General features: G+C 33.4%; 5 protein-coding genes and 1 long non-coding RNA gene across 7 annotated transcripts in view; 4 read left to right on the forward strand and 2 right to left on the reverse strand.

The window, feature by feature from the left end:
• LOC110644724 (mitochondrial adenine nucleotide transporter ADNT1) overlaps nucleotides 1–4,397 on the reverse strand; it is a 5,089-nt gene extending 692 nt beyond the window's left edge. Inside the window, exons 1-7 of the mRNA XM_021797643.2 lie at nucleotides 3,934–4,397; nucleotides 2,875–2,923; nucleotides 2,588–2,751; nucleotides 1,995–2,032; nucleotides 1,665–1,777; nucleotides 1,285–1,398; nucleotides 282–626 (exon numbers count right to left, since the gene is read on the reverse strand). Of these exons, the coding sequence (XP_021653335.2) occupies nucleotides 282–626; nucleotides 1,285–1,398; nucleotides 1,665–1,777; nucleotides 1,995–2,032; nucleotides 2,588–2,751; nucleotides 2,875–2,923; nucleotides 3,934–4,091 (981 nt within the window). The 5' untranslated portion in view covers nucleotides 4,092–4,397. The remainder of the gene's footprint in view (nucleotides 1–281; nucleotides 627–1,284; nucleotides 1,399–1,664; nucleotides 1,778–1,994; nucleotides 2,033–2,587; nucleotides 2,752–2,874; nucleotides 2,924–3,933) is intronic.
• A 22,496-nt stretch (nucleotides 4,398–26,893) lies between these two features.
• LOC110670437 (jasmonoyl--L-amino acid synthetase JAR4) lies at nucleotides 26,894–31,940 on the forward strand. Of its 2 annotated transcripts, XM_058152472.1 has the most exons (6): nucleotides 26,894–26,953; nucleotides 27,076–27,134; nucleotides 28,212–28,526; nucleotides 28,626–28,727; nucleotides 28,910–29,703; nucleotides 31,311–31,940. In XM_058152472.1, the coding sequence occupies exons 3-6, from the start codon at nucleotides 28,225–28,227 to the stop codon at nucleotides 31,847–31,849; spliced, it is 1,737 nt and encodes a 578-aa protein (XP_058008455.1). In that variant the 5' UTR covers nucleotides 26,894–26,953; nucleotides 27,076–27,134; nucleotides 28,212–28,224; the 3' UTR covers nucleotides 31,850–31,940. The 2 variants fall into 2 exon arrangements, with proteins under 2 accessions (XP_058008455.1, XP_021688177.2); XM_021832485.2 differs by lacking the exons at nucleotides 26,894–26,953; nucleotides 27,076–27,134 and adding an exon at nucleotides 27,655–27,842.
• An 11,910-nt stretch (nucleotides 31,941–43,850) lies between these two features.
• LOC110670455 (protein ENHANCED DISEASE RESISTANCE 4) lies at nucleotides 43,851–49,631 on the forward strand. Its single transcript, XM_021832515.2, has 5 exons — nucleotides 43,851–44,707; nucleotides 45,190–47,488; nucleotides 47,822–47,882; nucleotides 47,981–48,204; nucleotides 49,211–49,631. Exons 1-5 carry the CDS (start codon nucleotides 44,593–44,595, stop codon nucleotides 49,263–49,265), a joined length of 2,754 nt encoding a protein of 917 aa, XP_021688207.2. The 5' UTR covers nucleotides 43,851–44,592; the 3' UTR covers nucleotides 49,266–49,631.
• Nucleotides 49,632–50,420: 789 nt separating this feature from the next.
• On the forward strand, nucleotides 50,421–54,227 carry LOC110670457 (protein trichome birefringence-like 25). The gene is made up of 3 exons (XM_021832516.2): nucleotides 50,421–51,235; nucleotides 51,698–51,975; nucleotides 53,295–54,227. Exons 1-3 carry the CDS (start codon nucleotides 50,938–50,940, stop codon nucleotides 54,078–54,080), a joined length of 1,362 nt encoding a protein of 453 aa, XP_021688208.2. The 5' UTR covers nucleotides 50,421–50,937; the 3' UTR covers nucleotides 54,081–54,227.
• LOC110670459 (uncharacterized) lies at nucleotides 52,338–52,973 on the reverse strand. Its single transcript, XR_002497902.2, has 2 exons — nucleotides 52,709–52,973; nucleotides 52,338–52,501 (listed from the first exon to the last, which is right to left on the reverse strand). It is a non-coding gene; the product is annotated as an uncharacterized LOC110670459 (long non-coding RNA).
• An 11,654-nt stretch (nucleotides 54,228–65,881) lies between the features above and the next one.
• LOC110670445 (hydroquinone glucosyltransferase) lies at nucleotides 65,882–67,713 on the forward strand. Its single transcript, XM_021832504.2, has one exon. It carries the CDS (start codon nucleotides 66,070–66,072, stop codon nucleotides 67,492–67,494), a length of 1,425 nt encoding a protein of 474 aa, XP_021688196.2. The 5' UTR covers nucleotides 65,882–66,069; the 3' UTR covers nucleotides 67,495–67,713.
• Nucleotides 67,714–72,089: the final 4,376 nt, after the last annotated feature.

Below are 72,089 nucleotides of genomic sequence, written 5' to 3' on the forward strand. Positions count from 1 at the left end.
GCTGAGCATGATCAAATAATCTGGCTTAGCAGCCACACAAAAAGTTGCATCATGAAGAAGAATTCTGGAGACTTTTGAACAAAATATTCTCAAGATATCTTGATCTACAAGAGTAAATAAAGCACAACAAAATAACATGAAAGTTCTATTTGGCCAGCAGCCTGGTCATTCAACCATCTTGACTAAATCTATTTCTTAAGAAATGATAACTGTGTGAACTTGAGGTAATCCTGACAGTCATTAACTCCTCAAAGATGAGAAAAAAATTCGTAGTGACTCACCTTTACAGAATTGGGTACCAAACCCTTGTATAATGCTCCAAAGCTCTCATACCGAACAGTTTTCCTGAATGCATCGATCATGCCAGTATACTCAAGGGGGGCCTTGCTCCTCCCATCACCAGTGACAATAGAAGCAGCATCTTTCCAACCCACCATCTGCATTCGCCGGCGAATAACATCAAGAGGATAAGCAACTGTTTGGCCAACAGTTCCAGCCGCAGCCCCACAAGCAAGCCTTGTAGTCACACTTAAGTCAGAATCTTGAACTAGTCCAAATGGTTTAGCTTTAACCAACCAATCCTTTAGCGATTCATACACAGCAAAGTTGAGACCCACATATGGGATCTGTCAGCAAGAAATAAGATAGGTTACCAAGAGCAAACAAAGAGAAACATTTTTGTTCCTAGGGTCAAATAAGAATTCTGAGTTATTAGTAACAGCAAGAGTATCACCATTAATCTATTTTCAAGCAACTAGAAAAAGAAGGGTTAAAATGATCAGTCTTTCTCCATTTCATCTTTCCCGCTTATCAACCAAAAATTCAATGCTGAAGTATACAATAATAAACCCAGAAAGTACTTCAGAAAGAAGCAAGAGATTTAACAAAGAGGGGAGGTGTCAAGAAGAAGGTAAAGCAAAAATCCAGCAGCTACGTACTACATTTTCTCCACAAATGCCAATGATACCAATCACGAAGATCATTGCCAAAATCATAACTGTTAAAAAAGGTAATTGCTAAAAGATTGTAGCATCACCAAAAAAAAATCTCAACTAGCATGTCTTTTCAGCTGAAAAGCACCAAATTCCAAGTGAACAGAATTTGAAATTGAGAGACAAAAGCTCACATGAACAAGGTGTCAATAATTATAATTACATGTTTAGATGCATAAGAATTATGGTATTACCAGCATTGTTAGATTCCTTTTTCTTATATAATTTTTCGTTTTTAACCCACAGATTGATAAGTTCACATATGGCGTAACTTGAGGAAATAATGACTCACAACTCCAATTACAGAAGGAAGCCAGCCCTTGTACAGAGCCCGTGGACCTTCTTCTCGAAGCACAGTTGATAAAGCATGGAACATTCCTCTATATTGATAAGGTGAATTCACAGTCTGCAAAACAAGATAAAAGAGGAGGAAAAAGCAACTTAGAATACAAAAATTCAACAAATGACACCCTGATAATTGCAGAAAATGTTGAGGCAACTTAATTTTTTTTCTTTAAAAAACTACCCAAAGAAAGGGGGAATTCCATCACATGTGCTTTCCCAAGCAATGAAGTCTACAATATAATTTTTCTTTGAAATAGATGTTTATAGCCCACAACAAAATGAAATATTTCTGCAAGCAATGAAGTCTAAAAGATAATAAGACAGTACCTGTACAGTTAGCCTGCCTCGTACCATGTCCATGGGATATGTTGCAGACATGGCAATTATTCCTGCACATGCTCCAGCTCCAAGGCGTAGAAGAGGAGTGAGTTGAGCATCCTCTGCAAGAAATAACAGTAGGAAGAAAGGAGGGAGGGGGAGAAGGAATCAGATAACTTGCATAGTCTTTACCAAGTGCCATCTATTGCTAACAAGCAGGCAGGGAACCCACTCAATCTGAAGATATTATCTAGCCAAGCATTGATGTGCATGCATTATCTCCATCATTGTCTTTTTAACAAAGTATAAGAAAAATAATGCAACCAATTGATAACATACCATTGCCAGTTTGCTGTTGATACAGCCACAATATTCCCCTGCCACACAGATATAGAGGAAGATCAGCTGAAAGATAAAGATATCACTTGGATGGACCAGAGAAAACCCTTGAACCATGTACAAATGTAATTTCAAATGATTGGGAAAAGAAAAGTGAATTAATGCCTCGATAACATATATGGTGGTAGAACCAAAGAAACAAGCAAGGGGCCCCTTTCTCAGTTAATAATTTTATACAAATAGAAACATCACCTTTTTCCACTGTCATAAAATTACAAAACAGATGTAGAATGCTTGTACATGCTTGCACTAATTAAGCTATCAATACTGAATGATTTATTTTGTTCCATATTACTATTGGCTATAAACATTTCCACAATGGCATTGTTGGTTCAAAAGACCATAACATTTCTCTTTAAGATTGATGGATCTATGCAAATTCAGTATGTTAAAGACAAGCAGCAGTTAGTACTTCCATCCATATACTATATAACCAAATACATTCTGCATTAAACAAAAACTATCTAATATAACAATTTAGACACTGAATTCCAGCCCAACCAATAAAACTAGAAATTTTCAAGTAAATATACTTAGAAGCCTCCTCATAGCTGAAGAATTTCACTGCTGAGTTTGGGACAATACGAGCACAGTTGGTACCATTGCCTTTAAACAGTCCACGAAAACCCTCAGTTCTCCATATATATTTTAACCCTTGAATTGTTCCATTGTATTTTATGTTGTGGGGATTTTGAACCTGCACATTAAGGAGCTAATCAGTGCAAAATTTACGTTGTGCATGTTCACTACATGAATGCACACAGTACATGCATACACACGCAATGAATTCAATGGAACAATGTAATTAGAATGATCTAACCTGGAGCAATATCTTCAACCTTTCCAATGGAGCAACAGCTGTACGTGACCTGAATGCACATTCAACTGTTTCGGTCAGTGAAAGTTGAAAACCCCTGCTCGCATAGTATTTATAGGCACTCCTCAGAGGGGCAACTTTTTAGAACCTTTTACAGTATAGACTACACTAATCAAATTTTTAAAAAATAGTCTTTAAGTGCACCACTAGCCATTCCATTTGATTTCAAAAGGAATAAACTCAGAAGACTTGACTCTGATAACAATAATACTCTGCTTAAAAACTGAAACAAGCAAATATTCACGCAAGAAAAAACCATACACACACACACACACACACACATAATGTGACAAGTTATTATAGCACACAATGTAGAACTTAACCAAAAAAATCATAGACATGAAATATCTAATCCAAAAGCTAAAATTTTTCTGCTAAAGGAACTGAAGAAACAATCCGATTAACTGTAGACAGTCTTTACAAAGGCTCAATGACAATATCAAAGTTTTAATTTTAAGTCACTAATTCAACTTATGGAAACAAAACGAGTCTCCGAAAAGTCAAGATTATTGTATCTGTTAGCTTCGCCTATCATTATGACCCAGATTGGGATCCATAACGCCGGGTTCAAATTTTAGATATACTATAATTTTAGACCTTTCTTGAGATCCAAATTGACCAATGTCATAAGCTTCCAAAAAACCAATAAACTAACAACATTACCTCCTACTCCTCCGTGTATATGATTTACGTTAGGTCCCAATGCAACAAAGGAAAGTGAAGTTGAAACCCAATAGTCCAAACTTGCTATAATACAACGAATCTTTAACTAAAGAATGATCAGGAAAACAATCTCAAATTTTATTTCTAACAAGCAAGTGTGGATAGAAATTTAGTTCAACCATTCCTGTTCTACATAATTTTGACCTTTCTCAACTTCTAACTTTCAAAAACGTAAATAAACAGGCAAACCACAAAAGATCATACATTTCCACGCAAAACCACGATTTATTATCCCGGGAAGCAAAGAAACTACCAAGAAAAGGAGGAAAAAAAACTCACACTCCACCGGCGACACCACCAGCGACAAGAGACTTGCAGATGCTAAGAACAGCATAGCTCGGGGCCTTGACTCCCTCTCTAGCCAACTTAGCCTCCCCCGCTAGATTGACGATCGTCGTAACAGCCGATTCGCTCGTCTTCACATCCTCCGATGCCATTGATCAGCAAAACCCTAAGTCGTGAAGAAAAAAAAGAGATGTCGGGTTTCACCGGCAACCGATCAGGTGAGACCTTATCTCGCGCGTTTATGGTAGAGCAAGATTCTGCATTTCCCTTCGTACCCAAAAAATAACAGAGTACTAGTGGTGGTGGCGGGTGACGGCTCCTGAGAAAGGCGCAAGCGAGGTCTCAACTTTAGCTACGCGACAGTGTGCGTGCGTCTGGTGTTGTGGTGACTGACGGCGTCTCTTCTTTTGATTGGGAGTATTACTGTTTATGTTTCTTTTTTTTTGTGTTTCCTTAAGCGTCTCGTCTGTTTTCAACTAATTTAATATATTAAAATTTTATTTTTTTGATTTACTAAACGCTGTGTAGTCGCTTCTGTGGATAAGAAGTCATGGGTCGCAGTTTGTTGGCGCACACGTGGATTACAGAGAAGATTTCGGTGGTCTTGTGACTATTCATGGTAGGTGAGTTTTTTTTATCAAATTATTTATTATTATTTTTTAACAAAAATTATATTTTTTAGTTGTTCTATAAATGAAAAGTAATAATCATATAATTAAATTTACAATATAATTTTTAAAATTAAAGTTAATTAATTATTTAAAAATATTTATTTATAAGAATAAAAATAATTATATTATAAATCCAATACATGAAGAATAACACATGAAAATCCAAAAGATATCTCAGATACTCCTAATGATGTTCTCAATCATAGAGAGTGTGATATCATGTATTACACATTTTCAGTGTTAATTATAATTAAGGCAAATTAATTCATTTTATTATGTGGGATAATAGGAATTAATCAGCTAGGGCCACACTGTAACAAGAAATATACAAGTGACTTGATTGTTTTATATAATAAAGAGCCAACCCTCTAATCACCATTATACTACTGACTGAATTAATGATTTTATACTATTTAACTCAATTAATTGCCTGTAATTATGACATAATAACATGCTAATATGTTCAATGAATCCTAAAATATATGTCATTAAACATTGTCTCAGATTTAATGAAAATAATTGACACACCAAAAATATAATATAACATATATCTTGGCAAATTAAGGTTTTTTAAATTCTTTAATTTCACATGAAGTAATTTACTTACTAAATTATTTTCTCAAGAAGTAGGCCATTTGAGCCAGATAAAGTATAGATCTTTATCAAATGTTAATGTAAGAAAAATAAGCTCTCTAATATCATCTCCACCCATTTTTATCTGTCATACTTGATTTTTTTTTTTAACATTATTCTTTTTTAATTTTATTTTTATAATAAATATTTATATAATTTTTATGTGAGATAAAAAATATTTTAATTAATTATTAATATATTTTTATAAAAATAAATTTATTTAATTATTTTTTTAATTATTATATAAATTTAAATACGATAGATATAAAAATAGGATAAAATAGTATAAGAATAAATTTAATGATTATTAAATAAGTTATAATTTATATAAAAATTATCACGACCCAACCTATGGACCGGACCGGCACTAGGACCTGGGCCAGCCTAAAGCCCCCGAGGTCCGTAGTAAGCCTAACTATTCATTAATCCAACTCTAAGGCCCATTTGGGCCCAATATCAAGAAATCAACTGGACGGAGTCCGGCCATAAAGTGGACCTTTCAACGGGGAGTTTTTGACTCACCCGACCTGTAAACAAATTATAACATCAATTGGGAAGCTCAGCTCACCCTCCACATACTCATCAGCATAAAAATAAATGGGAGCTCAGCTCCCTCATCAAATCCATCAAACATGCATAGAATATTAAGTTTACAGGTCCAAAATAATAATTTAGTTTACAGACCCAAATCAAATAAACATTTCTAACACATGCGGAAATTCTAAGATTTAACAAGTTTATACAAACATTAATAATCGACCTGCGAGGGAGAAAGCAGGTTAACCTCAAAAATATCTTCCTGTGGCCTGAAAAAATATTGAACAGAAGTGAGCGCTCGACTCAAAGAGTAAAATATCAATTTTAACCATAATCTCTATAACTATCTAAAACTAATGCATCCTGTAGAGTTAAATGCAACATCATCAACAAATTCACATCATAACAGCAAAAAGGTAATTTGGAGCACTTACACACCCAGTAATATCAATCATAATATATGGGAGCTGATCCCCTATACAGCTCTCTTAAATCCAACCTGGTGCCAGCGAAGAACTCAAGCCGGACTTTCGCTTAATAAACCAAATCAGGGTCCCAGCGAAGAACTCAAGCCGTGACTACCCCGAATGACCAGGTCCCAGCGAAGATCTCAAGCCGTGTCTACCCGTCCTATCCATAGTCCACACCACATCACACGCACACCAACGCACGCACACTGCTCTAAATTACCACAACAACATCCATGGCACTTTAACAGTTATAAATGCAACATAAAACGTGCCTAGAGTTTATCTACATAGATACATATATATAAGTAGGGGTGAGCAATCGGTTCAAACCGAACGACCGAAAAATTATATTATTAAAAAAACCCCCACCATTTTTTTTAAAACAACCGAAATTAATGAAAAAAAAAACAAAATCAATCAAAATCGCTCGTTTCGGTTGGTTCGATAAACCGATTTGATTGATTTTTGATTGATTTGCAATTTAAAATTAATTTTTAATTTATTTTTAGTTTGGTTTTAAATTAACCATTAATCAATGAAATTAAATAATTAATATATATAAAATTCAAAATCTCAATAATTCATAAAATTTAAATAAAATTAAAATACCAAAAATGCTCGATAAATTTGACTAAAATTTTCTCTCTTAAATAATTTTATAAATTACCACAACAACATCCATGGCACTTTAACAGTTATAAATGCAACATAAAACGTGCCTAGAGTTTATCTACATAGATACATATATATAAGTGATGCATGAACATGCTTGAACATATAATAATAGTGAAATTACAATTAAAATTAATATTTTACTCACAGACTTGACAACGGTCACTGTGGTGGCTGGGCGGAGGAAGAAGGTCGTCTCGACTCATCGACAATTACATTACAATTATTTAATACAAATGACTCAATACAAATCAAGAAAAGACCAAATACGTCCTAAGTCGTGCCGAAAATCCGGCAGAGTCTCCCCTATACCTAGGACCTACCCAACCTGCAAAAGGGCTCAAAACACACTTTCATATTCACAACTCATATAACCACAATTCAATCACATCACATAGCCCCTCCTGGGCCCATCAAATCAGTCATCCATCACAATATGTAAAATTCTAATTTAGTCATTATAATTGATCATTTTTGTAAAAACTACCCAAACAAGCTCTAAAAATTTTAAAACTTTTCCCCGCGGTCCTTAGCAATATTACTAGACTATTGCAAAAAGAATCATAATTTTCTGAGCTACCACGAATATTTTATGAATTTTTAATCCTATTTAAGCACTAGAAAATTACGAAAAAACAAGGTTCGGGTTTACCTTTGCCGATTCCGACTCTGGGGACGCGCTCAGGACGTCTGACAATGGGGGGGTAGCCAAAACCTCGGTCCAATTCGGAGACTTTTTCGGTAACGGGTCTGTCTGGCCGGAAATTCACAGACCCGGACAACTGTAGAATTTCCTCGAATTGAGGATACCTACACGAAGCCCACAACACGGGGGTTAGTACATAAATTTTTCAGAATTTTCTAAGCTCATTTAATGCCCGAAAAAATACTGCGAAGTTCCGTGGGATCCACCGAAAAACGGTGTCAGAAAATTTTGAAATTTATATCCCCGCGAAGCTCTCGACGAGTGGAGCGCTCTGGTACTCTCGGTTTTCTCGTGGGGTTCACGGTTTGCGAGAAATCTAGCCCGAAAGTCAAAATGGGCTAAAACTTCCCGGGCAAAAATTGGACAAACCGCTCGATGGATTTCGGTGTTCTTGGTGTCTATGGAAAGCTCTCAACGAGTAGATAAATTTAGACACAAGACCCAGTCCGATTGGTAGCCAGATCGGCCGAATTTTGGCCGGGAAGTCGAAAAGTCGCGCGCGCAACGGGGGGGCGTTCGCGCTTTTCACCGCTTAGCGGCGGCCGACGGCCGGGACTACTGGGGTGGCGCAGTGAGGCGTGGGAGGCGGCGGCGCGGCAAGGGGAGGAGGGAGGAGAGAGAAAAAGAGAGAGAAAGGGAGGGAGGTCGGACGCGCGCGAGGAAGGGGAAAGAAGAAAAAGAAAAGGCCGGTCCGATTCGACCGGTACGATCTGGTCCGGTTCGATTCGGCCGTTTCGATTCAGGATACAAAATTTTAAATTTTTACTCTGCCGCGGGACCGAAAACGAGGTCCAAAAATTCCAGTAAACTCGAAAAAATTCATAGACTCCAAATATATTTTTAGTTTTGCCACGTGGTCTTTAAATTAATTTTTAAAAATCATCTAAATTTATATTTTTGAAAAATCGAACCCGATTTTTAAAATTTGAAAAATCTCAAATAATTTCTTAAAATTTAAATAAAATTAAAATATCAATAATACTCATAAAATAATAAAATTTGAAATTTTTGGGTGTTACAAAAATAATTTAATAATTATTTAATAAAATATTCACGATGAGATATATGAATTGTATATAATAAATATAATAATATAAATATAAATATTTAATTTAATAATAATAAATGTTATCGTGTACCTACACCATGAGACAATCGACGATAAATTAATTAATTAATTGATTGGGTTCAGTTTGATGTGATATTGCAGTCTATGAAGGAATAAATTTGCATGCAACTATGAAAGGTGCATGAACTTAGTGGAAACATTTGCATTAATTACCATGGAATTGCTGTTAGTGCATTAACCGTTTCTTTAATTAAGTCATAATTTCACATAAAGTAAGTTATTTTTCTAAAAATTGAATTTCTCAGTAACTAGATCATATGAGATAAATAAGGTATAAATTTTTGTGAAATTCTCATTTCATTTATTTTTATTTATCATTTAAAATTTTTATACAATAATTAAAAAATAATAATTAAATTATTTAAATTATAATAAAATACTTTATAATTTGATTAAATTAATAATTTAGTGTATTAGTATGTTAACTTGCATTATTGAATTATCTTTTTATAATATTTCTTATGTTATATTATTTATTTTTTATTAATATGAATAAATTTATTATTAACAAATTTTAAGTTGTAACACCCCAAAATTTTAAATTTTATGAGCATTTTTGGTATTTTAATTTTATTTAAATTTTAGGAATTTTTTTGAGATTTTTCGGATTTTAAAAATCGAGTTCGATTTTCCGAAAATATAAACTTTGATGAATTTTAAAAATTAATTTAAAGACCACGTGGTAAAACTAAAAATATATTTGGAGTCTACGTATTTTTCTGAGTTTTCTGAAATTTTTTCGGAATTTTTGGACCTCGTTTTCGGTCCCGAGGCAGAATAAAAATTTAAAATTTTGTATTTCGAATCGAATCGGCCGAATCGAACCGGATCGGATCGGACCGGTCGAATCGGACCGGCTCCCTTCCCTTTTTCTTCCTCTCGCGCGCGTCCCTTCCCCCTTCTCTCTTCCTCCCGTTTTCTCTCTCCGCTCGCCAGCCACCCACCTCCCCGCCACCCCACCCATCGGCGCCACTGACCTCCCAGCCGGCCGCGCCCCAAACGGCCGGAAACCGCGCGCGAATTCCCTCCCTCGCGCGCGCGGCATTTCGGCTTCCTCGGCCAAAATCCAGCCGATCCGGCCACTAATTGGACCGGGTCTTGTATCTAAAATCATCTACTCGGCGAGAGCTTTCCATAGACACCAAGAACGCCGAAATCCATCGAGCGGTTTGTCCAATTTTTGCTCGGGAAGTTTTTAGCCCATTTCGACTTTTGGGCTAGATTTCTCGAAAACCGTGAATCCCACGAGAAAACCGAGGGTACCAGCACGCTCCACTCATCGAGAGCTTCGAGGCGATATAAATTTCAAAATTTTCCGACACTGTTTTTCGGTGAGTCCCACGGAACTTCGCAGTGTTTTTCCGAGCATTAAATGAGCTTAGAAAATTCTGAAAAATTTATGTACTAACCCCCGTGTTATGGGCTTCGTGTAGGTATCCTCAATTCGCGGATATTCGACAATTGTCCGGTCCGTGAATTTCCAACCATGCACTGCATTCTGGAAAAGTCTCCGAATTGGATCAAGGTTTTGGCTTTCCCCCCATTGTCAGACGTCCCGAGCGTGTCCCCAAAGTCGGAATCGGCAAAGGTAAACCCGAATCTTGCTTTTTCGTAATTTTCTAATGCTTAAATAGGATTAAAAATCCATAAAATATTCGTGATAGCTTAGAAAATTATGATTCTTTTTGCAATAGCCTAGTAATATTGCTAAGGACCGCGGGGCAAAGTTTTAGAATTTTTAGAGCTTATTTGGGCAGTTTTTGCAAAAATTATCAATTATAGGGACTAAATTGAAATTTTACATGTTGTGATGGATGATTGATTTGGTGGGCCCAGGAGGGGCTGTGTGATGTGATTGAGTTGTGGACATATGGATTGTGAATATAGAAGTGTGTTTTGAGCCCTTTTGCAGGTTGGGTAGGTCCTAGGTATAGGGGAGACTCTGCCGGATTTTCGGCACGACTTAGGATGTATTGGTCTTTTTCTTTGTTTGTATTGAGTCAAATTTATTAAATGATTGTAATAAAATTGTCAGGTGAGCCAGGACAGCCTTCTTCCTCCGCCCAGCCGCCTCAGTGACCATCGTCAAGTCTGTGAGTAAAATATTAATTTTAATTGTAATTTCGATATTATTATATGTTCAGCATGCCCATGCATCACTTATATGCATATATTATATAGTTAAACTCTAGGCACGACTTATGTTGCATTCATAACTGTTAACGTGCCATGAATGTTATTGTGGTAATTTGGAGCAGTGTGCGTGCGTTGGTGTGCGTGTGATGTGGTGTAGACTATGGACAGGACGGGTAGTCACGGCTTGAGTTCTTCGCTGGGACCCGATCCTTCGAGGGGTAGTCACGGCTTGAGTTCTTCGCTGGGACCCTCGATTTGGTTTATTAAGCGAAAGTCCGGCTTGAGTTCTTCACCGCACCAAAGTTGGATTTAAAAGAGTCAGATAGGGATCGGCTCCATATATTATGATTGATGCTACAGGGTGCGTGAATGCTCCAAATTACCTTTTGATGTTGTGATGTGAAAATGTTGTTGATGTTGCATTTCACTCTACAGGGTGCATTAGTTTTAGATAGTTATAGAGATTATGGTTAAAATTGATATTTTACTCTCTGAGTCGAACGCTCACTCCTGTTCAATATTTTTCCAGGCCACAGGAGGATATTTTTGAGGTTAACCTGCTTCCTTTCCTCGCAGGTTGTTTATCAATATTTGTGTAATTTTATTTACTCCTAGAATTTCCGCATGTGTTAGAAATGTTTATTTGGTTTGGGTCTGTAAACTAAATTATTATTTTGGACCTGTAAACTTAATATTCTATGCATGTTTGATGGATTGGATGAGGGAGCTGAGCTCCCATTTATTTTTATGCTGATGAGTATGTGGAGGGTGAGCTGAGCTCCCCAATTGAGTATTTATTGTGTTTACAGGTCGGGTGAGTCGAAAACTCCCCGTTGGAAAGTCCATTTTATGGCCGGACTCTGTCCGTTTGGTTTCTTGAAATTGGGCCCAAATGGGCCTTAGAATTGGGTAAATGAACAGTTAGGCTTACTACGGGCCTCGGGGGCTTTAGGCTGGCCCAGGTCCTAGTGCCGGTCCGGCCCATAGGTTGGGTCGTGACAAATGTGGTATCAGAGCATAGGCTCCAGATTCTTAGGGAATGTTTGTCTATAGTGTTGTGAAGAGTCTACTAGGAGTCACATGCGGAAAAATAGGGTCCACATTCGTCTTGCATTGTCATCTTTGCTTCTAGTCTCTGCTTCATATATTATGTGTAAATATGAGTCTATAGAGCTGTGTAATGTGCAGTTTTGAATTTTGTGGGCTAATGCTGCTGAATTTCAGGAAAATGCGTAGAAGCAGGAGAGCTGCCATTGCACTAGAACCAGATGTGCCTGACGAGGTGTCGGCACAGGATGAGGCGCTTGCCCCGAGGAGGCGGGGTAGGAGGCCTAGAGCTGCTCAAGTATAGGAGCAGCCACCCCCAGTACAGGATTAGTCCTTTATGACACAGGGTCCCATGGACCCCATGGCAGCTACTTTCGCTGGGTTGCAGAGAACCATCGATATGATGGCATAATATATGGTCCACCCTCCACAGCAGCAGCATTCCACCGCACCAAGAGGAGAACCTTACAAACAGATCATCAATTTTAAGAAGTTGGTGCCTGGTACTTATGATGTGTCAGACGATGCATATCGGTTTTTGGATTCTCGCAGACGAGCAGAATGTGATTAAGCGATAGAAGATCGATAGAGTGTATGCAAGATGTCATGGGGCCTATGCCTAGACAATGGATGAATGACTACGTGTTACCGGATGGAGGGTTTGACATGGGCTCGGCCAGGAACTTTTTATCAATCGGTTTGTGCCAGAAAGCTTTAGAGATCAGAAGCAGTGGGCCTTTGAGGCCTTAAGACAGAATGGCAGGTCTGTAGATGAATATGCTACAGAATTTCTGAAATTGAGCAGATATGCCCCTGCAGCAGTAGCTACAGAGGAAAAAGTAGGAACAAGAAGAGTGGTTTAGACACAAACCTCGAGGATCTGCACTGCAGGTACGGATCCAAAGCAGGGTCACGATTAGGTATAGCGCCTGGTCTGGTTCAGGATCCTCCTTGGCACCTTGTGCACAGTGTGGAAGAGGACATTTAGGACCTTGTTTGATGGGATCAGGAGTATGCTTGTGTGTGGCCAACCGGTCACTTTGCTAGAGAATGCCCTGCTGTGAGCCACGATGGGGTCACAGGTTCACAGCAAATGTTCCTCGCTAGTTGTATCCGGTACTTCCAACATGGCAGTGCGATCGATTGGCCACAGGCCGAGGACAATGGGTACGTGGATTTGGAGGCGGTCGAGAGGTAGAAGTCGATGTCGTGGTTACGCCACTCAGGGTAGGGGTCAAGCTCGGGTTTTCACCCTGACCCACCAGGATGCTCAAGCTTCAAATGCAGTTGTGGCAGGTATTCTTCTGGTCTGTTCTTATGAGGCTCGTGTTTTGATAGATCCGGGTGCTACGCACTCATTTGTCTCCCCTGTGTTTGCCATGAGGTTGGGTAGAAACCCTACAACTTTAGAGTGCCCTTTGTCAGTAGCTACCCCACTTAGCGACAACATAGATGTAGATATGATTTTTTCGGGTAGCCCAGTAGTAGTGGATGGAAAGATCCTCCCAGCAGACTTGGTTCCTCTACCAGTAATGGATTTTGATGTAATCCTGGGGATGGATTGGTTGTCAACTCACTATGCCACTTTAGACTGCAGGAACAAAAAGGTGTATTTTCACATACCTGGTGTGGAAGAGTTTAGCTTTGATGGTGACAGGAGCGTGGCTCCATATAATTTGGTGTCAGCAATTAGTGCTAGAAAAATGTTGAGGCGTGGATGCCAAGGGTATTTGGCATTGGTGAGAGATACATCTGTAGAAGGTGTCAGCATGGAAAATGTTCCTGTTGTCAGAGAATTTATGGATGTCTTCCCAGAGGAGCTTCCAGGGTTGCCACCAGGAAGGGAAATAGAGTTTTGTATTGATGTTGTGTCGGGTACAAACCCCATATCCATGCCACCTTACAGGATGGCACCAGCAGAATTGAAAGAGCTGAAGGAGCAACTACCGGAGCTGTTGGACAAAGGTTTCATACGTCTGAGCACTTCACCCTGGGGTGCTCCTGTTCTATTCATGAGAAAGAAGGATGGGTCATTGAGGTTATGTATTGACTACAGACAGCTGAACAAGGTGACTGTGAAGAACAAGTATCCACTTCCTCGGATCGATGACCTGTTTGATCAGCTCCAAGGGGCTAGATTCTTTTCCAAGATAGACCTGCGATCAGGCTACCATCAATTGAGAATCAGGAATGAGGACGTGTCCAAAACGGCTTTCAGGACAAGATATGGTCATTATAAGTTCTTGGTGATGTCTTTTGGACTCACTAATGCACCAAAGACCTTCATGGACTTGATGAGCAGGTGTTCAAGCCATTTTTGGACCGTTTTGTCATCGTATTCATAGATGACATTCTGGTATACTCTTGGACCGAGGAAGAACACGTGTGGCACTTGAGGATGGTGTTGCAGACGTTGAGGGAGCACCAGCTATATGCCAAATTTTCAAAATGTGAATTTTGGCTAGAAAGCATCTCATTCTTGGGACACGTGGTTTCTAAGGATGGCATTCAAGTGGATCCCAAGAAAATTGAAGCTGTGACTGATTGGCTTAGGCCTACAACAGTCACTGAGGTGCGAAGTTTTCTGGGTTTAGCTGGCTACTATAGGCGTTTTGTACAAGATTTCTCCAGGATAGCGGCTCCCCTAACTAAGTTGACCAGGAAGAATGTTCCATTCATTTAGACAGATGACTGTGAGGTGAGTTTCCAGAAGCTTAAGGAGTGTCTAACCACTGCCCCTGTGTTGACACTACCTGTGAGTGGTGAAGGATACACCGTGTACTGTGACGCCTCCAGAGTTGGCCTAGGGTGTGTTTTGATGCAGAATGGAAAAGTACTGGCTTATGCTTCAAGACAGCTAAAGAGGCATGAGCAGAACTACCCTACCCATGATTTGGAAATGGCGGCTGTAGTCTTTGCACTAAAAGTCTGGAGACACTACCTGTATGGTGAAGTGTGCGAGATATACACCGACCACAAGAGTTTGAAGTACATCTTCCAACAGAGGGATTTAAACTTGAGACAGAGGAGATGGATGGAGGTTCTGAAAGACTATGATTGCACCATCCAGTACCACCCTGGGAAGGCCAATGTTGTGGCAGATGCTTTGAGCAGGAAATCTTCTAGCAGTTTGGCGCATATTTCAGCAGAGAATAGACCGTTGATTCAGGAAGTACATGAGTTGATGGATCAAGGTTTAATCCTAGATCTTTCATATGAGGGGGTATTGTTGGCTCATTTTTCAGTGAGGCCAGACTTGAGGGACAGAGTTAGAGTTTCCCAGCACAGAGACCAACAATTGATGAAGATCATAGAAAGAGTACAGCAAGGTGAAGGTGGTGAGTTTGGATTTGCCAATGATGGCACCCTAGTGCAAGGTTCTAGGATATGTGTGCCCGATGTGGACAATCTCAGGAATGAAATAATGCGAGAGGCACACTATACACTGTACAATGTCCACCCAGGCTCCACCAAGATGTACCATGATGTGAAAGATAGCTATTGGTGGAATGGCATGAAGAGAGATATAGCAGACTTTGTGTCCAAGTGCTTGACTTGTCAGAAGGTGAAGTTTGAACATCAAAGACCATCAGGGAAGCTGCAAGAGCTCCCTATCCCAGAATGGAAGTGAGAAATGATCACTATGGATTTTGTGATTGGGTTGCCTCGTACAACGCGAGGATATGATTCGATATGGGTAATTGTAGACCGCTTGACCAAATCAGCTCACTTCTTACCTGTGAAGACTACATATTCTGTGGCACAGTACGCTCGGCTCTACATTCGAGAAATAGTCAGATTGCATGGAGTTCCAGCTTCCATAATATCTGACAGAGGGCCCCAGTTCACTTATCAGTTTTGGAGAAAGTTGCAGGAGGCACTTGGCACACAGTTGAACTTCAGTACGGCTTTCCACCCTCAGACATGCGGACAAATTGAAGGACAATCCAAACATCGAAGACATGCTTCGCATGAGTGTTTTGGATTTTGGAGGTCAATGGGATGAGCGCTAGCTTTGGTGGAGTTTGCCTACAACAACGATTATCACTCCAAAGATAGGGATGGCACCTATGAGGCACTATATGGAAGAAAGTGTAGGTCTCTCCGTGTTGGACAGAAATGGGGAAGCGAAGGTGCATGATGTAGACCTAGTGCAAGATACTTGAGGTAGTTTCTTTAATCGAGGAACGATCAAGACTTTCGATGAGACAGAAGAGTTATGCAGACCCCAGACGGAGGGATGTGGAGTTTGCAGTGGGCAACTATGTATTCCTGAAGGTTTCTCCAATGAAGAGAGTCATGAGATTTGGAAAGAAGGGCAAGTTGGCACCTCGATATATCGGACCTTTTGAGGTTACTGATAGAGTTGGAGTAGTTGCCTACCGGTTGGAGCTACCACCCAACCTTTCTCACGTTCATCCCGTGTTTCACATCTCCATGCTCAGGAAATACATTCCAGATCCTTCTCATGTACTACAGCCGGATGTGATAGAGCTAAAAGAGAACTTGACATTTGAGGAGCAGCCTGTAGCCATAGTGGACTACCAAGTGAGACAGCTGAGATCCAAACAGATCCCTATGGTTAAGGTTTTGTGGAGGAGTCAGTCAGTGGAAGAGTGCACCTGGGAGTCAGAACGGGACATGCGTAGCAAGTACTCTTATTTGTTCAATGTATAATCATGTGCTTTATTCTGCCTTGTGTAAAAAATTCGAGGACGAATTTTCTGTAAGGGGGAAAGAATGTAACACCCCAAAATTTTAAATTTTATGAGCATTTTTGGTATTTTAATTTTATTTAAATTTTAGGAATTTTTTTGAGATTTTTCGGATTTTAAAAATCAGGTTCGAAAATATAAACTTTGATGAATTTTAAAAATTAATTTAAAGACCACGTGGCAAAACTAAAAATATATTTGGAGTCTACGTATTTTTCAGAATTTTTAGACCTCGTTTTCGGTCCCGAGGCAGAGTAAAAATTCAAAATTTTATATTTCGAATCGAACCGGCCGAATCGAACCGGACCGGATCGGACCGGTCGAATCGGACCGGCTCCCTTCCCTTTTTCTTCCTCCCGCGCGCGTCCCTTCCCCCTTCTCTCTTCCTCCCATTTTCTCTCTCCTCCTGCCCCTGCCGCCGGCCAGCCACCTCCCCCTGCCACCCCAGCCGACCGGCGCCGCCACCCAGCCTCCCCAGCCAGCCGGCCGCAGCCCCAAACGGCCGAAAACCGCGCGCGAATTCCCTCCCTCGCGCGAGTGGCGTTTCGGCTTCCCTAGCCAAAATCCGGTCGATCCGGCCACCAATTGGACCGGGTCTTGTGTCTAAAATCATCTACTCGGTGAGAGCTTTTCATAGACACCAAGAACGCCGAAATCCATCAAGCGGTTTGTCCAATTTTTGCTCGGGAATTTTTTAGCCCATTTCGACTTTTGGGCTAGATTTCTCGAAAATTGTGAATCCCACGAGAAAACCGAGAGTACCAGCACGCTCCACTCGTCGAGAGCTTCGCGGCGATATAAATTTCAAAATTTTCCGACACTGTTTTTCGGTGGGTCCCACGGAACTTCGCAGTGTTTTTCCGAGCATTAAATGAGCTTAGAAAATTCTGAAAAATTTATGTACTAACCCCCGTGTTATGGGCTTCGTGTAGGTATCCTCAATTCGCGGAAATTCGACAGTTGTCTGGGTCTGTGAATTTCCCGCATGCACTGGCATCGAAAAGTCTCCGAATTGGATCGAGGTTTTGGCTATCCCCCCATTGTCAGACGTCCCGAGCGCGTCCCCAAAGTCGGAATCGGCAAAGGTAAACCCGAACCTTGCTTTTTCGTAATTTTCTAGTGCTTAAATAGGATTAAAAATCCATAAAATATTCGTGGTAGCTTAGAAAATTATGATTCTTTTTGCAATAGCCTAGTAATATTGCTAAGGACCGCGGGGCAAAGTTTTAGAATTTTTAGAGCTTATTTGGGCAGTTTTTGCAAAAATGATCAATTATAGGGACTAAATTGAAATTTTACATGTTGTGATGGATGATTGATTTGGTGGGCCCAGGAGGGGCTGTGTGATGTGATTGAGTTGTGGACATATGGATTGTGAATATAGAAGTGTGTTTTGAGCCCTTTTACAGGTTGGGTAGGTCCTAGGTATAGGGGAGACTCTGCCGGATTTTCGGCACGACTTAGGACGTATTGGTCTTTTTCTTTGTTTGTATTGAGTCAAATTTATTAAATAATTGTAATAAAATTATCAGGTGAGCCGGGACAGCCTTCTTCCTCCGCCTAGCCGCCTCAGTGACCATCGTCAAGTCTGTGAGTAAAATATTAATTTTAATTGTAATTTCGATATTATTATATGTTCAGCATGCCCATGCATCACTTATATGCATATATTATATAGTTAAACTCTAGGCACGACTTATGTTGCATTCATAACTGTTAACGTGCCATGAATGTTGTTGTGGTAATTTGGAGCAGTGTGCGTGCGTTGGTGTGCGTGTGATGTGGTGTGAACTATGGACAGGACGGGTAGTCACGGCTTGAGTTCTTCGCTGGAACCCAATCCTTCGAGGGGTAGTCACGGCTTGAGTTCTTCGCTGGGACCCTCGATTTGGTTTATTAAGCGAAAGTTCGGCTTGAGTTCTTCGCTGGCACCAGGTTGAATTTAAGAGAGTTGTATAGGGGATCAGCTCCCGTATATTATGATTGATGCTATAGGGTGCGTGAGTGCTCCAAATTACCTTTTGATGTTGTGATGTGAAAATGTTGTTGATGTTGCATTTCACTCTACAGGGTGCATTAGTTTTAGATAGTTATAGAGATTATGGTTAAAATTGATATTTTACTCTCTGAGTCGAACGCTCACTCCTGTTCAATATTTTTTCAGGCCACAGGAGGATATTTTTGAGGTTAACCTGCTTCCTTTCCTCGCAGGTTGTTTATCAATATTTGTGTAATTTTATTTACTCCTAGAATTTCCGCATGTGTTAGAAATGTTTATTTGGTTTGGGTCTGTAAACTAAATTATTATTTTGGACCTGTAAACTTAATATTCTATGCATGTTTGATGGATTGGATGAGGGAGCTGAGCTCCCATTTATTTTTATGCTGATGAGTATGTGGAGGGTGAGCTGAGCTCCCCAATTGAGTATTTATTGTGTTTACAGGTCGGGTGAGTCGAAAACTCCCCATTGGAAAGTCCATTTTATGGCCGGATTTTGTCCGTTTGGTTTCTTAAAATTGGGCCCAAATGGGCCTTAGAATTGGGTAAATGAACAGTTAGGCTTACTACGGGCCTCGGGGGCTTTAGGCTGGCCCAGGTCCTAGTGCCGGTCCGGCCCATAGGTTGGGTCGTGACATAAGTATTACTTTATTATAAATAATTAAATATTATTAATTGAAAGTTTAATTAAAAATCTTTATTTTTTTAAGAAGCATTTACATTTTAAAAATTAGCTAATTTTATATAATAATATTAAATTATTAATTATAACAAAGCATTATTATTAATTTTTAGTATTTATTTAATAGTATACTGATTAAACCTTATTTAACCTTAAACTCTTAATTATTTATTTTCATCAATTCAATAATTGAGCCGAATTTAAAAATCTCAATATTTAATATAATTTTTAAATTATATAAAAATAAGTTTAATACTCGATTTGATAAAATATTTATATTGAAATTTATAAATAATATATATATATAATAAATAAAAATAATTAACACATAAATATTTAATTAAATAATCATTAAATTTATACTTATATAGAATCAAATTGATAATAGTCACACTCAGAAGAACAAATGATATGGAGTACCTAGACTATGAGGCTATTGACAATCAATTAAATAGTTTGATGGGATTTTGCAGTCTATGTTGGAACAAATGCATGCAACTAAGTAAAGATGCATGAACTTACTAGAAACTTTTTGCATTAACAGCATGGAATTGCTGCTGGTGCATTAACCATTAAGTCAAATTTTCTGATTATGGGATTTGAAATTTTTTAATTATAATAAATAAAAATGAACTATGATAGTATTATATTGAGCCTTTAAATTATATGAAAATCATTTAACTAAAAAGGCATGTAATAATTGTTGCATGAGATGTGCTGGCAGTGATAAGGATGAAATACTTGAATCTTCTAAATTAATAAAACTAAAATATGCTATAAAATTATCAAATTCAATAATCTATACTTATCAATTAATTGAAAGCGATTGTTTTAATAAGAAAGACTCTCAATTAAATCCAGTTATCTCTTTTTTTATTTTCTTTCCAAGGAAAATTCATAAAATTTGACTTGAAAAGTTTTGCAGGTTTAGATTCCACAAGTCACAATCATTTCAGTTTTATTTTAGACAATTTTGGCTGTTTAGGCGAATTGAGATTACTTTTCCTCTGTATCATTGGTGGCCCGACGGAACATCATTATCATCTTTACCAAAGACAAATTTGTAGTCAATAATTAAAATGAAAGGTTTTCAAATTCGTTGGTAGATTTATGACGCAATATCTTAATTAATTTGAAAGGTGTTTTTTTTTTAATTTAAGTGGAGAACTTATTAAATATCAATATAATACCTTATATTTTATTTTATTTAAATAATTGTGTTATTAAGAGCAAACTCCAGCTGGTATTAATTTAAGTAATGGTTCCAAACTTAAGGCTAATGGTCTGGTCTGGTCTGGTCTGGTCTGGTGGGTACTTAAAAAATAATAATAATTAGTAGTAATAAAATAAAGAGAAAGAGGGTAAAGGCAACATGAATCACGTGAAGTATAATAGTATTGTGGATAAGAGCCAAATGTGAAATCCCATGTATCACGTGGCGTGGTTGCTCCCGGTTAAGGTTAGATTACGGCCGCGTTTTTATTTCCGCATTATTGAGCTAGCCCCGCCGTAGCCGTGGCCAGGTGCCCCATAGGGAAAGAGAAATTGAAACCTCCTTTTATTCTAGTCGTGAATCTATATCCAATATTTTCATGGATATTGAATATCTGAATTATCTGAATTATTAAAAATATTTTTTATTATTTAATTATAATGTTAAACGTATGCGTTTATTTTCATGATTAATAATTTAGAAATAATGTCTTAAGTTTCCATTTGTCTTGTAAAACATGGTATCAACACATAATTATTAATTTATCATCGAGTATAATTTACATTTTTTTATTTTACTGTTTAAAAATAACCTTTTACGATTCAGAAAATAGACATTTATTCTAATTAAATAAGTCGATATTTTATATTTTCTTATAACTTACGTTTCTTAATTTACTTATTGTAACCCAACAATGTCTTAAAGTTTTTTCAGCATATAATATATTTTTCCTGACATATAATGACTCTAAAAATTAAGATATTTTAAATTTTAATTTTAATATGGTTTTTACACTAAAATCTGAGGCGGAAGAAAAAGGTATGAATTGAGGGAAGAAGCAAGCTTCACAATATTATTATGATTGAAACTAAATAAGTTTAATTTAAAATTAAAATTAAAATTAAATAAAAATCAATCAAGTTTATATCCGAATCGAATTAAAAATTGAATTGAAAATAATGATAGTAATTTTATATAAAAATTAATAAATTTTATTATAAATAAAAAATAAAATTAATTATAAAATTAATAAAAATTAAATCAAATTAAAATTAAAATCAAAATTACATTGAAAACTATAGATTTCTATTTGACTATAATCTCTAAACGTTGAAATCAATCCGGACCGAGTAAGAGATGGGCGCAACACTGTATGTCTGCAACTGCGACTTGTGTGGGAATCGAAGTCATCAAATTCATCACCATCCATTAACACAATGTACAGTGAAGCACTTTTTCCTGACGAGGAAGGCAACGCTCTAAAATGCAATTTAATATCATTTTGATTTCATATAAAAATAAAGTTTATAATTATTAAATTATGTTTATTTTACATATAATTTGATTTAGTTAGATATATATATTATTTCACTGACATATTTAAATTTAAATTTTTATTTTGCAATTTTTTTACAAAAATAAATAAATATTTATATAAATTTAATTAAAAATATATAATGAACATATAAATTTAAATATAAATATTTAATATAATAATTATGATTTTATTGGAAAAACACCTAACCATCTAATTCTACTTTCCTAGCTTTTTTGTGGCCAACGACCTATCGTATACTACTCGTCTTCCACATTTTATTCTTTCATGCCATTATTGCAAGCAACTAGCTAGGTGACCTTTTTTTCTATTTTTTTTTTTTCAACCAGAGCTGCAATTGCAAAGCTTAACTTGATAATGATAATGACCTCGGTGCTCCTTAAACTGCTTCTAACGAAATGACAAGTAGGTGGGTGGCCCTCTCAAAATTAATTTAATCATTAAATGAAATTAGTGGGTCTATTCTATTATATAAATATAAAATTAAAATATTAATTATTGTTATTATTATTATTAAGAAAGAGAATAATGAATTTTAATTTAGTGATATTGAAATTATTTTTAAAATTATAAAATTTTAAATTTAAATTTTAATCAAAATTAGTTATAAAATAATAATAATAATAATAATAATAATAATAATAATAATAATAATAATAATAAAAGAGAGAATTAAAGTGTTTCTTGATGGAGATGGGATAGTCCAGTTTCTGAGACTAGTAGCTTAGGTAGACAATGAGTGTGTTACAGGACAAACAGGACTTAGATATAGCATGACAAAGGTGAGGCTAAAGCATGGCAGTGATATATGTATTGGTGGAAGGCAAGTTTAAGGAAATTAACATGGAAAACACGTTTGTGAAAACACCAACCTCTCTCGCTGTTATAAATTATAATCCCGCATCTAAATTAAATGATTTAATATATTAACATTTATGCAATAGAGTTTGGCATAGCAACGGTTAGTGGAAATGCTCCAGAAAGCTAAATCAGAGGAAAGAAAATTGAACGCCACCGTGCAGGGTACGGATGGGGCAATGCAATGATTCCATTTTGAAAAAATGTTAAACATAATAAGTTATGCACGTTTGTCAATGAAGAAAATGGCCAAGTTCCCTGCACTACGAAGCGTGCCACAGACCCATTAACTTCCAAGCAACTGCACCACAGTTCAAACACAGGAAACCAATAATTATTCTGTTTCTGTTAATTAACAATACTATAAAATGCAATGCTTACACCACCAATTCTAGGAACAGTAGAACACTTTGAAATGGGGATGATAAAAAAGGCATCACTTTCTTTTTTAATATGCAATAATATTTATTTTATTAAAATATTATATTAATTAATAATAAAACAAACAGGTATGATCCTCTAATTAATAATAATCATGGGTCGTAACTATAATTAAAATATTAATTGCTGCCGTAAAGTGTAAGAAAAAAAAAAGGGAAAATTATTATTATTATTATTTTTAAATAGTGTGGAGACTTTTGAGGACAACAAATATGGGGATTTCTCTACGTAGCATTATTTCTATGTATCTCTGTACTTTCTCAAGAACTTTGGGATATAATTTCAGATTGAAGCCTGTATTATCCGGCAGTTCCCAGTTCTTACACGACACAGAGATAGTGTCATTTTTGTGCTGATATGTTGTTACCTAAAAGTTTCCCCAATTGGATTTCGATAACATTCACGTTTTCAGGACCACTTCTTGTCGCTGCATAAACTGTTTTCATGCGTTATTTGTTGCTTTAAATATGCAAATTGTTTATCCTCACTTTCCTGTGAACATCACTTCTCATTTTCTTACATTTACAAGAAACCTTAAACCGATAAACACGAATGAATTTAAATCAAAATTAAATATTTTTATATATTTAAATATTAATTATAATTTAACAATAATTATAAATTAATTTTTTTATTTGAGTTTCAGATTAACATAATAAAACTTTAACTCAAATCTAATATACATATAAAATCTTATTCCATTTTTATTTTATTTATCTTTACTAAATAATACATTTTGAATTAATATTTAATTTTCAATTAATTTGTAATAATGCATATATATAAAAGGCTTAATAAGAATTAAATTATATAAATTTACAAAGTGTTTAAAAATTTTAAAACCTACAAAATTCAACACAACTCATTAAATATATAATTTTATAATTTAATTTATTAATTTTAATACTATTAAAATTGACTTTATCAATTTAATTTAATAAAATACAATGAATTCGCTCTACCCAATCCATATATAACCCTAAATATAGTAATTATGACACCGTAGAGGTTTTGGTACTATGAAATTAGGATCAACACCTCTGCAATCAAATGAACAATGATAATAATAATGATGATAAAGAACTCGATCACCAAGTAGTACGTATGTAATGTAACCATAACCAAAACACTGAGTCTTCCCATAAAAGAGGTGTCTTGTCCGCAAATAAGTTGGTCAATGGTTTGAATCATTAGTTATTTTTTTTCTTATATTAAATTAGATTTAAATCAGATTAATTTAATTTATATATGAGAAATTTTAATTAAAATATAATAGTTAAAATTAAATGAATAATGTTATAAATTATTATATATTTAAATTTAAATTATTTTAAATTAAATATAAATTTAAATAACGATATGTCAGTTCATTTGAGTTAGACAAGCCAGTTGGATAACAATGCGTTGCCTTGGTGTCCCACCAGTTCACCACTAGAGTCCTTTTTTTTTTTTGGTCAAAGCACCACTAGAGTCTATAGCAAGGATTAGACGCCTGCTCATACATTAGCCAATCTCAGTTCCTAAGATGAGTATGCACTGTTTCGCAGATAATGACAAAAGATTTTTCTATTGAGTGTTTTTCCATTTGTGAAAGTTGTATTTATTCATTAAAATTATAGTTTTTCATATTAATGAGATAAATTAAATCAACATTAATTAATGTAAAAAGTGTATTAAATAAATTTAATATAGTGAGTGCATATTTTTAGAGGTTAATCAAAAAATTTTATTTATTTATTTAAGTGTTTATTGATTATTAATTGTATTAAAAGGTGAATCATCATTAGGTAATAATTAAATGCCTGGTTGGTTTAATTAGCATCATCAATATATTATTATAAATTAAAATTAAAAGCTAGTTAATTTTATTTTCTTTACAATCATAGATTTTACCAAATCAGTTTTTATGTATTGAGATTACATCCATTTCTCAATCAATTTTAAAAGCACACTTTGTATATTGAAATTAAAATTCTTTTTCTCAAATGATCTTAAAATATATTTTTTAAAATAAACAAATTTATAATCTTTCCAAATAGAGAGTTCAGTGATTATAATTGGTAGGCACCTATGAAAATTACTATATTTCAACTTGAATCCATTTATTATTTTATTTTAAGTTCAATTAAATTTTTTATAAATTATTATATGAAATTATCCTAAATTCAATTATTAATTAATACATACATAATATTAAAGTCCATTTAATTTTATATTTTTAATTAAAATATACATAATTTTTTTAATAATTTATATTCTAAAGTTTAATGATTTCAAATAGTTAAATTATATTAATTTAAAATATAATATATAAATATTAATAAATTATTATACAAATATAAAATATATTTTTATTTAATTATTTATTTATATAAATGAATTAAAGTAATTAATATTTAATATAAAACTCGAAACCAATTCAAATATTATTTTTCAAACTCAAATTCATCTAAAATCTAATTATATATTATATAAATTATTCCAATTAAAAAATACATGATCTATTATCATCATTAACAAAATAAACCCTAATTGATAAGAAATAAAAACTCGTATCCTTACCAATTAGATTAAGTTTATTAAATACAACTATTTAATAACTAAAAAAACTAAAATTTCAATATTATAATTACTAAACACTGCAAATAAATTATTAATAATCAAAAATAATTTTTTAATTACTTAATTAAACAGGGATTAAATTAATCATTGAAAATTAATGATTATATAATTTATGAAAGTTTAGTATGAAAGAAAGCAGAAAAAATATTCTAAAAACAATGAGAATTTACAGAGGAAAATCTCAAGGGGAAAAAACTACAAATGAAAGATAAAAAGAATTCGGATGAAATGTTTTTTGAGAGAAATTATTCAGTGTATTAAATTTATCTTCATCTTTTACCCATAATGATTTAGATTTATTTTTCTTAGGCTATGTTTGGGAAGTTTAAGGGGAGGGAAGAAAATAAAAAAGGGAAAAAAAGGAAGGAAAATAAATATAATGTAAAAGTTATTTTCTTTTTCTTATTTGAATATCAGAAAGGAAAATAATGAAGGAAAATAGTTTTTTAAATAATAAAATATTTATTTTATTTTTTATTTAAAATTAAAATAAATAATTATAAAAATAAAAAATAATTTTATTTATTTTTCACCAATTTTATCTCTGCAATGGAGAGAAGGGAAAAGAACAATAACACTATTTTATTATTTTTTATTATTATTTTTCATTCCTCTTAATTTTTTCATATTTTTAAATAAAAAAATTATTTTTATTTCTTTAATTTTCTTTCCTCCTTTATTTTTCTTCACATTAAGTTAAAGAGAAATTATTCTTTTGAGAATAAAAGTATATATGTGACGAATATATTTTATAATTTATTTATTTTTAATTTAAAATATTGCCTATCATCCCAAAAAATATGTAAAACATAGCATTTTTTTAATAATGATAATAATTTTATTATAAAATAACTAATATCAAAATAAATAAATTAAAAAATAAAGTTCAAGAACTTTTTACAACTACACTTATAAGGCCAAAACTGTCAATGGGTGCAGTTTTGGGCTAAATGGGCATTATGGAAAAATAGCATGGCCAAAAGTGGACGCACAGGCCAAACAGTGGAGATTGCGCCTATAGCTCTCTCTATATATTTCAACCCCGGAAGAATCTTCCGCTCATCTCCCAATATCCTCCGGCTTACCGTAAACCACACAATTTTTCTATATAAAAACTCTCTCTAACATTTGGCTTCTCCTTGCACATGGTAGGGCAAGTTGCATAAATCAGTGAACTAAAAAACATCTTTTGTTCAACCTACTGTTCTTCTCCTTTCTTTAAATTCGTTACTTAGAAACGCTAGCTTTTACTTCACCATTGTACTTGCCGAATACTCTTTCTCTGCCTTTTTCTGAAAGTTGCTGCTGTGCTCAGAGTTCGATTGCAGGTATTGTCTCTGCTGCTTTGTTATTAAAAATATGCAATTCTGTTTTTGTTTTTGGTTTCTGGATATGGTGTATACTTTTTCTTTTCTTTGTCTGGATTTGCATGAATTTTCTCTTCGTATTTTGGTCTCTGTAATGGCTTTTCTGTCTCTGTCTCGAACTTTTTTCGATCGTATAGAGACCTTTGCATGTTGTTCTTTATGCAGATGTATTTTTTTTTTTAAATTTGATTTCTGCCTGTTGATTTTTTTTTTTTTTTGATTTTTCTCGCGTTTTCTTTTTGTTTTACTATTAACGCGGTAAAAAAAAGGAGGAAGGAAATTTTAACTTTGAGCTTCAACTCGGCTTGTGAGTTTGAATTGTACTCGTTTTCTTCCTGATTTATTACCCTTCATTTGTGCTTCAAATTATTTCCTTTTTTTTTTTTTTTGTTTCCTGGAAATTTCTCGAAAGTTGACCGTTGACTATCGTCAAACAAAGATCAAAGCTTTGAAGGTTCCTGTTCGCTGATCCTCCTTTATTAAGTTGCTTTACAGATTTTGAGTTCACTCCATCACTTGCACAATTTAGCTAATCCTTTTCTTCTGCTCATCTTAAGTCAATCTGTGGGTTTGTTCGTGGGTTTTTTCCTTGCAAAAATTACCACAGCAAAGCACTTGTCGAGTGCTTATTGCCAATTTCCATTTCATTTGGTTTCAGAGAGCACTGAGGTAAATGGAAGAAAGTAATCGATTTCTGAATTATGGATTTTATTTCCTTTTTTAATATTTTTGTGTAGTTAAACAATCGTGCTCTTTGTTGACCGGCGGTTTTGGGTCGTTGGATTAACAAATAATTTGTATTTGAAGATTGAATTAATTGAATTTACTTCCCGTCAATCTTTTATCCGCTGCTGAATGTGGTCCTTAATGGTAACTTTTGGGAATTATTTCTTATCTGAATATGCCAGAGCTGTTAGGCAATTTCCTGGCAAGCATATATTCTCATGGGTCCTAATTAGTCAAATTTTGCATCAAATTCAATCATTTTCACTCTGTAGATAACGTAGACTCTCAAATTCTTTTTTGTTTCTGCTGCAGTTTAAGAAGTTTAATGAAGATGTTAGAAAAGAAGATGGAAAAAATTAACATTGATAAAGTGATAGAAGAATTTGAAGCAATTACGAAAGATGCTGAGAGAGTCCAGATAGAGACCCTCAAGAAGATTCTGGAAGAGAATGGCTGTGCAGAGTACTTGCAGAATCTGGGTCTCAATGGACTAACTGATCCAGAGAGTTTCAGAGATTATGTTCCCATTGTTACTCACAAGGAGTTGGAACCTTATATTCAAAGAATTGCAGATGGAGATTCTTCCTCTGTTCTCACCAGAAAGCCCATAACGACCATATCACTGAGGTATAAGCTTACGCAGTATGTTAATTTCATGTTTTGGACAACTTTTCCTCAATCTATGTCAGCCAAGTTTTTAGTTCTGACAAACCTGGATTATTGCAGTTCGGGTACTACTCAGGGAAAGCCGAAATATCTACCATTCAATGATGATCTGATGGAGAACACCTTGCAGATATATAGAACTTCCTTTGCATTTAGAAACAGGTAATAAAAGGAATTATTATCTTACTAGAAAAGCCTTTTTACGTTTTGTAATTTTAGTGGGATTTTTTGCCATTCACTATTATGATGATATCTGTCATTCATTCTCATTGGCAAAGTATATAATGGGGGCAGTTATTGGTTGATTATTTCTCTGATGATGTGGGAAGTTTTATATGATGCAGAGAGTTCCCTACTGTGGATGGGAAAGCCCTGCTGTTCAACTTTAGCGGCAAGCAGTCCAGAACAAAGGGGGGTTTGGCTGCTGGGACTGCCACAACAAATCTCTTTCGCAGTTCATGCTACAAAAATGCAGTACGGGCAATGAAGTTCAATTGCTGCAGCCCTGATGAAGTGATATTTGGTTCTGACTTCCACCAATCATTGTATTGCCATCTCTTATGTGGGTTAATCGTCCGTGAAGAAATTCAGTTTGTGTTCTCTACATTTGCCCATAGCATCGTCCTTGCATTTCGAACCTTTGAACAAGTCTGGGAAGAGCTTTGTGATAATATACGTGATGGGATGCTCAGTAGCCGGGTCACTGACCCTTCCATAAGAAATGCAATGTCACAAGTGCTTAAGCCAAACTTTGAATTGGCTGAGCTAATCCATAAAAAATGCTCAGGATTGAGTAATTGGTATGGATTAATACCTGAACTTTTTCCTAATGTGAAGTATGTCTATGGGATAATGACTGGGTCAATGGAGCCTTATTTGAAGAAGCTGAGGCACTACGCAGGTGATATACCTTTGTTGAGTGCTGATTATGGTGCTACAGAAGGGTGGATTGGAGCAAACGTCAATCCAAAGCTGTCTCCTGAGTCGGCTACTTTTGCTGTGCTGCCTAACATTGGATATTTTGAATTCATTCCTCTCGGGGACAATGTTGAGAATATCTACACAGAGCCTAAGCCAGTGGGTTTGACTGAAGTCAAGATTGGAGAAGAGTACGAGATCATTGTCACCAATTTTGCAGGTATTCTGTTTTCATTTTTGGTTTAAATTCTTTCTTGGAGCAACTTAGATACTAGAATCATGAATTCCTGACCTCAAGTATTCTTGAAGTCAATGATCCAGATCATTTATCATCTGTCTATGCATTTATCCCTTGATGATTTGTCTCTAATAAAGGCAATTTAATGGAATCTGTGAGCCTAACTGTCTGCACTCCATGTGAGTGTAGGAGACTAAGAAAACATATCCTGAACAAAATGTCTGCTTTCCATTCTATCATGTTTATCAATTATTTGTGTTGTATTCTATTGTTATCACTATGACCAATGAGAAATATTTGACTTTTATTTTTTAGTAGGAGATGCATGCATCACTTTCTCTCTATTTTCAGCAAACTCTGTGTTTTATCTAGACACATTTAAATATTTGACACCTTACCAAGACCCCAGTTGTAGGTGCTTTTAGTATAATGTTCCCCATTTGTTGCACAGCCAGTAGGAAACAATTTCTTCTTGCAAGAAAATCCATTTGTGCTACATCCAGAATTGTTTCAAAGTTATATCTTCAAATTATTGCTGCTTAATTAATTTTACCTGCATTGCATATAGTTAGTCTTGTGAGAGGATTATGAAAGGGAAGATGTTACCATTTCCATTCTTTTTGTTCATCAAGAAGCCCATTGAGCCTTCAGTTATATAACAGCTGGTTCCCCTGTTTTACCCAATATAATTTGAGCTGAATTCAATTTGGGTTATCAAAGGTTCAAATAGTTATATTGTGGACAAAAAGTTGCTTATTAGATAATACATGATGCTTTGCTTCTTTAATCTTCGCTTGTATCATATTTTTCGTGTATGGCCTTGGTTTCTTCTCCCTGTAAATTCCTTTATATAATTTTTTGCTTTCACCTTAGTCTTTGAGTTCTTAATGTCTTTCTCTAGGAAAAGCTGTTCCTAGTTGTCCTTTTTCTGAAGTAATTGGTTTACTTGTTGAAAATCTTTTTATAATGTAGTACCAATGTTTTAGATCGACGAAGCCATGTGAAAGGAAACATATCTGCAAAATTTTTAAGTGGAAGGTTTCAATTGCCTCACCAATTAAATGTTTTTCTTTTTTTTTTTAATAAATAAATAGTACAAACTAGTAGGTATATGCTTAGGTGATGTTTTTTGTCTGGAGTTATCGATGTTGTGCGGGGAAGCTTTGAACAGGACCACACGGCCTCTGGTCATAGATTTGAAATAAATGTTAATGCTATAACACAGACAGGAGAAAGCAGAATCTAGGATTCAGTAGTCAATAGCTAAAATACAAGACTTATATATATATATATATATATATATATATATATATATATATATATATATATATATAAGTCTTGTATTTTAGCTATTGACTACTCAATCCTAGATTCCGCATAATTTGTAATTTTTATTTTGGACCTTAACCTTGTCTGCTTCAACGATTTTCTCATGTTGCTAGACGTAGTAACATATATCATTCTATGCGCATATGATAGGTTTGGCAATCTCATATACCTTTACCCTATTATTTGATTGAAAATTATCCATGCAGCCAAATGTTCGCATCATTCCACTAATCTGCTTAAATTTTATCCTCAACCTGCAGGTTTGTACAGGTACAGACTAGGAGATGTCGTGAAGGTTATGGGATTCCATAACTCAACCCCAGAACTTAAATTTGTATACAGGAGGAGCTTACTACTCACTATAAACATCGACAAGAACACTGAGAAAGACTTACAGCTATCTGTGGAAGAAGCAGCCAGATTGTTAGCTGAAGAGAAACTTGAACTTGTTGATTTCAGCAGTATAGTGGACCTATCCACAGACCCCGGCCACTATGTGATCTTCTGGGAAATTAATGGGGAACCAACCGAGGAAGTCTTGCAAGAGTGTTGCAATTGCTTGGACCGATCTTTCCTCGACGCAGGTTACATTAGTTCACGCAAGATCAATGCCATTGGACCACTTGAGCTCAGAGTGGTTCGCAGGGGAACCTTCCAGAAGATTCTATATCATTATCTGGGATTAGGAGCTGCTGTTAGCCAGTTTAAAACCCCACGGTGCATCGGCCCCGCAAATAATGTGGTGCTGCAAATCCTGAGCAGCAATGTTGCCAAGACCTACCGCAGTAATGCCTTTTAAGTGAATATATGTGAAAACTGTTGTTTGATCATTTACTTCTATAATAGTTCAATCTGCTTGGGAATTATATATGATATTTCCATTCTGCTTAGTGCATGCTCTCATCTTGTCAAATGCCAGTTTAATATATTTTGAAAATTCTCTCAAAAATGATGGGATTATTAAGATTTCAACCTTTAATATGACATAATGGTTGGATCACTGAATTACTAATTAATAGTTATCTGTTAAAAAAAAAAAAACTAATAGCGGTTTAAAATATATTTTAAATAAAAAAATTTATTTAAATTTAATTTATCATAATTTAAGATAAAAAAAAAATATCGGGTGATATTGACGAAGCCATTTCTTAAAATAGAAGTAAGCTTCTCCTTTCTAGGAGGAGCAAAAGGATTTCACTTTAAATGTACTCAATGGAATTGGACGATTCGGGTCACACGTGGTCCCATACTCCATGAAATGACAAGAAGACGTAGATAGATTTTACCATTCCAAGCAACATCCAAACTAATCCTCCTCAAGATAAGAAGGACGCTGGAAATAGAGTGATGATAACTTTACAAGTACTTTAAGTGGTGACTAGAAGATAGCGACAAACTTTTTGTAGTTGCAGAAAACTAATCCACAACTGGACGTTCTAGAATCTAAAGACTTTCCATTGTGATATGCTGGAAATTGCCATCGCTCAAAGCTAGGTCTTGCCTTTTCTATCTTTGATTTTTTTCAACCAATAAATGTTTTTTTTTTTTTTCTCAATTGGAAGATAGATATTATTAATAAACATTTTGGATACAAGTATCATGGCTCAATTATATTAAAAGACCTAATTAAAACCCTTGTCAACTAAATCTTGAAAAGAAAAGGCCCCAACTAACAATTAAGAGCCTTATGCTAAACGAGTGCAGCACTTGAATCATAAGCCCGACAAATGTTGAACAAGACCAAAAAGCAGCGCCGCCGGTGTAAAGCCATTCAACTGCCACGAAAAGTCACCAAAATTCCGATTAAGCACAAAATAGAGGGGAGTTGGTGGACATGCAGGTTATCTAAAGCCAAACGAGGAAACCTGAAAACCAATAACAACTCAGAACACAGTCGAAAAACTACGCCGTAGAAAAAAGGGAGAGCAGGAGCCATATAGACGAAAAGGCATGCATATCAGACCTGTAATTTGCAGAGGGTGATGAGATAGAGCTCCAAACGGTAGAGAAGCCTTAAGGGTCAGCTATGAGAGGCGTAATCATTAGACTTGGATCGAATCAGTTGGTTAAAGTAGTAAATCGGTGAATCGTGAGTCGATTCTTAAATTAATTTAGATTTATAATTAAATTAGATAAAAATAATAATTTGATATGATTTAATTAATTTGGTAGTTGAATTTTTTTTGTGAATATAGGAAATTAAACTCAAGATATTATAAAAAAAGATTTTTAAAATTAAAATTAATTTATTTAGTTGGATAATTATATATTTTTTTATTTTAATATATTTATTTTTTTAATATATACTTAATATTTTATAAATATTAAAAAGAAAATTATATATTTATAGAAATTTTTATGTTTTATATTTAAAATTTATTAAATATAATTTAATAAATATTAAAATTTTTTTAAATAATTAAAATTTATTTATTTTATTTTATTATTATATTAATAAATATTATATCTAATTAATTTTTAATAACTTATTAATTAAACCACTAATTCATTCACTTAATCTTTTCCCTGGGTTTAGTAACACTGATGAGAGGCCAAAACCAATTATAGACGCCTGAGACACTTACATCCCATAAACATTAAATCCCCTCCCATGTCCAAAAGTTGAAAGAAATTTAGCAATGTAACCGTTGGACCTGCATGAGATCCAATTTAAAGAAGATAGATCGATGGAAGCCCTCCTCCAATACTCATCGGATCTATGGCAAATTACAAACAAACTTTATTCACTCACAATTCCTGACTGGATATGGAGAGAGAGAGACCCACTCTCTGACTAGAGGGAAAAGCTGTCTTCTGCCTGAATGGGGCAGAAAACAGTCGTATATCGGCAGACAAAGCGGATTGAACCTGAAAAAAAAAAATCGAAAGAAAAAATAGTTCAAAAATAAATTTTTTTTTTTGTTATAGATATATTTTGTGAGAAGACTCGAACTCGAGATATTATTTAAGATGAACGATATCTTAGTCACTAGACTAAGTCTGAGCCCACCAAAAATGAATTTGGTTTGATTACATGATTTCCTGTTTTCAAATTAAGAAAAAAAAAACCTGCTTTGCAGATCAATAGAAAATAAAAATTCTTTTTTTTTTTTTTTTTACCAAGGATAAAACCTCAAATAAAAACTAGTAAAATCTAAATAATAGCTAGTAAGAAATTAGATGACGTTTGAGAATATTTAAATTAAATATTTATTATAAAATTTATATAAAATACTAAATTTAAATACACATATAATTACAATAATAAATATATCAATTTTATTTAAATTTTTAAAAAATATTTAATTTAAACCTCGCAAATTATGTTGGAAAAGATTTGTATAAAAATAGCAAGGAACCAAGGGCTCATATCGATCTGCTCCCATATAGCTGTGATAAAATTTAATTTAATATTATTTTCATTTATATTGTGATTTAAATTTAAATTTAAATTATAATAATTATTAAGTAATATTTATTTTATTAAAAATAAAATTACCATAAAATTTTTATTATATATTAAAGTTACGTATAGGACTTAGAACAGTCAAATACAAATCAACTAACTTGCTTATTATTTATTTATTGATGGTGCTATCATCACGTGGTAATTCATATAAATTAAGCTAGTAGCACGCATATTGACAAGTGCAACGGCTAAATTGACAAATTTAACCATGTTGTTTGCTTCACCAATCAGGTCTTCCAAACTTGGATCAGTCTCAAGTAATTGTAGACTGATTTAAAGCTTCTTGATTCATATAAATCAATTCTTTCTTCTAATTGGGTTTCAGATACTCATTGAGATGATAGTTTTTCTTGTCGTCTAAGCTCTTGTAGATCCTTTAAGCTGCTGTACAGCCATCTTTCTCCTCTGGAAGACTTAGTCCATGGAGTTGAGGAAGTAGTGTAACCATTATCATGTTCAAGAAGAGACACACTTGAAGCTGCTCTGTGGTTAGCATTTTGATTAATGGGAGTTGTTACAGGCAAGAAATCTTCATCAGCTGATCCATCTAAAGAAGTTGCGGGTTTGCACTATTCTTCCGTCAACTCTAACATAGAGATAAAAGAATACCTTGTTGAATGCACCAAAAACATACAACAGACTGAATAGCTAATGAGATACCATTTATAATATTTTTTTTTTGAGCAATTACCATTTATAATAATCGGTTTTCGTTGCAAACTAAAAGCCAATTTTTAAATCAGCAGATCTGTCATTTTCTTCAACTAAACTAGCCAAATATTTGGTTTTCTTCCAAGGAAGCTAAAAGGACAGTCCTATCCCCATAATTCTGATAAAACGGTGTCCAGTATTCCTATTAATAACTCATAAAGATCTCTCTGCACTGTCACAAAGCAAGTTTAATCTGTCAGTCTTCCTGAGAAAACAAATAAATGAGGAAAACGTTAGAATCCCAAGAAAATGAGAAAGGAGAGGAGAAAGCGTTACCCATATGGGATTTAGGCAGCCCTTTGTACGACTCATATGAGTTGGTGTCACTTTGCCATCATATTGAACGCCATCTCATGATACTGCCATCTCTTGGAGGATCAAGAACGTCGCCGCCGCCGAGACCGAGGAAAATTTGTCCAGTCCCCGGCACCGCTCTTTTCTTGGGCTCCGATCATACCCATTGTCGCTCTTCTATGGTTAACCCTTGGAGTGAATTTTTAAAGGCAAGATTGTGGAGGAGGAGAATGAATGGAATTGGACACAGCTTGAAGGAAAAGCCCGAGAAGGCGAAAGCTGGAGTACTACTTTGTGGTTTCCATAATAGCTTTGGTTTGCGATTTGTTAAGGATTCAAACCGGTAGATGAGCAATAAGGAAATCTTGATTTTTCATTTGTAATATTGAAAGATTCTATATATGATTTTTGTTTTCTTAGTTGTCTTTAAGAATGTCTGCTCTGGATCTCATTAATCTGTTACAAAATTTAATCTTATTGTAAGCACCCTGTATGTGCATATTTGATATCAGGTTTGCCAATTTTTTCGAAACATAGCCGAATAAATGTGAAGACAAAAATCCAGAGCAAGAGCTTTGACAAATTTGTTAATGGTACTTGACAAGTTTGCTACCTGTCACTTGCTTAATTTATTATTATTTCAACGTCCACAATGACAAGTCAACTGATTATAAATAACTAAGACGTGCTGTTGGTGGATCGAAATTATTCTAATACTACTTGATTAGCGTAAACGGGATGAGATGGAATAGAAGAAACTTCTGTCGTCACTTTTCGTCTTGTGTTTATTTATTGAGTTGATAGTAACCTAAATTATATATATTGCTTTTATGTTTACGATTACCCAAAATTAGAGGTGAGTATTATTGATTTGAATCGAATAAATTAAATCGAATCGTCTTAATTCGATAATTTAATCGGTTTTTAATATATTTTGATTTGATTCAGTTATAATTTTTTTATTATTTTAATATGTTTGATTTTAAAGAGAAAAATTTTGTTGAACCGAACTCAACCAAAATCTTATTAAAACACAATTATTTTAGTTATTAGGGTTATATATAAGTCTCATTTTCTTTATCTGCTACCTAACCTCATCTTTTAATTGTTTATTCTCACTTCTTCTTCATCCAATCCACGAAAACATCGCATCAAATAAAAATTCCTAGCTCCTTTATTCCTTTCTGCTCATTTCTTTCTTCTGCATCTTGTGTTTCTTCTCCATCCTCAAATCATAATATTCAGTTGTTTGCTTGCATCTCTTCTTGTTAACGAAGGCAATCCCTCAAATTGACTGCCATTGAAGTGTTTGTCCACGTTGAAATTAACTATTCTCCGTGTCTTCTAGCCACTGTTGATCGTTTGCTAAAGTATTTCTTGCATGTCCTCGCCGTTAAAGCCTTGCCTTTCCTCGTTGCTGGCCTCTAGATCTTCTCATCTTGTTTGTATATTATATTATGGCTTTTAGATATTTATTAAATAAGTTCTGTTTTTGAATTATTTATTTGTTAAATTGCTTGTAATTGCGATTTGTGAGACTTTGACCTTGGGATGAGGAAGGAAGAGTGTTACCAGTACTAATTTGATTGGTTATATGTGGTTAAGCTGTCAAATTTGGATTCTGCATCAAAGCCAATAATTGTTGTATCTGCTCTTGAGTAAAAGGCATACTTGGAGAATCAGAGGAATTCACTACTTGGATTGACTCAGTGTTATCAGATGGATCTATAACTTCTTCAGAAGAGACCTGATTTGTCACACCTTACCCCTCCGTAAGGCATAATATGATCCTGTAGTATACTTAATGAATTATCGAACTTGGCCTACCGATAACTCATTAAATACACTACAAGGGATTTTAAACAAATTCAATTCATTTTAAATTGAAAAGTAATATTAAAACATTATTAAAAGCCTTTAAGTGGGGTTTATGTCATAAGTGAACATTTTGGTTAATTCGATTTTTTTCCGTAAATTTTATAAAAATTTCGGCAGAGTGTCAACTATATTTTAAGAAAACAGTTCTTCAAATCCTGCAAATAAAACACTTCCAAAGTATTTTTCTCAACCACAACTTCACCAAGCCTCAATTCAACACAAATTCATTTCAATCATCACCAACTCAATACATTTTCAATATCCAATCCATTCTTAATTCAACACATTTTAAAATAACATCAATTTTATTTCTTTTAAACCCATTTACATACAAAAGTCTTAAATACAAGGAAAGTAAACCAATAATAGCATCATTACAATATTTACTATACAACTGCTCGACTAACACAATAGATATATATGAACAAAATATTTACATCAAAATAGATTGTAAGGGTATAAACAATATACCCAGACAAAAATTCTCAAAATGTCCTCCTGACACCAAAGCAACTCACTCTGCTGCTTTATCCTTTCTCCTATCTGCGACAGTAAATAAAAGCCATCGCTGAGTAACTTTTACTCAGTGGTGCACAATAAAAATTTAAAGATGTTGAATATCAAAACATACATCAATAAGCACATATTTAAACCATTTCACAATCATAATTCATGAGATTGAAGTCAACTTTTATAATACCATTTTGTCAAAATAATTTATAAATTACAGTGTTGCCAATCCATACACAACTTAGGTCATGATACAAAATTTCAGATCAACGTCGTGTTGAACACCACGACAAAGCAATCTCAACCCTACTAATCGAAATCAATGAGGGAGGTGGCTAGCTAGCTATATGAGTACTCATCCGATCTCAACCTCAACTGGCAAGCCAGAGGGAAGAAAAATAGTCTATCTCAACCCTATAATTGGAGGAGGAATACAATGATACTATCATGTTAAGTGTGAATCCAAAACCAATTCAAAATCAAGTTATTCAAACATTTCATCCAAACACTAAGCAAATTTTCATTTCGAATTTCAATTTACAAGTAGGCAACACAACATTTCTCAAAACTATAATTAATAAGAATTGTCACAATGCACATCATAATAGGTTTTCAAGTAGAAAATAATAAATCAAAATTTATTGTGCACAAACCTCGTATGAGTCGCCTCTAGGCCTTGACTCACTTTTCCTTATCCTTTTTGGTCTCTTCTTCTACTGAAACACACAATTTACAGTATTTCAATATCATACCTCATAAGTAATCCAATAATTGAATTCATACATACTTGATTATATTTTTAAATTTGCTTAAAATGGAGTTCTTTGTGTTTGGTATATTGGGTTACTATTCATTTTACTATTCAAGTCAAAATATTGACTTTTTCATACTAAATAGATATGCTAATTCTAATTACATCCACACACCACATTTTGTGTCATATTTTTGTCGGCATTAATTGCCAAATTCAATTTAAAGTTTATTAGGGTTAAATCCCAAAATTTCAATTTTGGATCACTTGTTTGTACTATTCCATTGGTCTGTCTACAGTAGAAATTTGGCCAACTTTCCTTCATCAAAGTTGTTTCTTAATGTCTTATCTTTAATTTGCTTTTTGAATTACTCCATTTGGAGTTTTGTAGCTCAAGTTATATTAATTCTAATATAGCTGGCTGGATTGGTTCCAAACCCAGAAATTCTGGGCAGAATTTGGTTCGGCAGCTTTTGTGCCCTGACTGCGGCTTACTTTTCGAATGGGTTATGGTCAGAATTTGGGTTTGTGTTCTTCATGAAATTGTAGTGCTATGTCTAATATTTCCATTGATATAAAATTCAGGTCATTTAGACCTTCCTAGACTAAGTTATGACCATTTGAACAAGTACTATTCATATGGTCAGTTTTGTACAGGCAATGTGCCTAAATCCGGATTTGACCTAACTTTTCACCAATTTGTTTTCAGTTTTAGGGCAAGATTTCTTCACCAAAATTGTAGCTTTGGGTCTTAATTTTCATCTTCAATTGGCCTCACACCAATTGGAGCAATCAATTTTCAGTTATGCCCTCTTGAGTTGACCAAGGTCAAACTGCCCAATTGGGGCAGCATCCATTCACCTTTTTCAATTCAATCTATGCATTCAATCACACTCCAAATGACCCTAATTGACCATTTTAAGCCTCAATTAGGTCCAATTGCATCAAATCTCAAAATCCCTAATTTTTTCCCCAAAATTCAATGATTCAAGAATCTTAATTTCACTAAATTGCACAATACATGAAATTAAATTATTCTAATCACATCTACTACCTCTATTGAACTTGTATACATAATCTATTAACTAAAACATATCATTTCCACTCAAATCCCATGGCTGTCGAATTTACTCCCTCATCATACCAATTAATTTCTTTCATTATTTTGAATTAAATTTCCTCCTAACAATTCAATTTCTAAGATCACATAACTAATGAAGATGAAAGAGAAGTTTACCTTATGGAGCTTTTCAACTCTTCTCAATTTTTTCAATCTTTCCTTTTCTTTCTTGTTCCAAGCTTCTCTTCAAGACTTAAAGATAAGATTTAATTAAGAGAGTTGGGAAAATTATGGCTAATTTTAGGGTTCCTTTGAGCTCAAAATGAGCTTTCATGGAGATTTATGAGAGAGAAATGGGAGAGAAGAGAGAGAGGCACATGGCTAGAAGAAGATGGGCAAAAAAAATGGCTTTTTTAATTTATTTATTTGTCTTTAGTGTAATATTTATCCCAAAAATCAATAATTTAAGTTATAATTTTTTTTATTATGTCATGGTGACATCATAAAAGAATTAGAAATTAGAAAATTTATTTTCTTTTCTTTTCTTTTCTTTTCTTTTCTTCCATAACCTCTTCAATTTATATCTAATTTTCATAAATTTAATTTCCAACATATTAATGGACATTTAGGCTAACAGTCACCTCTAAGGGTGAATTGACCATTTTGCCCCTTGCCAGTCTGATCCGATTTTTCAAAAATTTTGTATTTCTTTCAGAACTCTGATTTAATTATTTGACCTAATTCTCAACTCTTTTCTGTGATTTTCTTATTTCTACTAACTTCGCAATAATTTATAGGATTGCGGTGTCACAATGTCCCGTACAAAATTAGAGTTACAACTGACCGCGCAGTCACTTCCCGATCATCCATCGCTGTGACCCCCGGTTCATTTAACATTTTATGCTCTATTTTTCTTATTTGTAATTTACCTTCTGGTAATCACTATAAATTTTCATTCAAGCTTTTCTAAATGACTTAAATATAGTCCTAATCCTCCTAATTGTCTGGACCGACACTGGTCACCGGAACAATAAAATACATTGGACTATGAATGTAGGGGTGTTACATGATTACCAAAAGGTCCAGAGTTTCTGAACTTAAAACCACGAGGAAATCCATGTTTTCTATAGCATGTATCCACCGTGTGATTCTGTTTACCGCAATAAGTACATACTTTTCCGATCACATTCTTATTAAACTGCATATTCTGACCTCTGTTATAATTGTTCCCTTTCTGATAATTGTTTCCAGTATTCATCAATTTTGTGTTCACAAACACTTTGGCATTAACAACTTCTCCTACATCCATTTGTCTCTCCTGTTAAACGACTAATGAGAAGACTCTGTTCATAGAGGGCAAAGGATCCATGAGCATAATCAAGGATCTTACACCAACAAATCTATCATTTAAACCCTTAAGAAACCGAATCACATAATCAATTTTTCGATAATTCGCAAAAGTATCAATTGCACCACAAGAACATGGATTAGGGCATGAACATATAGGAAAAGGCCTAAAATTAATCAATTTATTCCAAAGAGTGTTTAATTCAGTGAAATACTCAGTAACTGATAAAACACCTTGTTTAAAGGCGTAGAGTTCTTCTTGCAGATCGAAAATTCTGAAAATATCTCCTCGTGAAAATCTTTCTTTTAGATCTTTCCATACATCAGAAGCTTTATTTAACCAGATGATACTCTGAGCAATAGAAGGCGATAGGGATCTTGTGATTCATGAAAGTACCATTGTATTACACCTTTCCCAGGTTGAATACATCATATCTGTAGTTGCAAGAGCGGGTAATGTGCCATCGATATATCTCATCTTATTCTTCGAAAGAAGCGCCATTTTCATGGCTTGAGCCCAAGAGTGATAATTCTTTCTTGTGAGAACATATGATACAAGTACAAGTGCTGGATTCTCATTAGGATGAAGAAAATAGGGGTTTGATGGATTATGCAAGTAATCTTAATTTGCAACTTGAAGTGGTTAATTAGTCATTGAAGAAATAGAATGAAAACTGAAGAAATCTTAAAGAGGGCAAAATTCGAGAGAAATGAGAGAAAATTGTTCTAATACCATATCAATTTTGTGAGAAAGTGAAAAATGAAACTTGTATTGATCAGGAAACAATATTGTTCTTCATATACAGGAGATAGTTAGCGAAGCGACTAAAGGCAAAAAAAAAATTAAAATTAACTAACTAACTGAATAAATTACACAATAAAAAAAACTCATCAATTCTCTTCTTGATTCTGCGTTAATAAGCAGTACAAGCACAAATTTAAAAGAAAAAAACACCAAGGGCAAGGAGTGAGTCCAAATCAAATCAATTTCCATTTTTGTTCTCACATCCCATGTTCTGCGATTTGATGCTTATGTACTTTCTGCGGGATTCTTTCAAACTAGCTGATTCTGTTAAAAAAAAAAAAAAGCTGATTCTTGATAGATCTCAATGGGTTGTACGACTTGTGAATTTAAATTTTAAGCATATTATATACTATTAATCCTATTTATGTTTAATTTTCTAAGCTATATATATATATATTAATTACTTATTTATTTTTATAATGGTCACCACTTAAGGATTATTTAAATGAGAGGTTGAGAATTAATTTCTATTTGTTAGATTTTAGAGTACTTATATAAAGTGTGACTCTGCATAATTTTTAGGCTCCAAATCGAATTGAATAAGAGTAACACATCATGCTGAATTGTATAACTTATTTTATACATTTATTTTTTTTATTTTTAGATGAATTTTATAATTTTAATAAAATTATATATATAACTTTATTTATCTTTGATTATAAGCATATATAGTTTTACATTATTTTTTAATTTTTACCACTTTTTAAAATAATTTTAATAATGAGGCATTAAATCATTTTATACTCTTAATTATATGACTAAATCGCATATTAGTCATATAATATATTTTTTAATTTTTTTTATGACTAAATCATCTTATAATTTTTTTTAACCTCATATTTTATTTTAATCATTTAATTTTAATTTATTATTAAAAAAGTCTTAAGTATAATTTTATTTTATAGAAATCTCTATAATAAAATTTCAAATTAGAAAAATTAAATTTATCTTTTTATTTTATTTTTTGTCAAACCTAAAAAAAAATATTTAATTGTTTTAACTATTATTTAGACTTATTATAAAAATAATAATACCACTATAATGATTTATTTTTTGAAAAGTAAGATAATTTATTATTTATCAGAAAGTGTTAAAATTAAATTTGTATATATTATCTTGTAGATTGATTTTTTTAATATAAAGATAAATTATAAAAATTACTCATATAATTATATAATGCGTTAATATAAAAACTTTTTTCAGAATTTTTCAAGAAAGGTGAGAATACATCCCCATATGAAAAAAAAAGGGCTCAACTACTTTATTTATTTTTATCATTAAATCCATAATTTTATTTTTTTAATAACTACAAAATTAATTTTAATTTATTATTATTTTTAGAAGAAAATGTAATGTCATTATCAGCCTTTATCTTCCACCTTTCGTCTTCTCTCCTCTCATAATTCATCAAAAGAGCCATCTAATCTCATGGACTTCGCCTGCACCTAACTCAACAATTAGATGTCGGCCATTGATAACTCCGAGTTTTCCATCCATCAACTAAATTAACTATTATTTATTATTCTGAAAATTTTCTCTCTTTTTCCTTCTCATTTCTGTCCTCGAAAAGTCAAAACATGGATTGTGGGTGGCAGTCATTCAGTTTTCACAGAAACAGCGTCAGTATTATGTAGAGAATGTATGGCCCACTCTGTTAGAACCTAATTTTTCCACTTGCAGACTGGTCATCAACCCACCCCATTCCCGCCCACCTAATTTTTTCAGGCTTTTTACTTTAATTCTTTTATTTATTTATTTAACGCGGCTTTCTTCTCTTTTTCTTCCTTTCACTTCTTTTCACAACGGCCAAAACTGTAATTTTCTTCCGCTCTCAAGTTGCTAACAGATTTTTTTGTACAATCGAAGAAATCGGAATTTTATTTAAAATTAATTATGAAAAATGGACGCAGAATAAAGTTGAAGAAGTAACGGAGAAAAGAAGCGGAAGACTGGAGACAAATGAATTACTTTTTGCTTCTTCCACTCATATAGCAAACAGAAAAGTGGGAGTGTTCATAGCGGAGTCCTGCAAAAAGTCGCCGATTTACTTTACCTTTTTCGCTTCAAAGCCCAGATTCTCTCAATGCTGGAAAAGATTACGACGCCGTTTGGCCATTCCAAAACGACATCGCTTTTATTTTTATTTTTATTTTTATTTTTATTTTTATTTTTTCCCGTGTTCGGATTGGAGGGGCGCGGCCTCCCTCTTTACAGAAAGAACAAAAAAAACAGAGCATAAACTCAGATTTCTCAGAACACAAAACAAAACTATCCTCGAATAGAATTTAAGACTCTTTCGCAAATTCTAGGTTTATATCGGCACTCCCAAGATTTTTGTCTTCTTAAAATTTTTCCTTTCCCTGTTTGGCTGCCGAGGAAAAAAAAAACCACATTGAAAATACATCAAACTCCCTTCCTCCACACTTGGCACTTGCTTCTTCTGTGCTATTCGACCTTTCTTCTTCTTCTGAATAAAAACTAAGTTTCAGCTGTCCAACACTTGGTTGATCTCATTCCTTTGCATTTTTTTTTCCTTCCCTTCTGTGTTCTTCTGGTTTAAAAGTAACCCTCTTTCTCTGTGAAAAGGACGGTTTTGGTTTTGGGCGGCCTTGGGAATCTTTGAATGGTCATTGTTTTGCTTCTTCTGGTGCGCTGTCGCTTTTTTTTTTCCGTTCTTTTTAAATTTTTTGTAAAAGTCTTATTTGAATGTTTCTACAATGGCGGATTCCACGAAAGTGAGGCTTGTAAGGTGTCCAAAGTGTGAAAACCTTCTTCAGGAGCTCGCGGATTACTCTGTTTATCAGTGTGGTGGTTGTGGTGCTATTCTTCGAGGTACCGTTTTTCTCAATTTTCTGATAACTTTCTTTTCCCATTCCCTATTGAAGCATGTTGGGAAAAACTTTGGTTTGTGAAATAACAAATATTAGAATTCTTACGTAACTTGAAATTAAATTGGTTGGAGATATTTTTTATTTTTTGGTATCTAAATGGCTATTTCCTTTCTCAGTTTATTATAATTTTGGCAATCCAATTGTGCGTCATACTTAACTTTAGGATTTTTTTTTATCTCAAATGGGTTTTACTCATGTTATTGATAGGGAAATGTCTAATTATTATTATTTTTTTTCCCATTTTGCTGTAATCCCTATCCAATTGATGTTAAAACATACGAAAAGTGAAGGAATCAATGCACTGAATCATTACACTGTTTGTGGAACATCATTCTTGTATTTGGCACAGAAGTTTTTTTTTCCCCTTCTTTATATTTGTTTTTGTAATTTTGAGAGCGGAATTCTTGTTTGCATAAATTGCAGCAAAAAATAAAGATAGGGACACAGGTACTTCATCACAAAAGTCGGATGAAGCTCAGATCGCTGGAGTAACCACTGAATTGCAGAATTCCTTAGAAAGGGGAGTTGTGGAGTTGAGTGATTCTTCTGATGTGGATATTAAGTCGAATGCTGGATCTTTGAGTTGTGATGAAAAGAATCCTGAGAAGAATGGTGTAGGTGATGGTGATGCTGATAGAAGTAGGAATCTATCTGAGGCTTTGAGTGGTAAATTGGTAAGCGAAAATGATCTTGTTATGAACATGAACAGAGATAATTTGGGCAGTGCTGTGGGAAGAGAACATGGCAATTTGAATTCTGAAATCAGACATATGAATAGGTCTTGGAGATCTGGACAGATGTCAGGCTGGGAGTGTGGGGAGAGAGGTGAAATGGAGGGGTTTCAAAGAGTCTTGAGAACTGAGGTTGAAGGTGTGAGATTTTCTACTTCAAACTACCCAGATGAGGGCCCATCTAATTACAATGTAGGTTCTTCCTATGGTTATGGAGAGCATCACGATGACCATGATTGGGCTAATAAAGTTCAACACCTTGAAAAAGATCGAGCAGAGCTTCTCAGGAAATTGGATGAGCTAAAGGAACAACTTAGTAGGTCCTATGATGTGGCTGATAAAACCAACGAGAAGGTTCCTCTTAATGCGAGGATGGTACCACCAGATCCTTATGCTGGTTCTGATACTTGGTTTCCTGGTGCTTCATCAATGCCTGATAGGGCTTCGATGCAGTTTTTTGCACCTGACAAACATGCAGCTAGGCCTCCTTATTTCCATCATCACCCTGGTCCATTTTCATATACCAATGCACATGAAATGGCCCTGCATAATTTTCATCCTCCAATGCACACGTCAAATCAGATTCCTGGGTATGGGGATCCATTTGTGCCAAAAAGAGCTCCGCATCAGTTATCTGGACAATGTCAACAACCCTCCCGTCAATACTTCTCTAGACATTTCTTTGATACTAATCCTAATGCATTTGAGCCACACACATCCAATGCAACATTTCACCCGCCTTCATGTTCTTGTTTCCATTGTTATGAGAGACATCAGGGAGTCTCAGCACCAGTTCCACCCACCACTTTCTGTAATAAAAGGTTCCCTGACGTTTCAAACAATCCTATGCCGTACCATCATGAAAACCCAGGGGCATTTGGTCCACATGTTCATAATGCCAGGACTACAATTCCTCCTCAATTGGATTTTCGTGGTCCCCAATCCCACACAAGATGGCCAAGTGATCCTAAGTCTGAAATGGGTGGTTTTGCTCGCTATCGGCCTCGGAGAGTGGTCTTAGCCAGTGGTGGTCAATGCTGCCGTCCCATAGTAGGTGGTGCTCCATTTTTTATGTGCTTTAATTGCTTTGAACTGCTGCAATTTCCCAAGAAAGCACTGCTTATGGGGAAGAATCAACAAAAGATCAGGTGTGGTGCCTGTTCTACAGAAATAAATTTTGCTATTGTAAACAAGAAACTTGTTCTTTCAGTTAACATGGAAATGACACAAATTCCCACAGAGGTTGATGATAGCTCTACAGAGATGCTTAAAGACAATACTTCATACTCTCATGGCCATATGAGCAGGATAAATGCTAATTTCTCTTCCGATGATTATGATAATTCTGGTTATGACTTCCAAGCAATAGATACAGATTCAATTGCATTATTAACTGGTCAGGGTTTGAACTCAATGAAGCATCAAGAAATGAATAGCTTCCATGCTTCATCTCCAAGTACATCGGAGGATGAAACTAGTCCAGATGCTTTAATTGCTCCAATAGAGGTCATCAACTCTGTTCAGCAGCCAATTAAAGCTATTGTATCTCCACCACCTCCTGGTTCACCTCTTCAACAGCATTTTGATTATTCTACTAACAATAATGTGGTGAACCGATTTGGAAAAGGAAACCGAAGTAGTCGTTCAGATCAAGAAAAAGTAATAACAAGCAAAACTACCGCACGACAAAATTCTATGAAAGAGGCATCTCTAGCTACTGAGATAGAGGTCCCATTCCATGAGTACTCTAATACTGGGGTGTCCCAAGATTCTGGGGATGCAAACAGGGATGATAGTCTGTTGAAAATCAACAAAGGAGGCGATTCATTTTTTGCAAACATCATCAAGAAGAGCTTTAAGGATTTTTCCAGATCAAATCAAATAAATGAGCATGGTAGAAGTAATGTTTCTGTGAATGGCCATCCAATACCAGACCGTTTGGTTAAGAAGGCTGAGAAGTTAGCTGGACCAATCCATCCTGGACAATATTGGTGAGTTCACTTTCACATGCATCCATCATCAAAATAGGCAAGCTATCATCTCAATCCCCCCTCCTCTTACGCTAGCTAGTGATTATAGAATGGGATGGGAGTTAGACTATCAAACTTATCTGCATAAAGCTTATTCAATGATAATCCATTTGTTTCACAGACCTCTTAAACAGTTTTCATACATGGAAATTTTAAGATTTGCAAGTTTTCTTAGTATGGACTGGATGCTTGTCATTTTGTGCTTTGATTGCATTGGTTTTACTCGAAATACATGGTCATGGAGGGAAACGGATTGTATTGATAGTTTGCCTTTTGCTATGTTCATGATACCAGGTATGATTTCCGAGCTGGATTTTGGGGTGTCATAGGTGGGCCTTGTCTTGGCATAATTCCTGTAAGACCAACTTTATTTGAGCAGATGTTAGCTCACCATTTGCTACTTATTATTATTTGTGTAATATTTATTTAAAAGAAATGTCAATTTTTTTGCAGCGTTTTATTGAAGAATTCAATTATTCAATGCCGGAAAATTGTGCCGGTGGGAATACCAGTGTTTTTGTAAATGGTAGAGAACTTCACCAAAAAGATTTGGATCTGCTTGCTGGTAGAGGACTTCCAACTGATAGAGACAGATCTTACATAATTGAGATCTCTGGAAGAGTCCTGGATGAAGACACTGGTGAAGAGCTAGATAGCCTTGGGAAGCTCGCTCCAACGTAAGTTTCCTTTCTTTGATGGTCGTTTGTCTCAGTTTTATGTTCTTGTTGTTTGCTTAAGAACGAAATTCTCATTTGTATTCTGTGCTGGCCGTCCATTGCTTTAGAAATCAGATTTTATTGGTATGCATTGGCTAATGATAACACATTGTAGCATGATAGGAAAAATGGGGAAAGGATTGCTTATTGCTATGGGTAATGGGAAAAATGAAGGGGGGAAAAAATCACAAGTTGCATGTTGGGTTTATCTCATAAATTGGGTCTCTGCAGAATTGCATATAGGGCTCCTTTTGTTTTAGTTCCTGACACTGCATTGAGTATATACTGGGATGAAATTGTTAAGTAGTGTTGAATATTAGGTTCAAATCAGTTAGGTTATTTGGAGATCATGATAGCGTGAAGGAGGGTAAAGTTATAGTGGAGAGTATAGTATGATTGCTATATTTGTTTTCTATTTTCATCCTGTACCTGGAATGTAAAAAATAAATGCATATTTCATGGTTTCAGATATGGATTAGGTGATCAACATAATTTTTTGTGCAAGTCATTATTAGGTTTTCCTTTCTGCTATTCACTTGTCAGAACAGCAAGCAAGTCTCATCATATGAATGTGTATAAACTGTCCTTGGTCAAAGTAGGGAGTTTTTGTCTCCATACGAATATTGAATGTTTGCTTCGGCCTTTCATCTTTTATCTTGGTCAATTAACTCTAGTGCCATTTATCATGGTAGATTTCTATCCTCCTTTTCCATTAGCCATTTGATGATGAAAAATTAACCTTCTGTGCTCATGGCTTTTGAGATGAATCTGTTCAATTTACACCTTCAATGGTATGGCCTGGAGTTTTTGAGGCTTACTAGTTTAATATTGTCAGAGTTGCTGTTATTGACCTTATCTGCCTACAATAAAATCATAGTTATCTTCATATGCTCTAAAATCTCTGAAGAATGTAAGTTGTTAAAATGAATGAACCATGCCCTGAATCACAATCTTCCCTGCTGAACAGAGTTGAGAAGGTAAAGCATGGGTTTGGCATGAAAGTTCCAAAAGCAGCTGCGTAATGAAACTGTAGGAGATATGAAGCTCTAATGTGCCCTCTGGCATGTGGTAAAATCTTAAGCCTTCCTGTAGTGGAATTTGAAACACCATCTTAGCAGATATGTTTGAAGGATATGGACAGTTTTTCAGGCATCCTGGTACATAACGATGCAATGTTGGATGGTAACCTATTAAATATAAAGCTTCATCTCTCGTCTTCTGATTTTGTATTGTGATTGTTATGTAGACAATTGGCAGTGATCTTGTGCTATGTTTTGCATTTGTGAATGTAATTATTCAATTCTTTTTCACAATCAAACATTTCGTTGTATGTAGTTTGAGTTTATCTGTAGAATGGTATTCATCAAAGGTTGAAGTTAGTGATCTAATTTCCGGAATAATTCCAGCAGAAATTGATAAGCTCTAGGCTGAGAACACTACACTGATCATATATCTACCTCTTTTAACACACTGGATATTTTGGTAGTGGGCTTGGTTTATTACTTTAAGGTTGGAATTTCTAAAGAGATTTTTTTGGTTTTCCCAATCATTGGTCGACCCAGTAGACAAGCAGGAAGACGTGCGCTTTGCTTGTTTTGTAGGATCCTTTTGTACGTTAAAGAAACAAAGGGCAGCCCCCATTACAAGAGGTGGGTCTCCCTGGTGGGCTCAACTGAGCGATGGGCAGAAGGCCCCACAGTCTAAAGCCATTCCTTTCCTTCCGCATACTAGGTATAGTTAATAACCTGTGATAATTAACAATAAAAATCTGTCTTCGCCGAACAGACGAGATTTGCCAAACATGATCCCAAGCACAGCATGGAATGGAAGCATTCAGCCTCAGGTTCTGAAACCCATTTTGATTTAGAACTATTGGATTGGAAAGTGTGGCTTAGCTGGAAAGCTTTTTGCTTTCTCTAGTAAATTGATAGGACCATTTCGGTCCCCACACGAGGAATTTCAATCTTATCCAAGGCCTCTCAGCCCTCAACGGTTGGCTTGGCTTGGTCCCCTGTTATTGTATTAATATATATTCCTCCTCTTCTTCTTCTTCTTCTTCTTTTATAGATATATAAAATTCTTCTTATTTTTATTAAAAAAAAGAAGTAATGCTTTCAACACATGAATTTGAATCAATTTTAATGTTCCAAAGAAACACGAGTTTAAATTAACCAATTATAGAACTGTTGATAATCTGTTTATATCTTCCCTTTTGAAATACTTCATAGATAGAATCATGGTTATTCCACACCCAATATGGCCATGTTTAGGTGAGGAGGACATGGCATGTGCTTTTGATCTGATTTTTGCTTTGGTTTGCAACTTGCACCTCAAGCTTATCACCTCGAACGCAATATAAGATTTCAACCATAATTAATATACGTCATGCCCTTCACTTATTTTCCATTTGTATTCCAAAATCCATAAACTTAAAATTTATCCTGAATTTTTCATTGAGAGAACAATGCCCCATGTATACATTACCCTTTCGAGTTTTGAGTAACAAAACAGGCCCTTAGTAATACGAACTTTGGTCATTAAACATGCACTGATACTACAGCTGCTCAGACTTCTCGTTGTCATATCTTTCTATAGCAATTCACTTGGGCGGTTGTTTCCTCTCTCTCTCTCTCTCTCTCTCTCTCTCATATCAAGGTCCCTCTTGCTGTGTCTGATACCACCGTGGTGAAGGAAATGAGGTCTGATTCCAACCCATTTTCCTTCACTAAACACAATCATGTCTTAGTAAAGTTTGCAGTCTCACTTCTTCTGATCGGTCTTGCTTTTCGTCTGTTAGTCTCTGATTCAATCAGATTCTCATCAGTTGGAGAGACACCAGCCATTGAACAGACCACTAAAACTGAGTCTCCAGAGGCTAATGCTGTTCCTCTTGAAGATGAAGAGCCGGGTTCTCTTGATTTTGCGCTCAATGACAGCCAAACTCCATTTTCTAATGATTCTACGGCTAATAGAACTCAAATTTCAGAGACTGGTCTGTAAATTTTTGTTACTTTTTTCCCCTTTTCTTCTCTGCTTTAATCATATGCATAGAAATGTTTTTATTTTTGTCTCTCCGAAATGGGTTGTTTCTTCTTTTCTTTTACTGCTGCTTCTATCAGAGTTCCTTCTCATTTTGTTTAGCATATTCGAGGGATGCTGCCCATCACTAATTTTTTCTTCTCCTTCTCCTCCTCCTCTTTGAGAAGACAAGTTGATGGATCTTAGTTGATGTTTGGTATGATATTGCTGCTAGATTAGAAAATTTATCTTTTGGGTACTGAAAAACTTGTCTAGTTTAATCTTTTGTAACCTAATCAATCTCCTACTAAGCCTCAGATTTGGCATTAAGTAAAATTGTGTTACGTGTTCCATTCGTTGAAGTTTGTATTGAGCTTCTTTGGATATCTGTTTGTGTCTAATTTGGAGCTCATTTGCTATGCAAATGTGGTTGCAGGAGAATGTGACTTATTTACTGGAGATTGGATACCAGATCCTTCAGGTCCATTTTACACTGATCGGAGTTGCCTGGCAATCGAAGGTCATCAAAACTGCATGAAAAATGGAAGGCCTGATTCAGGGTACCTATACTGGAGGTGGAACCCATTGGGATGTGATCTACCCAGGTTCAATCCAAAGAAATTTCTTGATTTGATGAGGAACAAATCGTGGGCTTTTATTGGTGATTCCATTTCTCGTAACCATGTGCAGTCGTTACTTTGCATTCTCTCTCAGGTAAAAAATTTCAAGTTTAAAGAAATTTCCTATATGCTTTAACATTTGTTTGGATGGTTTTTACTTCCATAATTTTCTTGGTTGTGTACTAATTTCTAAATTTTTCTAAAATGAGGACATCAAGTGTTGTAATCATCAATCTGTGCCTTGTGCTATTGCATAGCATCTCCAATAGTCTAAAGACTGTTGAGTAGAAGCCAAGTTTCATTTGAAAAGAATTAAAGGTTTAGCCATCTGTCCTTACTTTATTCTCTGAGCTGATGTGGTGGGGACTTGGAGGATTTCGTGTCATCTCATGATTAGGAAACTTTCTTGCCCCATTTCAAGAGCACCTAAGATCAACATTACTTCTGCAAGGATCATGGGGAAGATCATGATTAATCCTTAAAGATTTTTCATTATGCTAGATCATATGGATTCTTAATACAGCCATCAACCTTGTGTTAGTTGTGGAATACAGCTGGTACTTTTATGGTTAGGGTGCTGCTTTTAGGAGGTTCTTGTGTCCCTTTCCAAGCTGGTTTACCTACCAGACATCAAAATGATTTTAATGGTCATTTTGATCTTTATGTCTTCTCAAAGAGTTTTAATAGATATGCAATTCTTATAGGTTATAGTGTGTAATTATTTATTTTTTTGATATTGATTTAGCTTACAATTCACTATAATCTCAGCTAATTGTCAAAGACTCAAAATTACTCAGTAAATGAATCCTAATGCTCAGTAAACTAACCTTCTTTCCTGCTGTGTGTCCTACTAGTGAAGTGTCTCCGACTTGACAGGTCACGATTCTGAGAAGATGGGCTTGTGTGTTAAAAACCCACTCGTCTGATGAGATGCTATTTATACCAACACTAAGTGGTAAATTTTAGTACTAAGCTATTATATGGACATAAAAATATATTTAGATCTATCACTACAAGCAGTCTTCCGTAAAATAATTTATTGCTATGGTATTGAAAAAGACGAAGAGATTTGGGTCCCGAACAGAAACCTGATATGCTATGCAAGGGATAAGGATACGTTTTAGGCCCCAGTGTAGCAGCCGCTGCTTGCATATTTGATAAAATTCTGTGGATTCTGTGTCACCTACTAGAAGGTCACAATATTACACTTAAGAAGCATACATAAATAGTGTCCCATCTCTCATGAAAACGTTTAACTTTTTTATAATGTGAAAAGTAGACTTAACATGATTATAAAAGAAGGTGAGCGCTGTCTATAATTTTTTCTGTTGTGTCTGTAACATCATGTTCAGTGACTGGAGAAAAATTCGGTCTCATTGATCAGTTGTTTTAATTATTATGTCCCATATGTAGGTGGAACACGCTGATGAGGTGTATCACGACGAGGAATATAGATCCAAAATATGGCACTTTCCAGCTCACAACTTCACCCTTTCAGTCATTTGGACCCCATTCCTCATCAAGGCAAATATATTTGAAGACATCAATGGGGTTTCATCTTCAGAAATCCAGCTTTATTTAGATGTACTTGATAATAAATGGACTGATCAATACAGGAATTTTGATTATGCTGTAATTGCTGGTGGCAAATGGTTCCTCAAAACTGCAATATATCACGAGAATGACACTGTTAAAGGATGCCATCACTGCACTGGAAAGAACTTGACAGAGCTTGGATTTGACTATGCATATCGAAAAGCACTACGGTTGATCTTCGACTTCATTGCACGATCTGATCACAGAGCTTTTATTTTCTTTAGAACAACTACCCCCGACCACTTTGAGAATGGGGAATGGTCTAGTGGAGGCACTTGCAATAGAACAGTACCCTTCAAAGAAGGTGAGATTGATATGAGAGATGTGGACACAACAATGCGAAACATCGAATTGGAAGAGTTTGAGAAGGCTGCTGGATTAGAATCCGAAAAGGGGGTAATTTTGAAACTACTTGATACAACTCAGCTCTCATTGTTGCGGCCGGATGGGCATCCTGGACTATACAGGCAGTTTCAGCCATTTGCAAAGGATAAGACTGCTCAGGTTCAGAATGATTGCTTACATTGGTGCTTGCCAGGGCCGATAGACTCTTGGAATGATTTAGTGATGGAAATTTTAGTCAATAACAGACAGCATCGATGATAGATAATTTCATTTGTCCTGGTTTACTTAATGGATTTGAGAAGCTTGCCTGAATAAGATTGCCACCATTGGTATTTTGAAGCCAGTGAAGGGAGAGAATGCAATTACTTGGAACCATATTATTTCACTATACTTGCTGTTCATACATCCCATTTTATCCCCTTTTTTTTTATAGGAATTCTATAATTCTATATCCCATTCTTTTTTTGGTTTGAAATATACATGAAAGTACCAGTAAATTTTATACAAAGCATATGCATTAATGGTCAAGTTATAGATTTTTCTCAACGAACTCTGAGAGTATCAACCGTTCACCTGCGAGGCAGCCTATTGGCTCTGTGGCATACAAAAGTTTTCGTTTTTGTTCCCATGAGAAGTCAGTGGTGAACTCTTCCCAAGGTAAAGGTCAATTGCACAAAAAATTCACATACGCTTGACTACCAATGAATCATATATCTAAGAGATCCTAAGGTGTCACGGTAAAATTTACTTTGTCAAAAGCCACTCTGGATGAACTGAACAACACCCATCATATGGCTACAGAGTAAAAGTAAAAACAAAGTTAACCTTTAAGGCACTAACCAACATAAACTTAGTTTCTCCTTTGATACAATCTATCATAACTATGTTCTTTGCAAATTAAAATTTACTTTGTTAGTAGTTACCTTAAAATGAATTGACAAGCTCTAATCTAACAGCGAAAAGAATAAAGTAAAAACAAAATAACCATAGTTTACATCTTTGCACACATGTAAGACTCAATATTACAATGTAAAATTGGACCGGAATCTGCTTTTTTGCTTATTAAACTAAATTCGTGAGTAGCAACTGGAATTCATGTGAAAAAGAAAATGCAGAACTGAACGTATCTAGAGTACTTTACAGAAGGGAGAACTTCATAGAATTTATGCTAAGCAATCTATCCCAAAATCAATCACCTAAAAGGCTAAAAACCAAAAACACATTTAGCTTGCAAAATATTAAATCTATGGTAGTGGCACAATTTGCCTCTTATTATTGAACTAAAAAAAGCATCCTCATATAATTAAAGTTAATAGATAAATTTTGCTTCATTTTGGAATTGTAATCTATCTATCATGGTCACTCAACCTATATTTCAAAGATTTAAAGACAAAGAACTAGGTTATCAAATTATTTTGAACAGAGAGTTACTGAACTTGATCATGAATCTCCACATTATTGAACCAAGATATCTTGTCCCAAACTGCAGCTTAAACATTTGGTTCACTGAAACACATACTCAACAAATACAAAGCACCCGAAAAGCTTACAAAACATGCATAATGTGATTTGCTTTGCTTCCATTCTATTTGGTCAACGATGGTGAATCTGGCTTCCTTTGCTCTGGTTTAAGAAACGGATCCTGCAAATTCCAAATATATAGCAACTTGTTAGAATGTGTAAGATTGCTCGCTGTCATGAAGAACTCTGGTTTCAAAAACTAGCAGTTTATGAAATAATCCTGCTATAAGCAATTAGTTATTAGTTCAAGCAGGCAAGTAGACATAAAACCCCATTTGTTCTTGGTCTAAGGATAATGAGCTCTCCCCAGCACATAAGAACATGTAAAAGAATGGATATTATGCACAATTGAGTGAAATTTCAGCTTCAATTGCTTCCAAACATCAAATCTACCATTGAACAAAGAAAATCTTCAAAAATTCTAAATCGCTTGAACAAGGATCGATAACAACTACTCCAAAAGCCTCATCCTTTGTTTTACAACTCCATAAAACAAATCTAATATTTACGATTATAAACAGAGAAAAGATCCAACAGCACAAGGTTTATCAAGAAAGAAGTTTCCTATAATCAGATCTTAACACGATGACTAGAAACCTAATGCATATCATTCCGATAGCGAAATTTAAAACGAAATCTTATCTTTGATTAACACCAAAAACAAAAATCAATAATCAAAGCTGAAATAGAAAAATCTAGGGTTTGGAAATCGGAGATAAAGAAAGGAAAAGTTTACATTCTCAATGAAAAGTAAGTTGGCGGCGACCACCGTAGCGACGATTCCACCCAAGATTGCCGCTGGGCCCGTTAGGAGACTCCATTTTCGGTATATCATCTTCTCCCGCTGCTGATCTGTGCTTTTGCTCCCAATGCCAAAAGGACAAAACACTGCAATCTGCAATTACACCTTTCGTTGATTCTTTTCATCTTTCTTTCCTTCCCTCTTTCTTCCTTCCATGGATCCGGCTGCGTCCACCTGTTACGAAATCCATGTTTTTTGGATTTGAGCCTGCTGTCACCCGAAGCCCACAAAATGGCCTTTTCTATGTATCTATGCAGGCCCAATTCAGGCCGAAGAATAACAAACAAGAAGCCTACCAGGAATTTCGATCCATTTGGCTAAAATCTAAATATTCTTCCTTTTTTAAAGTAGAGAATTAAAGAGATAGATTCGAATTTAAATCTATGAGGTGAACGGTATATCTTTAGCTCCATTAAATTCCATTAATGAAACTTGCAGTCTCTTTTACATCATTTTCATAGAACAGGGAAAGCCAATAAAAAAAAAAAAAAAAAATCCAATGCCCTGAAAATGACAATCTTGGTCCATCACTCCAAGCCTATTCTTTTACAGTAATGAACAGAACTAGATGCATAATATCCATCCATCACAAGAACCACGAGGTTAGTGGTTACATCAAATAAGTAATAATTCTCCTTTCCCTTTCGTAAATACAACAATTAAGATAAAGTATGATAATCGATACAAATTAAAGAACTATTTATTGTATGAATAGGCTGGTACTTTCATTTTCAGAAGATGGTGTGGCTTTGCGACGAAAATTCAAAACAATCATAAATAATTATTATTGATTGTTAGTAATTATAATCATGGTTATTATGGAGGCTCCATAATAATTATGTTTAATAGTAGAAGGGGACCGCTTAATTATCCACAATTTTGCATCATGTTTTCATCATGGTGCCGTCATTATTATTTTGTTTTGACATGATGCACAAATCTATATTAGACTTAAAACTTGTGTTTTCCTATTTTTAGAAGAATTTTTAATTCTCAAATAGATTTTATTTATAATTTCTAATTTATTTAAGATTTTAAAATATTATTTTTATTTAATTTAGATATTTAAATATATTTATTATTTATATTATAACTTTTTAATTTATTTCTACCTATATTAGGATTTATAACTCTATAAATACTCATTATATTATTATTATGTACAAGTCTTTCAGAACTATTTGATAGAGTTTTCTTATTTATAAAGTTGTGTTTACTTTATTTTATCCTAATTAATCGTTTGTTGATCATTCTTCTACGTTACACACTGCATCATATTTTTTAGAGAAAATTATAAAAAGTATCCTGTAGTTTCACCGCACATTCGGAGGCAAGCAATGTCACTCGAGGTATGAGTAACATTGTAAGGTGTAGATGTGCCGATGAAGACAACCATGACAGAAGGGAATTAAGGAAGGAGATTTTATGGGTGTGGTCAATTTTAAAATCCGAACAGGTGCAATTTTTTTGGATGGGTTTTCGATGGGTAGATGGAGAGAATTGTAGAAGCTGTGAAGTTGTTATGCCAATAATAATTTTCGAAATAAAATATAGTGAAGTTAAAATTGAGGATATTGCTGCTCTAAGAAAATTTCAAGCATCTCCAAAACTCTGTAATGGCTATGTGCAGTGCATGTCTAAATTTTTTGGCATACTCTGTTTTTTCTTGGTTTAATTATTGCAGTTATATTGAGTGAAGCGGGATTGGGATGTGAAAATGAGAAAGGCAAATTATATTTGCCTGAAACCTATGATGTGGAACTAATTAGAGTTTGGTTTATGGTATAATTCAGTAGGTGATTTGCAACTGTGTAAAAATGAGATCACTTGTAAATTGGATAGCAGATGATGCAAATGTACCTTTTTTATTTTTTATTGAATGAAAATCATTTTGTGTAATTGCTAGATGTGTGTTCATGTGTATGGTTATTGATTTAATGAAAGAAAAAATAAAACTTAGAGTTATATAGTTACTTGTAGCAGGAGAATGCAAAACCCGGTGCAGGAAATGGTTGAATTGAATTGTACATGAGTTGCTGTGTATTTGATTTGCTCAAGTTAAAGTCAGTTGCGCATGTGAATGTTTACTTACAACATCATAAACATTGTTACATGACCTTTAGCATAATATTACTATTTATTCATTGATAAACAGAGTCAAGGAGACCAATTTGGTATAGTTTATTTCAATATGTGGTTGCGTTATATTTGGTGTGCATAGTAATATGGAAATATATAGATGATGAAATTGACACAAATCTATCAAGTCCTTTAAAAGATAAAATTTTCATTGTCAAATCTTGCCAAAAAGGCCAGTTGTATTAAAATATCCAGCAAAATTACACAAAGCAATAGGTTATAATAGGCCAAACATCAACCATGCATAATTACAGCCTATCAACACTACATAAAGACACCATATTACAAACCATTAAAAACAAATGATGTTGTATGTTTATAGCAGCATGTTAACAAAAAGCTTTCTAAATATAACCACAAAATACATCCAAAATGTGCACAAAATGATTAATAGTATAGTTATTGTTCATCAGCAATTGGTGGAGCTGCAACTAGGTGTTTTGCAGCAGATGATTGGCTTCCAGTAAGGATTTTTGTAACAATAGATGGTTTAGTTCCTTCAGGTGATTTTGCAGTAGATAGATGACTTCCAGCAGGTGTTTTTACAACAACAAATGGTTGGTTGTAGAATGAGGTTTTGCAGCACTTGATGATTGTCTTGGTAGGTTGAATGGTTGTGTGTGTGTGTACGTGTGTGTGCGTGTGTGTGTTTTGCAAACCTTGTACCTCACGACAATGGAGCTTGCTTCACCTTGGAATATCTCCTTACCTCCATAATAAATTCTTCTCCAATTTTGTAAAAATTTTCATACCCAATAAATTCAACTAAAGGGTGTTTAATCAACTATTTCAATCTATATCCCTCAATCTATTGCAATGAATTGGGATTCTTCACTCTGATTTTGGAGATAATCTCACACTATATTGAATTGAGAGAGGGGAAAATGTCACCTATTATTGTAACAGGTAAATTAGATTTTTTTCCCTTTTTTTTATCTCAAATTATTAAATACTAGCTCCGCATTTTTTGTATCCATGTTAGCCCCTTTCATCTATGTCAACAGAAATTTAACAGAAATCAAATGGAAAGATGTCTTTTACTAACGGTGCGAACTTTAAGGTATCATTTTATCATAAATTGAGCCACATATCCTAAAATTAAAAATGAGTGAAACCAGAAGATACTTTTTTATAATTTCTCCATTTTTTACGAAAAACTTTTCTTAACTTATTTATTTATTTTGCATGGATTGCTACGTATTTATAATATACTATCAAATGATTCATTACCTATGTAATCAATGTTGCCTTGGAATTGCATGGGTGTGTGGGTTGGTACAGTAATTCCTATACTTTCATATGTGCGTGTGTTTCACTTTACTGTCAAAAAAAAAATGTTGCCTTGGAATCTTTCAAGTTTTGTTTGCCTGCACAGCTAGCTCCTCATCTTATTTAATTTTCTACTTAATTAAAACTAATAAATGAGATAAATAAATAAATATGAGTTTCAAAAAATATATATATATAAAGCTGCTGTATATCATCAGTAGTTTATTTGATACATCCCATAAATATTGTGGGACACGTTAATGTATAAAGAAAGCACTAAGAGTTTTGAAATTGTTATTGAAAAAAAGTAGTATTTTAAATATGTTAAATAAAAATAAAAATAAAAATATTTTTATAATAAATTTTATATATTTTAATTATAAAAAGTTTAAAATAATTAAATGGTTTTTTCAATGATACCTAAAATTATATTTTTCTAAAAAATAAATTTTATTAATCTCAATTTCAAATAGATTTTAATAGATAAATAAATATATATATATATATATATATATGTGTGTGTGTGTGTGTGTGTGTGTGTGTGAATAAGTCAAAATAAAAATGGCAAAGAGATTCCATTTCAATTTTTTATATAATTAATTTTAATTAAAATTTGAACTGAATTACTAATTAATATACACAATATCATTGCATATATTCTTTAGCATTCATTTTTTTTTTTTTTAATTTTGCCAATGAGATGAAGTGGAACCTAAAGCAAAAATTCTACGATTCACAATTCCTCAATTTTCAAGCACTTTGATCATATTTGGTTTGCTTTGAAAAAACAATAATAGAATTATGAATAATTCTTAAAATAACATCATTTGTTCACAAGAGGAATCTATTTTTTTTTATGTGTGGGTTTATTTACATTTAAATATTTCACGATCAAACTCTTGAAATTAAACAAGATCTAATCCAAAATCTTAAAATAAACAAGATTTAATCTAAAGTTTAAGGATAAATAAAGTAAATATAGTTTTATGAAGAAAAGTATTTCATTGAATAAGTTTAAAAACTTCTACATAATAAAAACACAATAGATATTTATAGAGTTCTAAATCTTAATCTAAGTAGGAATGAATTAGAGAGTTCTAATCTAAATAAAAAAACGTATTTAAAAACCTAAATTAAATAAAAGTAATATTGTAAAGTTCTAAATAAATTAAAAAATATAAATAACACTTGTCTAGTAAAATAAAGAATCCAATTAAAACTAAAAGTGCTTGTGAAATATGGAAAATATAAGTCTTTGGGTTTGGTGTGGATTGCATCATTCACTTACATTTTCAAGAAAATTCGAACTCGGATTTTAATTTCTAAACCGAATAATAATGGAACGACTATCTCCCACATCATTATCTTTCACTTGAGATAAATTCGGCATCAAATTTTAGATTGTTGATGAATTAAAATCTCTATTGGAAGATCAAACTATATATTCTTCTTGAATGGTATCAACAAGATTGGCTTTAACGAAATTGATTTGAGCAATTTTGCATCTTCTTTGGCATACTCAGGCTCACTTAGACAAATAAAATCAATAAAAATACTAGGAAAATTGTTAGAGAAAATTTCAATCTTCATTGAAATCTCCTTGGCTTGATATCCTTCTCCCCCTATAACACTCTCTTTAAACCCTTCATCATCGACCATGGCAAAAGGCATTGCAAGAGTGTCAAATTCAAATTCAAATTCAAGATGATCCCTTTGTTCTAAAAAATCTTTTAATGACTTGTCTTTAATCTTTTGTATGAATATTGACCTCCTCATCGAGCATGCTGATTCATCTTCTCACAATCTTCCTTTTCATCCTCTCCACCAAGTCCACAATAAATTTCACCACCATCATCATCATCATGATGTTTTTCAATGATGTTGATGGTTTTTCTCTTTAAACATTCATTAGACCTATGCCCCATCTCATTACACCTATAGCATTTGACTGAAACGAGTTTAGCATAAGGATTATTGGTCTTTGGAGGGTTAGAACTATTGTCTGATGGTCATCTCTATCATATGTGGAATAATAAATTTGGCAAGTTTTCTCCTGTAACATCATCTCAGCTTTAAAGACTAAGTTCATTGCCTATTGCACGCTTATCACCATCTGAATTCTAATTCTATCATGAATTAAAGGTTTCAGTCCCTCAAATATCACATTGCTTGTTGATTATCACTTTCGAACAAGTAATTTCTTGTTGCCAACCTCAAGAATTTAGCGGTATATTCGTTGACACTCCTATTTTCCTACAAACAATTTTGGTAAGCCTTAAATAAATGTTGTTCATAATCTTGAGGTAAAAATCTACCCCTTAATAATTGTTGCATCCTCCTCCATATGGTGATTGGCCCTTCTCGCTTCCTTATCTCTTTCAATCGATCCCATTATACTGAAGCTCCTCCCTTTAATCTATGGGCTACCAATTTTACCTTTTGCTCCTTTAGAATTTCAGCATACTCAAAGAAATGATCCACCTTGGTCAACCAATTAATAAAACCTTCAATGTCAAAATCTCCACTAAAGATAGAGATATCCATCTTCAAATTGAACTTATCATTCCTCTTATAGTGTCGTTGGAAATTTTGGCCACCTTTTCCTTGCCCTTGGCGTGCAACATACCTGAAGTCCATCTCCTCATCATCGCTTGTATCATTCTCCATCATAGCTCTTCTTCTAGGGTTGAAGAGAACAGGATCAAGTTCAGTTCTACCAGAGTTAGCTCCATAGCTTGAATAGATACTTGATTCCTATTTTCACCAATATTCAATATGGCACGTCATTGCTCTTTAAGCTCCTGAAATTGGGTCCCAAATTTGTTGTAATTTGTTTCATATTGTTCCGTTGTTCTTCAATTGCTCCCCAAATAGCTAGGAACCCCTGATCACCGTCATGAGGTTGATTGCCACCACTACCACCAGTGTTGGCCATCATAATAAGGGTGAAATCCCTGCTCTGATATCACCCGATGCAGCGTGTAGCGTGAAAAATGATTGACACACGATTAAACCCTTAAAATTAAATGAGATGTAGTCCAAGATCTTAAAATAAACAAGGCTTAATCCAAAATCTAAGGATAAATCACTATAAGAAATATTAAAAATAACTACGAAAATTATCAACAACATAATTTTATTGGTAATTTACTGACGATTTACCGACGAAAAAGAGAAATAAAATTTAAATCAATTTTTACTGACAAAATTATCGACTAATTACCGACGAACACGTTACCGACAATCTAATTTCATAGGTAAAAGTGGTGCCTAATCTTGACGGAAAAACTAGCAACCAAATAAAAAAAAAAGACCAAATGTTTTATCGGTGCTTACTAACGAAACGCTTTTCGTAGGTAATATTAAGGAGAAAATAGAGAAAAAAATTTTAAAAAGCTAAAAAAATTTTAGCTATGAATTTTTTTTGTCGGTGATTATCAACGAAATGCTTTTCGTAGGTAATATTAAGAAGAAAATAGAAAATAAAATTTTAAAAACATGCCTACAAAAATTTTTTTATCGGTAATTACCAATGAAAAGCTTTTCATAGATAATATTAAGAAAAAAATAGATAAAAAAAATTATAAAAAGCTAAAAAAATTTTACCTACGAATTTTTTTCGTCGGTAATTACCAACAAAATACTTTTCGTAAGTAATATAAATGAGAGAATAGAGAGAAAAAATTCTAAAAAGCTCAAAAAATTTTAGCTATGAATTTTTTTCATCGGTAATTACCAACGAAAAGCTTTTCGTAGATAATATTAAAGAGAAAATAGAGAAGAAAAATTGTAAAAAGGTCAAAAAAATTTATCTACGAATTGTTTTCGTCGATAATTACCAACGAAATATATTTAGTAAGTAATTAGTCGGTAAATAATAAAAAATGTGAAATTTCCATGTCGTTTGTGAATAGATTGAAAGGCAGTGAGTTTGTCTATAAAAAAAAAAAACCACTCCTCAAACATAGAGTAATTGTGGCATAGTTACATATGTGAGACCTACTTTGGGCTCTACTAGTAAATTTTTTTTGAAGTCAATTAAATCTTAAAAAATTATAAATTAATTTTGCATTTAAATTAAAATAATTAATATTTAATATTTAATTTAAAAATAAATAATTTAAAAATTAAAATAAATTTAAAAAATTAATTTGAAAATTTAAAATTAAATTTAAAATTAAATTAAAATTAAATATTAATTAAAAATTTAAATTAAATTAAAAAGTAAATACTAAATTAAAAAATATTAAATAAAAATTAGCTACAATTTACGAAAATTTGTTTTCGTCAGTAATTACCAATGAAAAATTTTGTCGGTGAATAGTTGGTAATTTATAAAAGTAAAATCTCTTACGAAATTACCTACAAAAAAATTTAAATTTACCTATGAAATAATTCATCAGTAAATTTAGCAACAATATTTTTTTCATCGGTAAAAATTACCTACGCCAGTATTTATGGATGAAAAAATTTTATCGATAATTCATCGGCAATCACTGATTATCAATGAAATTTAAGTATATTTGGTCCCTAGCATTTATGGAGAAAAATACTTCATTGAATAAGTTTGAAAACTTTTAAATAATAAAAATACAATGGTATTTATTGAATTCTAATTTAAGTAAGAATGAATTAAAAAATTATAATTTAAATAGAAAATATATTTAAATATTTAAATTAAGTACAAATAATATTGTAGAGTTCTAAATAAATTAGAAAATATAAATAAAACTTACTTAGTAAAACAAAGAATCCAATTAAGACTAGAAATGCTTGTGAAACATAGAAAATATAAGCCTTTAGGTCTAATATGAATTTATGCATTGTGTCATTATCGGTATAATCTTTGAGATTTCATTATTAAAAATTTTTATTTACTTATCTCAAAAATAATTTTAGAATACATTTCATCTCATCTGTATCTTATTAATTAAAGGACAAAGAATTACATAATAGAATTTCAACTTACATATGATAATTAAACTATATTCGCTAATTATGGTAAGTCCATTCATATTTATTAGTTACGGTAAGTTCATTATACATATAATGAAGGTAATTTATTATTTAATTCTTGAATTTTGATCGATATTATAATTGATTCTATATTTTAAAAATTAAATGATTTATTCTCTAATTTATACTTTTATCAAAATCAGATAACATTTCCTTCAATATTTTTATTGGTTTAAGTATCTTTTATTCAATTTAAAAAAATTTACAATTTGATCCCTGCATTTTCAAAATTGAACTCCTATATTTGATAATTGCTAAAATTTTTGGAATTTTTTTTTTCTTATTAACTTTGTTATTTTTAAATTTTTTCTTGAATTCTTAATAGAACAAAAAGAATTAATTTTTTTAATAATAATTAATTTTAATCAAAGAAAAACATAAATGAGACTAAATTATTCAATTTCCAAATACAGGGATTCTTAGGTGTTAATAACAAATTTTTCCTAATTGAATGAAGGGTATATTTGCTTTTTTCACTTAAACTAATGATAAAATTAAATGAAATGGCCTCTGATTTTAAAGAAAATGTAAGTGGGAGACTAAATCGTTTAATTTTTAAAATAGAAAAATTAAGTTATAATATCAATTAAAATTTAGGGCTCAAGTAGTAAATTTTCCTATAATGAATAGGTCAAATATCAAATTACATAATTGTACAACATTTCACTTATTATTATAATTAAGAAATCATAAAATGTTATGAAAATATCTAAAATTGTACTTTCTCTTTAGTTTTTAAAAAATAAATTTTACATAATTATAAGAGAAAAATATATATTAAAAATATTAAATAATTATAAAAATAAATCTCCAATAATTATAAGAAAAGATACACATTTAAAGCATTGAATAATTTTAATATTTTTTTATTAAAAAAGGAGAGAATAATTAAAAAAAAAGGGCATATATCAGGCTGCCATTGAAAAGGGTTATTTTTCCATTTAAAGGATCGTCTAACGAATTTTTTTAACAGTCCGGCCTTGAAGGGCAAATCGGCCATAGAAATTCCATATTCTTCTAAATGGTTGAATTTAAGCAAAATTTTGCTAATCAGTTATTTAGTATAATAATAATAATTTTTTTATTTAATTCTGATTAAAATTTAAAATTTTACAGCAGTGAAATTACTCCTGTACCATTCATTGGTTATTGTAATAATTACCCGATCAATAATGCGCAGAAAGAAAAATGGATCCAAACAAGAGACTAGGTCCACGGAGTTGATAACCTAAGCCTTGCGTTGGAACTGACATCACCCAACCACACCCATCCACTAGAAAATAAACGTCCCATTTCCAAAATTTGCCTCTCATTCTTGAACAATTAATTTAAAATAAAAAAATAATATATTCCTCACATAATTCCACTGCTTTCGCCCATCTTCTCAATTAACATTCAAGCCTCTATATAAACCACCCACTATCTTCTCTATCACTTGTAACAATTCAACCATAATTACCCCCCAAAACCTTAGCTTCCTTCCATTTCTGTGTTCCATCCATGGCCGAAACCCAAAAACAACCCACCCATGTAGCTATTCTACCCAGTCCCGGGATGGGTCACCTCATCCCTCTTGTTGAATTAGCTAAGCGACTCGTTAATCAACATAATCTCTCCATCACCTTCATTGTCCCAACTGATGGTCCTCCTTCTAAGGCCCAAAAATCAGTTCTTGAATCGCTTCCTACCACCATAAGCTCCACATTTCTTTCTCCGGTTGACATGAGTGATCTCCCTGGAGATACAAAGATAGAAACGATAATTTCCCTTACGGTGGCACGCTCTCTCCCTTCTCTTTGCCAAGTTTTGAAGTCTCTTGTTGAAAGTAGTCGACTAGCGGCCCTGGTGGTTGATCTCTTTGGAACCGATGCGTTCGATGTTGCTCGAGAATTCAACATCTCTCCCTACATTTTCTTTCCTTCTACAGCAATGGCTTTGTCTTTGTTTTTTTGGTTGCCAAAGCTAGATGAGATGGTTCCTTGCGAGTATAGAGAACTACAAGAACCCGTGAAAATACCTGGCTGCATACCGATACACGGGAAGGAATTGCTCGACCCGGTTCAAGATAGGAAAAATGATGCTTATAAATGGCTTCTTCACCATACAAAGCGATATAGACTAGCTGAGGGTGTTATGGTTAACAGCTTCGTGGACATGGAAGGAGGGGCCATAAAGGCTTTGCAAGAGGAAGAAGCCGGTAAACCACCCGTTTACCCTGTTGGTCCGCTGGTGAACATGGGTTCAAGTAGTGAAGGAAAGGAAGCAGATTGTTTGAGGTGGCTAGATGAGCAACCGCATGGCTCTGTTCTGTACGTGTCATTTGGAAGCGGCGGGACCCTATCTTACGATCAGATAAACGAATTGGCTTTGGGGCTAGAAATGAGCCAGCAAAGATTTTTGTGGGTTGTGAGGAGCCCCAATGATAGCGTCGCCAATGCCACTTTTTTCAGTGTGCAAAGCCAAAAAGACCCTTGTGATTTCCTACCAGAAGGGTTCTTGGATAGAACCAAAGGGCGGGGTCTATTGGTGCCGTCATGGGCACCACAGGCACAAGTATTGAGTCACGGGTCTACAGGAGGGTTCTTAACCCATTGTGGATGGAATTCCATCCTTGAAAGTGTGGTGAATGGAGTGCCACTAATTGCCTGGCCACTCTACGCTGAACAGACAATGAACGCTGTGATGTTAACTGAGGACATTAAAGTGGCCCTGAGACCAAAAGCTAATGTTCAAAATGGCCTAATCGAAAGACACGAAATTTCAAAAGTAGTGAGAGGCCTAATGGAAGGCAAAGAAGGGAAGAAGGTCCGCAACAGAATGAAGGACCTTAAAGACGCAGCTGACAGGGTTCTCAGCGAAGAAGGCTCATCTACAAAGGCAATCTCTGGGTTGGCTCTCAAATGGAAGAACCAAATTTGCAACTAAAAGGAAAATTTCTAGATATTATAGTTTTTAGTAGTCTTATAATAACAGATAAATGGAAATTGCAGCTTCTAGCTTTTACTCCTCCTCCTAGATAAAAATTGCCTTTTGTATTTAATTACTTGTAGGTTTCCAGGTTCTTGTTGCATATGTGTGGTCCAATCCACGTGCTTGTACAATTCTTGTCCACAGCTTGAATACATATTAGACATGGTTTATTCAGCGAATCTCTTTCTTTAAAATTGGAGAATTTTCTCTAATTATAATTTGTGGAGTAGTAGCAGTAGGCAAGACGTAAGAAAGGTGCGGCCAGCCATATACATTGCAACAAAATAAAGACCTATATTCAATTATTTATATTGGGCAAAATTAATTAATGCGTGGACCCAATGAATAAGAAATTATTGTTACATCACACAAAAGTCATTACCACTAGGATTAATTGAAGTAGGTGCACCACATTAAGTTCATTTTATTTGCAAATTATAAGGATATATCTAATGGGAAAGAAGAAAATATGGACACAAGGGCAGGGGTGACCCCAATTAGATATCATACATCCGAATGGCTCCAAGGTGAGTGATTTTCTTGTGTCATGTTGGTCCTTGGCCTAATCTTAGGCTATAAATTTTCAGCTGTAGAAGCATGTGATTTTCATATGGTAGTGGCACGACACTGCTTATTGAATGTGATTGCAATTTATTTATTTAGCACTTATAATAATATATTAATTAATTAATATCTCTCAAGAGCTCAATTATGGCAATGAATTCGCAATTAGACATGAATTTCATTGGTTTCCCCGGGTACTAATCGTTTCTTAATTGAATACATAATCCCTTTATTAGCCTTTTGTCCATATTCCCGATTAAACATTAACTTTTTATCTAATCATTTTCAGGATGAAAAGGATTTCTTTTTCATGGGCCCAAAGAGTAGGATTATAATATATTATATTCTATGCTAGATATATATATATAATAATTGCTTTCTTTTCAATTTTTTTCATATTTTTTTTAAAATAAATTTAAAATTAACAGATAGTTAAATCAATAGCCTGAAACAAATTGATAATTAAATCTTATAGTTACCTTTATTGAAATATTACCTTTACTTCCTTTTTTTTTTTTTGTGGATATAAAAAGGAATCAACTAAAACTAATTGTTAAAAGATTATTTTCTAATTAGTCTAAGGTCTTACGTATATTTAATGCAAATTTATGAAAGAAAAACTCCAATCCAATTAGAAGCAAACAAATAGAGCGGAAGCTACTGGAGATGGAATTTAAAAATATCAAGATTAGATTTTTTAATTATTTTATTTCCTTTTTACAAATGATTAATTATTGAGCGAGTGGTGATGCCATTTTCATCCAGTCAGACTTTAACGCATTTGTCCCATCTGCCGAAGGGACCTACAAAACTCACCACAGGCACAGCTTTATCGTCAATGGATAGGACCATTACCATAACATGTTTTTATTTTATTTTTGAAAAAAAGGTCATTTTTTAAAATATTATTTACAATAAATAATTTTAAAAAATAATTTATTGACTCAACTGGAGCCCAATTGGCAGAAGAGACGGAATCTTCTATATTTGCGAAGGCTTACCTAAGCCTACCATCAGTAGACGTGTGCCTATGTGTGTTGTACTTTGGTGGTTAGGAATAATTTCTCCTCATATTGGCAGTGGCAGTGGCACCCATGTTTTATGTGTGTAATTTTTTCCCCCTATCCTGTTGTTGTGGACCACCAGACTGTGGAAATTTACACTTTGAAAAGTCAATCTTTTGTGCTTTCCACTTCGGCTGCCATGGATTCTTCGTTCTCCACATCAACATCTTCCAGAAAAATTTCGAAAATTATTACCTATGAAATCTCTATATTTTTTTAATTATCGTCTTCATATTTAATTATATTTTTTATGTCATACGTATTATGTTGTATGTGTATGTATGTATATATATTTTATCTATTATTTTATATTTTTTTATTTATTTAAATTTTATTTTCTCTCAATTTATATCATGCACAATATTAATATGAATTTCAAAATTTAATATTTATGAAATTGAAAAAAATAATTATTTACTCATATTATAATGTCAATTATTGATATATTGTATATAAAATTCAATCTAAAATTAGAGGGACATAGCACAGGTACACTACGATGATGCAATTGACGCAACATAAATTCTAACATTATGTAGGTTTGAATTATGTGCAAATGGGCACCTCAGTTTAATGTTTTTTTTTTTTTTTTAATAATTTGTGAAATGAAATATTTTACGTATTTATTTCTTCTCATAACTACCAACTTCATGGAAAAAAAAGCTAGCTAGTAATGGAAGGCTTTTGCAGACAATTTTTTTTACTCTTATTTATTTGATGTTATTTCTAAATATAACATTTTCAATATTCACTAATTAAAAAATAACTATAATAAAAAAATATATGTTATCCAATTTTGTAAATAACTATTCCATGAATTTTGCACAAATAATTATCAATTAGTAATTAGTTGGTATGCATACTTTTATGAATTTTTTCTTATTTATATATGATTTAATATTAATTTAATATATAAATATGTAATTTTTATATATTTAATAGATAAATTTTATAATATATCTTATATTTTATATTTATAGTGTATTAAGTACAGGCAATAATTTTTTTATTCTCATAATTAATCATAGACTTAGTTTATTTTTTTAACAAAAAAAAATTAAAATCGATATTTGAATAAATCTACTTATTTTTTAGAATTTTTTTATCTATATTAAGATATATAAATACTTAATTAATAAAAAATTATTTATATATATTTTTAAGTAGAATATATCACAATTTTAATCAAATTAATAATTATTTATTAGTTTTTAACACACGTAATTAATTAGTACTGTGTAGGGAGGATAGAGGCAGATGGAGGAGGACTAGAGAGAGCCTTGGCCCTCCCAAGAGGAGCTTTCTCGCCACCACCACCCCCCCAAACCCTTTTAAATTTTCTCTATGTACATATATATGTTTAGAGAAAAAAATTAATTTATTTAGGTAAAATTATTTTATTTTAATTATTTCTTAAAAAAATAATTATATTATTTTATTAAAATATAAGTAATATAAAGTATTGAAATTATTTATTTTTTATTATATATTTAAATTTTCTTTTAAAGTATTAATACTATTAAAAAAATTATAACTTAATTATACTCTATTATGATATTTTTGAATATATAATATTAATTTTTTAAAATATATAATTAATAAAAAATAAATATAATTAAAAAATATATTAAATTAATATATTAATCTTTCAAAAATAATTTTCAGACTTCGCCTTTAAGGGATGAGAGCCTATATATTTGATAAACTGAGTGCGAACTCTGCACCCCTTCTTAAGATTCCATTTGAAAAGTTGGACAATGCATCTTAAATTGCAACCACTCACCTAATCATTTCAAATGATTCCCTCCCAGATAAGCCCTTCGAGTTTTTTCGCATTTGTTGACATTGCGCCAACAATTAAAGCTCCTTTTTTCTACCTAGGCTCATTTATTTTATAGGAAATATTTTTTAAAAAGTTAAAATATTTAAAAATTAATAATTAAAAATATTTTTAATTAAAAAAATTAAAATAATTTTTTAAATTTTAATAATTTTATTAAAATATAAAAATATTTATATATGAATGATATAAATACATATCACTATAGTTTAATATTTTAATTAAATAATAAAAAATATTTTTTATGAAAATATTTTTTTATATATAAATTATTTTTTATAAAATAAATTAATTGAGTTAATGTTTTACTAATTAATATTAAATTTTATATAGACTCATTCACTCTTATCATTATTAAAGTAATGTTTTTTTAATGAACCTAACCTTAATTAATACAAAATAGAATTTATTTCTTGTCTATTAGATTAATTTTATTAAATATTTTTAATTACATATAATAAAGAAAATTAGTTAGAGCTTCATTTTTATCATATAATAAGATATATACACACACATCGTGTTATTTAATTATAATTAATAAGACTAGAAAATTAAATAATAATTTTTAATTAATAATATTTGAATTGTTTTAAGAATTGTAAAGTATAAATTTCAATTAAAAATTAATTACAATAAGATGAAAAAAAAAGTTGGGAAGTTAAAGTTGAAGAGGCTTGTGAGTCCTTTTATTTGGCATTTTCTTTGAGAGGTAGATGTTAATAGGTTCTTATCTTGTGAGATCCCATAACTAATAAAAGTGAAAGGCAGCAAATGGGAACGAGTTACTTGAAATAACTCTTTGCAGAGCCGTCAAATGGAATAATAATAAAATTATTATTATTATTATATTCAAAAGCTGAAAAATGTACTTATGTCATCATTTGATCTATAAGGGATATATATGTACCACCTTCTTTTTCTTATTATTTAATTTTTATTAGATTATTATTATTATTATTATTTTATTTTATTTGGGTAGGTGATAAAAAAGGATATAATTATTAACCCATATGGAGTCGTCAGCAGTGAATAATTGTTATGTTATAATCATTTTCAGTTCAAAAAGGAGAAAAAAGGAAAAC

This window comes from Hevea brasiliensis, chromosome 9, assembly GCF_030052815.1.
Source record: "Hevea brasiliensis isolate MT/VB/25A 57/8 chromosome 9, ASM3005281v1, whole genome shotgun sequence".
Taxonomy (NCBI): Eukaryota; Viridiplantae; Streptophyta; class Magnoliopsida; order Malpighiales; family Euphorbiaceae; genus Hevea; species Hevea brasiliensis.

Excerpts from the sequence above, each read along its gene's own strand:
- LOC110670445 (XM_021832504.2), top strand. The coding sequence starts at position 66,070 with ATGGCCGAAACCCAAAAACAACCCACCCATGTAGCTATTCTACCCAGT.
- LOC110670437 (XM_058152472.1), top strand. The coding sequence starts at position 28,225 with ATGAAGATGTTAGAAAAGAAGATGGAAAAAATTAACATTGATAAAGTG. Across the intron at positions 28,527-28,625 it reads ATAACGACCATATCACTGAG|TTCGGGTACTACTCAGGGAA; the intron begins GTATAAGCTTAC and ends GGATTATTGCAG. Across the intron at positions 28,728-28,909 it reads TCCTTTGCATTTAGAAACAG|AGAGTTCCCTACTGTGGATG; the intron begins GTAATAAAAGGA and ends TATATGATGCAG.
- LOC110670457 (XM_021832516.2), top strand. The coding sequence starts at position 50,938 with ATGAGGTCTGATTCCAACCCATTTTCCTTCACTAAACACAATCATGTC. Across the intron at positions 51,236-51,697 it reads AACTCAAATTTCAGAGACTG|GAGAATGTGACTTATTTACT; the intron begins GTCTGTAAATTT and ends ATGTGGTTGCAG. Across the intron at positions 51,976-53,294 it reads TACTTTGCATTCTCTCTCAG|GTGGAACACGCTGATGAGGT; the intron begins GTAAAAAATTTC and ends TCCCATATGTAG.
- LOC110670455 (XM_021832515.2), top strand. The coding sequence starts at position 44,593 with ATGGCGGATTCCACGAAAGTGAGGCTTGTAAGGTGTCCAAAGTGTGAA. Across the intron at positions 47,883-47,980 it reads CTTGTCTTGGCATAATTCCT|CGTTTTATTGAAGAATTCAA; the intron begins GTAAGACCAACT and ends ATTTTTTTGCAG. Across the intron at positions 48,205-49,210 it reads CTTGGGAAGCTCGCTCCAAC|AGTTGAGAAGGTAAAGCATG; the intron begins GTAAGTTTCCTT and ends CCTGCTGAACAG.